Here is a 66,442-nt window from a genome sequence, read left to right on the forward strand (position 1 = left end):
TTAACCAAACATGCTTTCTAAATTGTCCAATAAAAACTAAAAAGGAAAACTCCATTTTTTTAACTTTTCCAAAAAAAACTTAAAACTGTTTTTTTTTCAAGCAAACGTAACCTAACTATTTTGTGTACACGACTAATTTGTTAACATTTAAAAAAATAAATAAAAGTTAAAAAAAAATATATACATTTCGTAGTTTTAATGTGATTATGCATAACTTTTGATATGGCTTCAAGTTACTTGGTCACAAAAAATGTCTATTTGAAACTAAAATCGAAACAAAATAATAAATATATTAGAATACAACTTTACAGCTATTCATTTGAAAGGTTAAAAAATGAAATCATCTTTTCAATAACTATAAAAAATAGGTAAATTAGTTTTAGTTTTTTATCTTGTCCAGCTGATAAGCCCATGAAGCTGGTTCTCTGTTTACATAAATTATAGCCATAACATCATGTTAATATGTTACTGAAATGCTTCTAATATTTTGTCAAATGTTGAATATGTCGACAAAATGCTAAATATATATGCAAAGGTGTCATGTTGGTTTAAAAAAGGCTGTCAAATGGCTAGAAAATAGTGTCAGACGGTAGAAAATGCTTCCACATTTGTTAAATGTGCTGTCACATTGGTATTAAAAAAAGGTTGTCAAATTGATGGATAAAAATGCATTTGGTTTAGCTCATGTGTAAGGTAGGCATTATAACAGGGCCATAATTTTAAGGTGCCCAATTTTTTTTACTAATATATACAATTTTTGGCCCAATAATCCAAATGTGCTCATCACATACAGGCGAGGAATTGGACGAAACAGAAGCAGCATCATGATCGACTGTCGTATTTGGTTCGTCGTTCAAAAAAAATTGGCACCTAATGTGTTTGTGTGTTAGTGATTAAGCGATGACATGAGCAAGGGACCAAGAGTGAATGCAATTCATCATTCACGAATTCTGCCAGCAACTCAACAAGGGTCGAAATTGAGGATTTGAAATTGGAAAACGGTAATACAGGTCGGAAGTCTACGAATTGCTTATTAAAAACAACTTTTGCTAATTAGTCAATCAGGTATGATTTATAAGAAATTGAAGATTATGAGTTTATAGTTGTCAATTGCATACTCTTAATCTAACATTATGTGATATGGTTAATGTTGCAAAATTTAGTATAAATATTTATATTTTTACTAACTTTGGACACATATAAATATATACATATGTTGTGTATATAATTAAATCTAAGTGGGTTTGTGTTCTCCTCCGTGAGAACTTCAAAAATATATATTATATGTCCAAATTATAGAGAAACTGGTTTTTCCAAAGCGATTGTTGAAGCTAAGGAGATTGGTATTGAAATGGGTATTGATCTAATATTTCCACAAAAGCATTTGATTGAAAGGAAAAAAAAAGATTTGATGAGAGTCCAAATAGCAAAGAAGTTTCATTTACACCTGAAGAGAATTTCAGAGTCAGTTATTTCTTATACATTGTTGATCAGGCTATTTTTTCTCTTGAGACAAGATTTGAACAATTCAAAGAGTATGATAAAGTATTTGGTTTTTTATTTCCACATAATTTGAGTGGAATTGAAGATAAAGATCTTAAGTTGTATTGTCATCGTCTTGAAAAAGCACTCAAGTTTGAAGAAAGATCGGATATTGATGTCGATGAACTTTATACGGAGTTGAAATTATTTGAGACATAGGAAGCCAATGAATTTAGCAACCCTATAGATGTTTTGAAGTTTTGAAAATAACTTGATTATTTCCTAAATGCAAGCATTACATATAGAATATTATTGACTGTTCCAATAACGGTCGCATCTGCAAAAATAAGTTTTTCCAAATTGAAGTTTGTGAATTTTTAATTACGTTTCATAATGACCCAAAAAAGACTTAGGGCTCGTTTGATATGGTATCTAACTGGGTCCAAAGAGGACTGGGTCCATAAAATACCAGTTGACACGTTTGATATTGATTATAGATGGAGGGGACTCGGTCCAATAAAAATAGAAGACTCGGTCCTTGCTTTCAACTTGATGGACCGAGACAAATAAAAAAAAACTCGTCGATGCCCTACATCCCTCCCCTGTTAACCTCCCAGCGACGAAGCAAGAAGTCCAAATAGCAATCCAAATCTGTCGTGCAACAGCATCAATTAACAGCAACAGGAACGATCAACAACAATAGCAACAATCAACAGCAACAACATCAATCAATAGGTTTGTTTTTCTGTTTGTCCTTATTTTTTTCTGCATGATCAATAGCAACAACATCAACCAATTGGCACGTTTTTCTGTTATTGATTCTTAAAATTTCCATATTTTCATGTTCTTGATTTTTCACCTCCATGATTTATTGTTTCTCATTGTTTTTCATGTTCGTGATTATTAGCATTCTCATGTGAGCATGCATCTTATTTGTTGATTCTTGAAAACAAGAAGTGAAAATCTTATAATGTAGAAAACTGAACATGAAAATATATATATATATATATATATATATATATATATATATATATATATATATATATATATATATATACACTACCACACGACATTAGTTAACCAACAATTTGATGATCCAGTTTATAATATCAACAATTTGATGATCCAGTTTATAATATTCAATTCATTATTTGACAATACTCATGGATAAAGCAAACGTATGAAAACACAAACAAAGCAATAAAACAAAATTGGTGAATATGTGTATAGAACCTTTTCTGGATGATTCTTTTTATTTATTAATTACTATACATCTTCCAAAACCAAAATCGGTGAATGTGTATATATTTGCATAACATGTGTGTTACATTTGTGTTACATTTGTGTTACATCTTTTTGTATATGTATATATATTTGTGTTTATATGTGCAAATATGTGTATATATTTGCATAACATGTTACACATTTATTTATTCCTTAGACATGACGGAAAAGAGAAGTAGAGCTAGTTGGTCTTCGGATTTTGTGAACAAAAGTTTTCTTGATGCATGTATCCAAGAGCTGACAAGTAACGGTCGGGAGGGTAGTGGTCTCAAAGGTACCTCATGGAATACAATAGCTGAAAAACTAAAAAAAGAACACGACTTTGTTGTTGACAAAAAAAACAAATGAAACATTGTTATGACTACTTGAAAAGCAAGTATTCAGTTTGGTTGAAATTAAAAAACAAAACTGGGAATCTCTATAATCCTATCATAAACACGTTTCAAATGACGGATGAAGAGTGGAAAGTAGAGGCGAAGGTAATCTTTTAATTTAAAAAACATTATTTTTTTTAAAGTTTAATAATAAAGTAAAATTTTCAAACAGTTAAACAAGATGGTTGAGAAATTAAGAAATGCACTCTTCCTTTACCCTGATCTATGCATCCAGTTGTTTGAGGGTGCGACCTCGACTGGTGCTGCTAGTTGGGGACCATCTTCAACACTCCCTCACCATGCAGAAGGCTTTACTACACAAGATTATGAGGATATCGAGATGGTAGATACACCACCTCAAATGGATATCCCAGCCTCAGCTTCAACAGTACCCCCACCTACAAGTCCATCACATGGAAGTGGAGATTCGTCTGGTCGGTCCAAAAACAAAAGAGGAAAACGAAATGCACCCACGGACTCACTTGATGATGACATAAGAGTGGTTGGCAAGGAAATTATGAAGGCGGCTCAAGCGTTCGCGCAAACTAATAATCTTGAAAAGGAGATGGATGAATGTATTGAAAAATTGAGAGGCTTGGAGTGGGGAAATTCTGATCCGAAATACATCACTGCTCTCATGTTGTTCGCTGAAAATGCTGGTAACAGGAAAATCTGGCTACGCCTCGAGTCTTCGACTTGTGAGTTGTGGGTGAAAAGTGTGGGAAAGAATTTTGGATTACTTGGTTGACTTTAGTATGACTTTAGGATGTTTTTGGATTTATGCTTTATGGATTTTATACTATGGTACATGTTATGGATTTTTATATGTAGGGTTGTTATGTTTTATGTTTAGGATTTTTAAGTTTAGGTTGTTTATGTGTTATGTTTAGGATTGTTATTTGGTATTGACTTTTATGTTATGGAATTTTTAAGTGATGGATTTTTATGTTATAGAGTTATATGTCATCTATTTTAATGTTACTGATTAATTTTATGGTTTTTGCTATAAAATTTATGTGATTTGTATTTAACATGTAACAGGTTACTTATGGATAAGGAATGTGAGTTTTTAGGTTTCCTTATATTCTCATGCTATTGGTTGATGTTGGTTCGAAAAAGAAAAAATATAATTGGGAGGATAAAAGCTAATGAATCGGAAGAAACCGGGCATGCATATACACAAGATTTGATATACGGATGTCCTATACAATGTTTTGATATGATGCGTCTTTCACAAGATGCATTTGTATTATTATGCAACCATTTTACTCAAAGAAATTGGTTGCAACGTAGTAGGACAATAAGCGTTGAAGAGAAGATGGCTATATTTTTACATGTTATAGGACATAATGAACGTTTTCGAGCTGTTAAAGAAAGGTTTCACCACTCCATACAAACAATTCATCAATGTTTTCATGAAGTGCTAAAAGCAATGATGTGTTTTGCAAGAGAAATTATTGTACCAACATCTTCTAATACACCAAGAAATCCCTCGGAACGACATAGACGGCTAAAAAACATATTTCCTGGAGCATTAGGTGCACTAGATGGAACACTTGTAAACGCAGTTGTGCCCGTTGATGAACAAACTCGCTATAGGGGAAGAGGAAAATGTGAATGTTATCAAAATGTAATAGGAATTTGTGATTTTGATATGATATTCACCTTTGTATGGGCTGGATGGGAGGGTGTAGCACACGATTCTAAAGTTTTGAAAGAAGTAGCATTTAATCCGACTTCTGGATTTCCATTCCCTCCACCAGTTTTTCATTTTTCTATAAATTTTATTATCTATATTATTTATATGATTAATTTGTCACCCATGTACAGATAAATATTACCTTTGTGATGCCGCATACACCAATACTCGTGGATTTATGGCTCCTTACCGCAATACTAGGTATTGGTTAGCCGATTTTCGAAGAAACAGAGCTTTAACAAAGGAAGAAATGTTCAATCATGCTCATGCACAACTTAGAAATATCATTGAACGTGCTTATGGTGTATTGAAGATGAGATTTCCAATTTTAAAACGTATGGCTCCTTATCCTTTTCCAGTGCAAAGAGACATAGTTATTGCCTGTGTCGCGGTCCATAATTTTATAAAGAAATACGATATTCAAGATGACCTATTTACGAACTTTGAACAAAACACTATGGTTACTCCTAATGTGGGAGGTGGAGGAAGTGAGGCCCAAAACATACAAGGCATAGATTGGGGTTCAGAAGCCGTTGAGTATATGACTATTTTGCGTGACCAGATTGCTAGTCAGTTACTTTCAAATGGTTCACGTTAAATGATATACTTTTTATTATGCATGACAGTGTGTATTTGTGTTTTGTATTACACTTTGTATTTGGATTTTAAATTATGTATCTTTATTTTGGATTTTATGTGATAATTTTTATTTTTATAATTATTTTATCCAGCACAAAAGGACAACATAAGGATAATATGGTCATTTTTATCATTCAGCACTATCAGTCAGATAAATAATCAAACAGCATAAATTCAATCAGATATGGGCTCAGTCAGCATTTCTAACCCAGTCAGATTCTAACTCAGTAAGCTCTAACCCAATTAGCAACTATCAAACAACCTCTTAGAGATTTGGCGATGATATCTATCGAGAACAAAATCTTAGAGAGTATAGACTACAAAGAGTTGATGAACCAATTTGCAATCAAGAATGCTAGGAGAGCTTCACGGATCGTCAGTTAGCTATTAGGATATGTTATTAATCATTAGAATATTATGATTTTGCTATGTTAATTGCTATTAGGTTTATCGTCATTTTAATAAAAAAAAATAGTTTATGTAATTTAATTCGTTACACGTTAATGCCTAAGGGCATTTTTTTATCTGTTTCGTCCTGGGCATTTGAATTCTCAGAACCGGCCCTGAAAAATGTTGTCAAAATAGTTACAAAATTATGTGAAATTGCTTGTAGTCGGATTGTTACAAAATGCTGTCAAATTGGTTAAACATGTAGTCAACATGGTAAATAAATATGCAGTCAAAATGCTTAAAATGCTATCAAAATGATTAAATTTGGTTAAATATACAAGCCAAAATGCTAACTACGGATATATAAATGGTGTTAGATTTCTTCGTCATGTGTACTACTAAAGATTCAAAGCAAATTGTAAAACAATGTAAATATAATTGGTTTGATTTTTAATTTTTTTCAATTATCACTATGGAATTAAGGATCCCAACTTGCAAATCTTTTATCCAAGTTAAGGAATTTTGATAAAAAAAACACAAAACTAAAAGAACAATTCAATTAATACTTTTACGTTAAAATCTCACTACAATCTCTCAAACTAATCTATTACAAAAGAAGAAACAATATACTACAACTAACTAAGAATTAAACTAGTCGAACAATGAGAGAGAGAGAGAGAGAGAGAGAGAGAGAGAGAGAGAGAGAGAGAGCTTATGTAAGGCTAGGAGGGAAATGTTTTTAATAGCTTGTTATTTAAAAGATCAATTTTTTGTAAATGTTTTGGTTTTGTATCTTGTACTTATATTGTTTCTATATGTTGGTTTACATGGCATGTATAAAATAACAACTTTTAATACTCAAGAATCCGGGTACCCAAAACCGGAACCGGTTCCGACGGTTCCGGGAGCAGTTCCAGTTTTCTAGGAACTTGTGTAGGCGGTTCCGGTTCCAATTCCAAAAACTTAAGAACCGTCGGTTCCGATTTTAGCTAAAATAGACAGGTACCAGTTATGCTCATCCCTAATTATATGCACCATAAATTTACACATCTAGACCCTCTATTCTCTTTTATAGCCCGTAACCTCCAGAATTTGTATAGCTTTTTATTAGCCGCCATATCTTTAAACTCTAACAATTTTTATCATACATTATCAAACAAAGTTAGAATTTCTAAACAATTTTAGACAAATTAATGCTGAAGAACTTTTAAGAATAAATTGGAAATTGCACGATAGCTAATGAAATAAAATAACTCGCAGTTTCAACTTATATGTCTCAAGGCCATTTCAGCAGTAATAATAACAAAATATGAAGATAAGTTTCAAAAAGTTGTAAATGATATATCTAAGGGGCAAAATTTGTTGCTTTATTTACAACCAAAATCGCAACAAAAACAAATAATAAATAAATCATTTTTATACCAACCATAGTTTTTATATTTGAAGTTAACTTGATTTTTCCATATAGTGTTTCATGACCGAAGGCTACCGGATGAGCAAGTTCTCATTGCTTATCATGAATCTCGTCGATGATGATGATAACGTGTCAAAATTTTATGTTATCATTCTCGTGACAATGAGATCAAGTTAAAGCCAAGATTACCTAATGTATGACACTCCATAGAAAGTCAAAATAAGAACATAGGGAGAGTCAAAACTGAAGCTTATACCAAGGATGCTATAATTAGAGGTGTGATTAAAAACTGCAATCGAATAACTGAACCAAACCAAATAATGTTTGGTTTATTTGGTTCGGGTTATTAGGCTATTCGGTTAATTCAGGTTGGTTAAATGAATAAGAATGCATTTCGTTTGGTTTTGGTTAAATATTCATTATTTTTGTTAAAACGAAAAAAAAAACTAAATAAGCTTAATTAGTATATATTTTTATAGTTTATATCTACAAATTAACATTTTATATTTAAATTGATAGATTGTTTTCTAAAAAAGGATTTACGTAACTCATTATTTAAATATCAACCATTATAAATTTGTGATTGTTATATTTTGTATTAAAAAACAACAACTAATTTTCCAAATGTCTATTAATTCTTCGGTCATTTCTTTTGTTTTCATACACGGCTCAAGTTATATTTACTCGCATCTACAACTTGTATGGCTACATTTACACTTCAAGACAACACATCGTGAAAGACCAAATATTATATGTTATGTAGTAGTGTGTTTTTTTTCAATTGGTAATATTTTAGCAAAGTTTTTTTGTCTATAAGTCTAATATTTATTTTTACATGCGAAATTTTATTTGGTTTAACCGGTAAGCCGAACCGAATTAACCAAAACCAACTAAACCAAACCTTATTTGGTAAGGTTATGATTAGTTTTAAGACGTAAAAAAAACCGAAAAAACCAAACCGATTAAACCGAAAAAAACCGACTGAATAACACCATCAAACCGGTTAGAAATTTCAAAGTAGCTAAAAGGGAAGCAAATAATTTTAAAAGTTTGGCTGCTATTGACACATTGTTTTCCTTATCCACCCAATTATATTTTAATACTTCTTCAACTTCAGCAAGAAAATTGAATATTTCATATCTTTGCAAATGATAAGGGGTGTGAAGATTGTCAAACATACAGATCTATCCTCGTTAGACCCAGTTTATTAATGGAAAGAAATTGTAACACCATAGGCTGCCAAAAAAATTGGAAAGTAATGAGAGCGGATGCATCAATATCATTAATTGTTTTGCACATACCCTCCATCAATTGTTTTGCACATGCTTATCAACTGGGCCAAAAATGCAAGGGGATGCATCAATATCATCGATATGACAATAATAGCTATACAAAAGTAGTTATGAAATGATAACACAAAGTCACGTAAATGTTATGCTCCCTAGAGAACAGTAGTAGGAAGATGAAAAGGTCTAACATGATTGAAAAGAGGGCATTAAGTTGGCCAAGAAATGAATGCCTAATGAACCAAACAAGGAGTCATTTTTTAGCGGCTTGAGTTGCCACTAGGCAATTCATCCTTGGCTACCTAATAAGAACACTCTTCTCTTCATGTGTGATCCTCTCGTCACATTTGTTTATTAGTTTATTTGTCTCATTTTACCTATTGCAAAAACTATCTATTTATACACAAAGTAATGCATGATGTCGTTTTCCTTGTGAGAGAATATATCCATACCTTGGTAGATTAGCAAAGATTTCTACAATATTCGTAAGCAATGTTGGCTACTTCTACTACTTCTTCATGGTTCTTAAAAACCAGTTGAATGAACTAATTGACAAAATACAATATAAAAGTTAGAACTTTTTATTTACCGATCGATTATGTAAGAAAAGAAAGAAACAATTCCACTATTTGACCTTTGCCGACTTGAAAGCAACAACGGGATTCCAATTCTCAATCAATCTTATGAATCCATATCAGGATGAATCTAACGTTTTAATCGCATATGTTTCAATGCATTAAAACCTATCTTTATATACAAAGTTGATTTAATAGATTTACAAAAAAAAATATGTATTTTATTATATTCCATTGGACATGTACAACAGTGACACCATTTGACTCTTATAGGGTTTGAGATTCCATTATCAAGCATTGTCCATAAGTGGTACTAAAAGAGGATAGAAATAAACCATATGATTATTTTAGAGTTTGACATTCCAATATAAAGCATTTTTTATAAATGGTTATAAAACGAGATATACATATATGAATATATCATCAAGAAAAATACCAGACTTCAATCAAAATTGGGTTGTAGATGAGCAATATCAATCAAATGAACGACATTGGTTTAATTCTTCTAAATACTTTTGTTGACCCGGAGATTAAGGTTGTGTTTGGTTATGGTAAGTTCTCTCTCTCTCTCTCTCTCTCTATATATATATATATATATATATATATATATAGAGAGAGAGAGAGAGAGAGAGAGAGAGAGACGAGAATTTTCTATTTTCCATATTACAAAAAAATTGAAAAAATTAATAATTATTGTTTTTCATACTTTTCCATTTCTAAAATATATTCATACACACATCCAATGTGACATACACACCCCCACCCTATCCTCTTCCCCACCCCACCCTTACATGCACCCATGCCTACCCACCCACCCCACACCATACCACTTTCACCTGCTCACCTCACCTCATCCTACACCCACCTCCTATCCACTCCTAGCCCTATTTAAATAATACTAATAATAAAATTAATAGTTTCTTTTCCAAAAGCAATTTAAATCCTATTTAAAATAACCAAAACTAGAAATATAAAGCCAAATTAGTTTTTTAATTTTCTAAAACGGAAAATGAAAAAACTCAAAATATTCAACCAACCGTGTTTTCTAAATTTCTCAATAAAAACTGATAAGGAAAACTCCATTCTTTTTCTTAACTTTTCCAAGAAAACTGAAAACTGTTTTTTCACAAACAAACGTAGGCTAACTATTTTGTGTACATGACTAATCTTTTGACATTTAGAAAATAAATAAAAGTTAATATATATATATATATATATATATATATATATATATATATATATATATATATATATATATATATATATATATATATATATATATATATATATATATATTTCGTAGTTTTAATGTGGTTATGCATAACTTTTGATACGGCTTAAAGTTACTTGGTCACAAAAAATGTCTATTTCAAACTAAAATCGAAACACAACTTTACAGCTATTCATTTAAAAGGTTAAAAAATGACATCATCTTTTGAATAACGATAAAGGTATTAAAATAGGTAAATTAGTTTTAGTTTTTTATCTTGTCCGGTTGATAAGCCCACCAAGTTGGTTCTCTGTTTACAAAAACTATAGACATAACATCATGTTGATATGTTATTGAAATGCTTCTAATATTTTGAATATGTCAACAAAATGCTAAAGGGGTGTTTGGCTTGGCTTTTCAAAGCCAAAAGTACTTTTTAAAAAATAAAAAAAAAAAAAAAGCAAAAGGTGTTTGGCAAAATGGTTTCTTTTGAAGTTTCTACATAAGCAAAAGGAACTTTTTGAAAAAGTCAGGAAATCCTGACTTTTTGTAACTTTTCCAAAAAAAACTTTTGAGGTTTAAAAAGCTAAGTCAAACACCCTCTAAATATATATGCTGTAAAAAAGGTGTCATGTTGTTTTAAAAAAGGCTGTCAAATGGCTAGAAAATGCTGCCAAATTTGTTAAATATGCTGTCACATTGGTATTAAAAAAAAAAGGGCTGTCAAATTGATGGATAAAAATGCTGTCAAAATAGTTGCAAAATGATGTGAAAATGCTTGAATATGTTGTCGGATAGCTACAAAATGCTGTCAAATTGCTTAAACATGCAGTCAACATGGTAAATATGCAGTCAAAATGCTTAAAATGCTATCAAAATGATTAAATTTGGTTAAATATACAGGCCAAAATGCTAAATACTGATGTTCAAGCAAACACTCAGCCTCCCATCTATTGTCAAGAAAAGGCTATTTAGTTTTTTATGTAAAATTTTCATATAAATGGTGTTAGCTTTCTTTGTCATGTGTACTAAAGATTCAAAGCAAATTGTAAAACAATGTAAATATAGTTGGTTTGATTTTTCATTTTTTTTAATTACCACTATGGAATTAACATGGACAGATCTACATTGGATCCCGGGATGCCCCTCAAAAAATTATTTTATAGTATAAATTTTTTAGGAAAGTTTTGTTTATGTTGCGGTCCTTAATATAGATATGTTTAGCAAATAATAACTAAATTTGTAGTGGGACCAGGTGGTTATGGCGATAAGGTGTTATTCTAAAGGTTGCAAGTTTGAATTTTCTTTCTAACATTTATTTATTTTATTTTCGCAGCTGTATAAAGGATTTTGTATAACATTATATGGATTTTATACCTATTATATTATAATGTTGTGGAAATTAAAACACAAGTATCAAGTTGTCCAAGAAGTAAAGTGTTGAATTTCTAACTTGGATGTCCCTATTTCAAATCTCGGCCTTGACACTGTAGTAGTGTTGTTTATGATGACATATGCGGAATTGATTAGATCTAGTGAATCGTTGTAAGAATCATGAACACAAGGAGTAAATAAATTCAGTTTAAGCTCTTATTAGATCTAGAAAGAAAATACAAAGTGGGTCTTGTACAATTCTCTCTCTAGTCAAACTCTCCAAATGAACATTACATAAAATGAATGTCACTCACTTCCTATTTATAGGAAACATAACTCATTACACAATACAAGAGGGTAAGTACTAATGACATCCAACAGTGACTTTGCACCCTAACATTCCCCCCCCCCCCCCCCCTCAAAGTTAGGATTAGATGTCCCGGCTTCAATATCCAACGAGTCCGCGCGATCAAGACCAACTCCCCCTCGAAGTAATATCATTCTCAAATCCGCAAACGAATACCCGAGAAGCATAGAATACCCACTCTTCATTCTCCCCTTTTTTTATAATCAAGAAAATGATTAAAAACCCTATTAAGGTTGAGAAGCGCCCGAGGAATAATCTTCACATAACTCCCCCTTGATGTGTGCCAAAAATGAAACCTCGCAAAACTTGCATGGAAAAACAATCACGAAAAAGTTATGAAAAATTTCCAATCTTGTGAGAATTTTCTACTTTTGAGTGAGAGTTGCAAAAATTTCCAAAATCCGGGTAAAAACTGTCACTTTCAAAATTCTACAGGGACCCCTTGCACCAAAAACAGTCTCAGATGCGAAACTTTACCCCAATTGTGAAACTGGGCATAAAGTGACAATTCACATTAACTATAAGGGCCTGAAATATAAATTTTTCAATTTTTCATAATTTTTAGTCCTATTTCCAAGTTTGGTAGTTTCTGCCAACATTTCGAAACTGCAGGGACTAAATGAGAACTTCCTTCTTCACAAATTTTTTCATCAATTCCAATATGGACCATTTCTGCCAAACCTTTAAAAGATCAGCAACTCAAAACGAAAATGATTCATGTTCTTCTACACTTCGTTATATCAGAAAGCGAATGGGAAGGTTTGACCATATCAATGTCAAAATTGAAACACATACCTTTCGCTACTCGACATCAATTCCTCGTGTAGGAACCCTCAATAACGAACCGTCGACAACCCTTCGCTAACGAAGCACAGATGGTCATCGATAACAACCCGTCAACATTAAAACTTTTACAGACCCATCGACCATCGACATCTCAATTCCAAGCCTTCGATCAAACTTCGTTTTCACAGCCTTCATTATCAAGCCATTAACCATTGACTTTGATACCCATGGCTTCGCTTTTCATTCAACCCAAAACATCAAACCATCAAGTCGTTCTGTCTTCGCGTTTACAAACCATCAACACTCAAAGTCGATTTAAACCACTGGCCTTCGATCATCGATACCAAGTACAGAATGAAACTCGACATCAATACTCAAGGCTTCGATCATTGACTCAACCTCGTCGACTTCAAAATCAATCGACCCAAGCCTTCGCTTTTTACAATTCGATATCAACCCATCGAACCTGTTCGTCATCTTCGATCTTAATACCAAGTCTTTGATTTTATTCAACCCAAAACATCAATACCGATCTTCAAGGCTTTGACTATTGACTCCAAAATCATCAATCGACAACCCCAATCGACTCCAATAAACCCATTCCAACCCTTTGATTTCCAGTGCATGTGCCAATTTCAAAGCATTCACGGTACACAATCAAACCAATCGAAAGAAGAACATCAGTCGAACTATCATTTGATTATCATCATCGAAATCAATTTCGATTCCAACTGCAAACCGTATCAGTCGAATTCGACTATTGATCTCAATTCGTTCGACCAAAAAAAAACTCAAAACATCATCAGACAAATAAACATCAGTCGAAATGGATTTCAAGATTGCTTTCGTCTTCAACTCAATCAACGAAGAAGCATGTAAACATCGATACCTACTCAACGCAAATCGAATTTCAATTTTATCAATTTTGACTTTTGACTTTGTTGAATCAAAGTCTAAAATCCGAGAATGCAAGATAACGAGACTAAAAGAATGAACAACGAACTGATATCAAGTTGGGCTCAATGGATTAATAAATTGAAATATCGAGATTTGGGCTCAAGATGAACAGGGATCGAATTTATGCAAAATATGAACTATTTGATGAACAGTGAATTTCAAATTTGAGAAAATGATTTTGATTTTGATGTTTGATCTAAAAAAATTACATTGGATCATCAAAGGGGTTGAAACGGAATTGATCCAATGAGACAAAGCGATAAAAAAAACGCAAAACATGAATCGAAATCATGGACGTTTTGGAATCCTTTGAGAATTTGAGATACCTTTTTGACAATCCGAGTTTCGTTTGCAACGAACGAATCAAAATTTGAAGATCTTGGTTCTTTTGTTGGAACGAGAAAATCTCCAATTTGAATATTGTACCACCCACGATGCGTGTTGTACAACTCATTCTTCGTATTTTTCAACAATCTAAGAACATCTTCACAAGAACCATCAAAACTTTTGGGTTTTGACTTCAAATTTAATGCAAAACTAGGATATTGTTGCTTTAGAACCCAAATTTTTGCTTCATGAATTTTGGCTTCACAACAACATTTTATGATTTTTGTGATTAAATCTGCTTGTTTTTACGATTGATCTTCTTCTTCTTCTTCTTCTTCTTGCATCTTGAAGATTTGAATTCATGAACAAACCTACTTTCCACAACTTCAACTTGACAAGTTTGGATCATATCTTTTGGAGTTTGATATTTGTGAATTTTCTGGATTAACGACTTTCGATAAGGAATCATTCCTTCAAACGAATCACAAGAATACAAAATATCATCGATATGAACTCCAATCGAGCAAAAAACTTTTTCATCTTCATGAGAATCAACTTGAATCTTATTGTCATGAACTTCAAGAACATCACATTGTACTTCATAGTCTTGAACTTCAATATACTTAAGAGCATGAAGATTATTTGGGATTTCAATAATAGAAATGTATTTCTTATTAAACAAATCTCTTTCTTCTCCTTCCATTTGATTTTCACTCCAAGATACCATGATCAAGGAGATTTCAACCAAGCATCCAATCTTCAAAAGTGGTTGAAAAATCTATCTTCCATGATCATCCTTCAAACCTCCATAAGAAATCATATTATCCCATTAAATCAAGTCACCTTTCAACAATAATCCATAGAATTGATTTTCCTTGACTTTGTATTTGACATCTTCAATGATCACAATGCAAGAATCATAACGTAAGTGCACCATCTTTGATCAATCAATAAGATCTTGGGTTTTTCTAGAGAGAGAAAGCAAAAATCACTTGAATTCTAGTGAAGAAAACTGAATTATGAATTGAATCAATGATGAATTCGATTTCTATAATCCAAAAACTCTTTAAAACACAAAGATCAAAACACAATGAAGAATCACCAAATCTAGAATGTCATCATGGATCAATTCTTGATTAAATCAAGAACATCCGCTCTGATACCAATTATAATGGTGTTGTTTATGATGATATATGCGAAATTGATTAGATCTAGTGAGTCATTGTAAGAATCATGAACACAAGGAGTAAATAAATTTGTTTAAGCTCTTATTAGATCTAGAAAGAAAATACAAAGTGGGTCTTATATAATTCTCTATCTAGTCTAACTCTCCAAATGAAAATTACATAAAATGAGTGTCAATCACTTCCTATTTATAGAAAAGAAAACTCATTACAAAATACAAGAGGGTAAGCACTAATGACATCCAAGAGTGACTTTGCACCCTAACACACATGGGTGTATTTTATTTTTTTTATCAATTTTTATCCTATATCACTTCAACTTCTTTCTTATAACTCTAAAATTATCACACATCGGCCATAACATGAAACATAGCACCTATACATATGTTACATAAGCAACACAAACTTCTCAATTCTTAGCAAATTAAACTTTCGAATGGGTTTGGGTTTAAACCCAAAACCGAGTCCAGAAAACCGAAAAACCGAGAAACAGAATCATCAGTTTGGGATACCCCTCTCCTTTGATTCTGGCTACGCCACTCGGAATTAAGGATCCCAACATGCAAATCTTTTATCCAAGTTCAGGATTTTTGATAAAAAAAAAACACAAAACTAAAAGAACAATTCCCTTGAATGAAAAATATGTTCATACTTTTACATTAAAATCTCACTAGAATCTCTCAAACTAATCTATTACAAAGAAGAAAAAGTAGACTATAACTAACTAAGAATTAAACTAGTCAAAGATTGTTTTTGTTATACAAAGAACAATGAGAGAGAGTTATAAAAAATACAAACCAATACGTAGTCAAATCCTTGTGTGATATGAAAGTTATATAGACCATAAATTTACACATGTTGACCCTCTATTTCTCTTTTATAGTCGGCAACCTCTAGCTTAATTTGTACTACTTGTTAATAGCAGCCATATCTTTAAATTCTAACAATTTTTATCCTACATTATCAAACAAACAAAGTTAGAATTTCTAATTACCACATTTTTCAAGTTTATGATTGAACGGGATTTACTTCTATTTCTCAACAATTTTGTCTTTTTGATAAATTAATGCTCAAGAACTTTTTAGAATAAAATGGAAATTGGACGATAGCTAATGAAATAAAATAACTCCCAGTTACAACTTATATGTCCGAAGGCCATATCAACGGCTAATAATAACAAAATATGAAAATAAGTTTCAAAAAATTGTAAATGATATATCTAAGGGGGAAATTTTCCGCTTTATTGGACAACCAAAATCGTAACAAAACAAATAATAAATAAAAATCCTTTTGTATCCAAACCATAGTATTTATATTTGCAGTTAACTTGGTTATTCTATATAGTGTTTCATGATAGAAGGCTACCTGATGAGCAAATTCTCATTGCTTATCATGAGAAGTAACCCATTTGCAAATTGATAGCTTATTTTATTTCCTTATTTTTATTAGTTTATTTTAGATTTTTAGCTCTTTTTAATTAGTTTTGCATTGTATATTCTTTATTTTCTTTTTCATGGATCGTATCGGGGACTTTTTATTTTGCATAAGAAATTTTGCAGGATTTTGGAGTTAATTGCGGTTGCGGTTTGACTGGAGTTGGGCTTAGTGGGCTTTCCGATGCATTATTGGGCTTGGCGGATCCACCAAAGAAGATTTGGGCTTAAAAAGCTAAAGGCTTGGATGATGTGGCTTGTGAAGATGGGTCATAAACTTTTATTTTTGGGCTTGGAGCATCCATATTTGAAGCTAAATGATGATTGGTTGGTTTAAATCACATGGATATGGAGGAGACCAAAGGAATCTTTGGTAGTGGAAGGGTGGAGTGGAGGATTGAGGAGCCAATAACATTACAGCAACACTTGCGCGGGTGGAATTTTCGTCGCGTGGGTACCCGCGCAACTGCCCAGTTTGGGCATTTTGGTCATTTGGCACACCATAACCTGGGGGGATCAGATCCATCAGCTACATTCTCGATTTTTCACCATTGGAGACCTGTAGGAGGCGATTTTGGAGCTTGAAGACTCATTTCTTTTCATCTTTCCAAGATATTGGTAGTTTCTTTATGTAATTAGACTTTTGTGATTGTTTTTCTATTGCCATGAGTGGCTAAACTCTTTATTTTGGTAAACCTTGGCTAAAACCTCTGAATGTTTGTGGGTTTTTGAAGGACTTATGCTTATTTATCATTTATCTTATGTCTATGATTCTAGTTCATAATTTCTATGCTTGTTTAGTGCTTTGATCATGAGCTTGGTACTTTAATAAGCAATTGTTGGTTTATTTCTTTGGTTTAGCATTGAATCATTGAATTTACTTAGAACAAGAGTTTTATGATGGTAGAAATCATCTCTAGTTTATGAATCATAACTCCTTTATGGATGTGTAAGCATTGACATCCTCTAGGAATTAGGGATTTCTTCATTCTTAAGGCTAATCAACTTCTTGGGTTCAATTGCTTCAATTGGATCTTTGATTTTGATTAAGAAGGTGTGTTATGGGCTTCCCCAACCTCCATACTACCTATGAGAAATCTTGGCATATCATGCTTCATGATTGCTATAACCAATTTGGGATGAATGATAAGCTTCATGTTAAATCCTAATGATAAACACACAAATGTTCATTGTGTTGAATTGCCTTGGTTTACCAATTCTCTCCACTATTTGAGCATCTCACTTTCTTGCTTAATTGCAAGTTTTTAGTTATTAAAGTCTTTTAGTTTTCAAGTAATCAACCCCCCCCCCTTTTTAGTTTAATTGTAGTTAGTTAGTTTACTTACAATAGTTCTTTTAGATTGCATTGGCGATTGAATACAACCATTTCCCCGAGGATCGATACCCCTTTTTACCATTATATTACATTTTATTTGCAAACAAAGGGTGTAATTTTCTTGGTGGACTTGACATCCCATCAAGTTTTAGCGTCGTTGCCGGGGAAATTGGTTATTGTTATTTGATTGTTTATGCCTAGATCTACAAGAACCGGTGAACTAATCTACAATCCAGAAATTGAAAAAGAAGCAAAAAGGTTGAAAAAGTTAGCCAAACAAGAAAAGCAACAACAACTCGTTCAAGCTTCTCCCTCTTCTCCACTAATCAACATAGAAGATCAAGTTCATACTTCAAGTGATACCGACACCGAGCCGAATTATCCAATTGTTGGTCAATCCTTTGGAGACATTCCGTTTGAAAACTACATAGCCATGAATCACACTCCACCTCACAATCCCAACCCAAACCCAAACAATCAAGATGCCAATACCCCAACGCAACAACCAAGACAACAAAAACAAGAACCTCTCATTGATATGCCACCTTGGAATCAAGCCCCTCCTCAAAACCAACCCAATTATCAACCCCCACAACTACACAACCAACCGTTCCACCAAAACAACCAACCTCAAACCAATGCTTTTCAAGTTCCACAACAAGTACATTACCCAAATCAACCCAATTACCCACACCCTCCAATGTACCAAAACCCAATGTACCCATAACAACAACCTCCTTACAACCAATACCCTAACTACCAACCTTATCCACCACCAATCTACAATCCCCAACAATATCCATATCCACCTTACCAACAATCATCCAATTACATGCAACAATATCCCAATCACCCCTTTCCAACCAATCCCCCTAAAGAGTTGACACTTAGACAAATGATGGAAACGGATGTTACTCATACACCTCTTGTTATTGTTTATCCTGCAAACCACCAAGGAATTGAACTGAAGTCAAGTTTCATACATCAACTTACCAAGTTCCATGGTTTGGATAGAGAATATCCTCAAAAGCATTTGAAGTCCTTTCACATGATATGTGTTAGCATGTTGCATGAACATGTGACATTGGATGATTTCAAGTTAACCGCCTTCCCGCTCACCTTGGAAGATAAAGCTAGAGAGTGGTTATTCAACTTACCATTGGGATCCATTCGCACATGGGAAGAGTTACTCAAAGCCATCAATAGCAAGTTCTATCCCACATCCCAGATAACAAGCCAATGAAGTGACATTTTGGGGATTCGTCAAGGGGAGAATGAGACTTTTCATGATTTTTGGGAGCGATTCAACAATTTATGTACAAGTTGTCCTCAACACAACATTCCCGAACAATTACTTCTTCAACAACTTTATGAGGGTATGAATGAAAGAGACCGAAGGATGATTGATGCTTCAAGCGGTGGTGACATCTTCAACAAGACACCTCATGAGATAAGATCACTTTTTGGAACCATCTCTCAAAGCCAAAGGAACTTTGGGGCTCGAAATGAAATGAAGAGAAATTCTCCACAAATGGTTGGTGAAGTTAGCAACACTCAACACTTGGAATCAAAGCTCTTAGATTTGACTAATGTGCTAAGTCAAATGGTGGTGGGAAGTGGTCAACAATTGATGGTGTGTGGCATTTGTGCAATGACGGGGCATTATACGGATAAATGTCCCTCACTTGGTAATGAACCGGAAGATGTGAATGCAATGGGAGGATATCAACAATCAAGACCCATGGGATTTCAAAACAATTTCAACTCAAACTGGAGGAATAACCCAAACAACCCATACCCACCAAAGCAAAATCCACCAAACATTTTGATGAGACTTCAACATCCACAATACCCCTCCCAAAAACCTCCATATCCACAAACTTCTTTTCACCCTCCAAATTACCAAAACAACCTCCATAACAAGGCCAATCAAGTGGTAACCATCAAACGAGCCTTCAAGAACTCGTTACTTCTCTTGCTCAAAGTCAAATCCAATTTCAACAAGAGACCAAGAACACCTTCTCCAACATTCAAGCACAAACTGGAGACTTGGCCACCGCTCTCAACAAGATGGAACAAAGGGGAAAACTTCCATCTCAAACCGAAAAGAACCCCAATGTGAGTGCAATAACTTTGAGAAGTGGGAAAACACTTGGCGAAAGCAACCCTAAAAGAGTTTCAAGAGAAGAAGAAGATGAAGTCATCATTGTTGAACCTTCAAAAGTTGTAGCTCCCTCAAAGGAACCGGTTTTGCCAAACGTTGATCAACCCGACTCTTCCAACAAACCCATCAAACCATTGGTCATACCACCACCTTTTCCATCCCAGTTGGCTTCTTCAAAGAAACAAGAGGAAGAAAAAGAAATTCTTGAGACTTTCCGCAAAGTTCAAATCAACATTTCACTATTGGATGCCATAAAGCAAATTCCGCGCTATGCCAAATTTCTTAAGGATTTATGCACCAATAAGAGGAAGTTTAAGGCAAATGAAAAGATCCAAGTCAATGCAAATGTATATGCGGTTATCCAAAAGAAATTACCACCTAAGTGCAAGGACCCGGGCATGTTTGCAATCCCTTGTACCATTGGTGATTTGCATGACGAAAGTGTAATGCTAGATCTTGGAGCATCAATCAATGTCATGCCATACTCAGTTTTTCAATCTCTTAATGTTGGACCTTTGGAAGAAACCGGAGTTATCATTCAATTAGCGGACAAGTCAAGTGTATTTCCAAGGGGCGTGTTGGAAGATATACTAGTGCAAGTCAATCAACTAGTGTTTCCTGCGGACTTCTATGTCATTGACCTTGAAGAGAAAACCTCTTCCAAGTCTTCTATGATCCTTCTTGGAAGACGTTTCATGAATACCGCTCATACGATAATATATGTCCATAATGGGAAGACCACCATGGAGTTCGATGGAGAGACCATTCACTTCAACATCTTTGAAGCAATGAGGTATCCTAGCAATATTTCTCCATTGTATCGGGTCGATGTGATTGAACCAATCACCCAAGAACTATTCGAGTTATCACATGGAGATATTTTGGAAATGGTGCTCAACTTGAGTCTTGATTGTGAAAGTTTGAAGAAAACATTGGATATGTACATATTGGACTCCGAAGTTGAAGAGATTATGAAGACTTTAGAAGTTAAAAATTCCACAAAGAAGGATGTTTCTCAAGTTTCCTTATCTTATTCTCCAAACAAGATGCCCCCTTCAATAATCCAACCACCCACACTTGAATTGAAGGTCTTGCCTAGCCATTTGAAGTACGTTTATCTAGTTCAAGACGAAACTCTTCCGGTAATTATCTCATCTCAATTGAAAGACTTTGAAGAAGATCAATTGGTTGAAGTCTTGAAAGAACATAAAGAGGCAATGGGATGGACAATAGCGAACATTAAAGGGATAAGTCCTAATGTATGCACTCACAAGATCCTCATGGAAGATGATTGTAAACCTAGAAGAGAAGATCAAAGAAGATTAAATCCTCCCATGATGGAAGTTGTTAAGAAAGAAATAATCAAACTCCTTGATGGGGACATGATTTACCCGATTTCCGAATCCAAATGGGTTAGTCCGGTCCAAGTGGTTCCCAAAAAAACAGGAATCACAGTTGTTGAGAATAACAAAGGAGTAATGGTACCCACTTGAGTTCAAAACGGATGGAGGGTATGCATTGATTATCGAAAGTTAAATTCAAGCACACGAAAAGACCACTTTCCTCTTCCTTTCATCGACCAAATGCTCGAGAGATTGGTGGGCAAATCGTATTATTGCTACCTCGATGGATACTCGGGTTTTCATCAAATACCCGTTGCCCCCCAAGATCAAGACAAGACGAACTTCACATGCCCCTTTGGCATGTTTGCCTACAATCGGATGCCATTTGGATTATGCAATGCCCCCGCCACATTCCAAAGATGCATGGTGAGCATTTTCTCCGAGTATGTTGAGAATATAATCGAAGTATTCATGGACGACTTCACAGTGTATGGCAATTCGTTTGACGAATGCTTGGATAATGTTAAGAAGATTTTGAAAAGGTGCATTGAGAAAAATTTGGTATTAAACTTTGAAAAATGTCACTTTATGGTCAATCAAGGCATCATCTTGGGTCACATTGTCTCCAAACAGGGAATTGAAGTTGATAAAGCCAAAATTGATGCATCCAAACCCTTCCTTACCCAACATGTGTTAGAGAAGTGCGATATTTCTTAGGCCATGCAGGATTCTATAGAAGATTTATTAAAGATTTCTCGAAGATCACGCGACCGATATTTCTCCCTCTCCAAAAGGATGTTGATTTTGACTTCAATGTTGAATGCCAAGAAGCCTTTGACAAACTCAAAGACTTGCTCACATCTGATCCAATAATCCAACCTCCAAATTGGGAACTTCCTTTTGAAATTATGTGTGATGCAAGCAATTTTGCTATTGGAGCGGTTTTAGGTCAAAAGGAGGGCAAAGCATCACATGTTATCTACTACACCTCCAAAACCTTAGATAATGCTCAAGTCAATTATTCCACCACCGAGAAAGAACTTCTAGCAATTATATTTGCATTGGATAAATTCCGGCAATACATTCTCAGGACAAAAGTGATTGTGTACTCCAACCATGCCGAATTGAAATATCTCATGACCAAGAAAGATGTCAAGCCACGGTTGATTCGGTGGATTCTTCTCTTACAAGAATTCGATGTTGAGATAAAGGACAAGAGTGGTGCTGAAAACCTAGTTGCGGGTCACTTAAGTCGGTTGAATATTGATGATTCTTTTTCTCCCATCCTTGATGAATTCCCGGATGAACACCTCCTCTACATTTCAAACATTATTCCATGGTATGCGGATATTGTGAATTACTTAGTTATGAAAGAAATTCCCCACGCGTTTACCAAGCACCAAAAGGCCAAGTTGAAGAGTGATTCCAAATACTACATATGGGACGACCCTTATCTTTGGAAACATTGTCCGGATCAACTAATACGGAGGTGTGTTCACGAAAATGAGGTTGAGTCTATCTTGAAGTTTTTCCACGAGTATGCATGCGGAGGACATTTTGGTCAAAACAAAACCATGCAAAAGGTGCTCGAATGTGGACTCTATTGGCCAACAATGTCAATAGATACTTATCTATTTTGCAAGATTTGTGATAGATGTCAAAGAATGGGCACCATATCCATGCAAAACGAAATGATTCAAAGCCTCATCCTCATTTGTGAGATCTTTGATGTATGGGGAATTGACTTCATGGGCCCATTCCTCATTTCTTTCAGTTACACTTATATCCTCTTGGCGGTTGATTACGTCTCAAAGTGGGTGGAAGCAAAGGCTACAAGGCAAGATGATTCTAAAACTGAAATTGACTTCTTGAAGTCAAACATTTTCACATGATATGGTGTACCGAGAGCTTTGGTGAGTGATAGGGGCACTTATTTTTGCAATAAAATGATGGAAGCCATGATGAAAAGATATGGTGTCACACACCGGATATCAACCGCTTATCATCCGCAAACAAACAGCCAAGCTGAAGCGTCAAATCGAGAAGTCAAACAAATTCTTGAAAAGACATTCAACACTACACGAAAAGATTGGAGCTTGAAGTTAGAAAATGCATTGTGGGCGTATCGGACCGCCTACAAATCTCCAATTGGTATGTCTCCATTCCGCCTCGTCTATGGAAAGTCTTGTCATTACCGGTGGAATTAGAACACAAGGCATATTAGGCGGTTAAAAAGGGCAATTTCAATCTTGAAGAAAGTGGAAAGCACCGAAAAATGCAACTTCAAGAAATAGAAGAGTTGAGGAACGAGTCTTATGAAAACGCAAGCATCTACAAAGATAAGACAAAAGCGTTTCATGACAAGCACATCACTCGTAAGCATTTTATTCCAGGCCAAAAAGTTCTCCTTTATCATTCACGCTTAAAGCTATTCCCGGGAAAGTTGCGATCTCGATGGCACGAACCTTTTATTGTTATAAAAGTGTTTGATCACGGTGCGGTCGAAATTAAAAGTTTGGAAACAAATCAAATATTCAAAGTGAATGGGCATCACTTGAAACCATTTTATGAAGGCTTTGACACTGGGGAATTTGACAACATAACATTGGAAAATCCGAATTATGAAGATTGACGGAGGCGGGACTATGTCTTGGCAAAGACATAAATAAATCCATTGTAAATAAATAATCTTTGCTTGAAGTTTTGGGTGTTTCTAAACTTGAAGTTAGCCTACAAATAAGCATATAGAAGTATTCCAGTGATTTAGGTGAAGTTTAAAAAAAAAATTGACTTTTGCGCGGGTACCCGCGCAAGTTTTGCGCGACTGGCCCCTAGCCGCGCTGGTTCCGAGTTCCAAATTGCACCAACATGGGGTGCTCTATGATTGTTGCGCGCGGCCTGATCCTACCCTCGCAGATGCTTGCGCGGCCAAGCACAAGCTGCTACTTTCATTTGCACAGCCAGCCAATGTCACCCACAAAGAAAATGCCCGCCCGGTAGCCCGCTCCATACCCGATCCATGCCCGGAATCGACCCGCTATTCGACCCGAACCCAACCCGTTCCATCTTATCCCTCCCGTTTGCAGCGAACCCCCATAGAACTTCCACCGACTTCAACCTCTCCCGACTACCCTCCGCTGCCGCTGCTTACGCCATCGATCGGCGCTGCCAAACCCGCCGTCCGTCGCCGTTGTCCAACCTTATCTCTCCAGCCGCGGACTACCGCCAACAGCCCCCCTCGTCGCCGGTACATCGCAACTCGCCAACCGCCACCTCACCGTTGCTCGTTTCATCGGCGCTCACTCCCCACTTTACTCCATACCTAATTCCGACCAAACCCCACCTATCTATTCATCGGTAAACCGCTCACAACCACCATCCTCAAGCTCGCCAGAAAACTGAACAACACCCGATCCCGACACCACCTCCCATCCAGTTCCAAAATTTCTTGGGGCATTATTCACCAAACACTACACCACACACACGATTATGGTTAAGTGTTCCTACTTAACCCATTAATGACTTAATCCATTAAATCCACCACTCCACTAGTCCAAACATACAATGTGGTCGGGCGTAATTCAAAATTCCAAATCCAATGGTCCAAACGCGGGTCCTGACAAATCCAAAATACACATTTCCAAAATTAGGGTTTCCAAACCCTAATTAGGTTTTCCAACCAAATTACATGCCATTTAATCCAAATTATGTTTTAAGGTCAATTAGGGCTTCATTAGGTCAATTAGGGTTAAATAAGTCGGGCACGACCCACTACCACCTCGGGTAGTGGTGGTCAACGGTGGCTCACAATGGAGACTACCACCTCATGGTGGTGGTTATGGTTCTAGTCCAATCAAGTCCAAGCAATCCAATCACACGCAAGTGCACATCGCCACCCAACATGACGGCTAGTGGCGTCAGAAGGCGATAGCCACCACCTCACGATGGTGGTGGTGCTGATCTCCTTGATTATTCTGACCAAAAATCTTATTATACAACATAATATCCCAAAATAACACACACACAATATAACACATGCACACACACGCAGTAACTCATGTGCACAACCACCCAACATGGCGGTTGGTGGTGGTAGGAGGCGAAGGAGGTGTAGAAATGGCGACAACCACCATGGTTGGCTACCATGGTGGCCGTTCTCGGTTTTCTGGCCAACGAGCACATCCTCAATGTATAGAAACTCTGAAATACTCACACATACTTGCAACACATGGCTGAAACACACCAAAATAGCCTCCCTCAGAGTGATTGTTGACCGGAGCAGCGGAGAAGAACCGCATGGGCGGCGGTGGACGTGAATGATGGCAAACAGAATGAACAAAAGAAGAGGGATGAGGTGCGTCCGAGCATGGCGGCACACAGCCACGACGTCGAACTTCGGCGTTCTCGAGTTCATCGGCGGCAACCGAAGAATGCGACGGTGGCGCTCATTAGTGAGGTGGCATGCAGACCGGTGGTGTTCTAACTCGACTGGCAGCAACGGCCGCGGATTCGCTCATTCAACCTCCAACAGCCCCATCGTCCAAAATTGTCTAACTCGTTGAACCCTCAATCGCCGGTAGCAAATACAGTGGCATTGATGGGTGGTGGTGACTTCGACAGCATAGGCTGGCGACACCATCCGAGGATAGGGGATATAAGGATGACGGCTGGAAGACGTCTTTAGGGTTATGGTTAGCATGGGCGATCAAGATGACGGGTTTTAACCCATCTTAATTGAAATCTTATCGTTTTGACACTTCCATCGCCTTCCCCCCTCAATTCTTTTCAATTCAAGTCCATATTTTACTCTTTTAGCCCCTATCTCCAAAAATCATTTCATAATAAATCCTGAAATTACCAATCAACCCCTAGCATTCAAAAATCTATCCATTTTAAGTCCAATATTTTACCAAACACCCCCTGACTTTTGAAAATCATTACCAAATAAGTTCCGAAAATTACACTTTAACCCTTGAAAATCCAACTTATAACATTTGGCTCCTCGAAACCAACTCCCCGCTAAATATTATTGATTTGGCTATAAAATAATAATAATAATAATAACATCTCGGGGCTTTAGAGTTTATTATTTATTTAATTGATTTTAAATGGAATGTTACAACTCTCCCCCACTTAAATTAGATTTCGTCCTCGATATAATTCTTTACCACTCCTGACACGCCAAATAACTTGAGCAACACGGCTACAACCACGTGCATACCCCAGCCTTTCCAAGGCAACCAAAACTAACCCCGCAGGGTTCAAAAACCCAAAGATGAAAAAGTTTCCTTGCAACAAGATCCCCTTTACCCAATCTGAATCCTGAAGTCTTGAGATGGTATGTTTCCCTGACAGACCGCCCATACTGAATCACCGCCTGAATTCATTGCGCTTATCTCCCAACTGGCTACTCAACTTCTGATAACTTGAGGTTCCCACTAGAAAACAGAGTCACAGACCAAATTTTCCTGCAATACACTTATTCTTGACAGAAAACTCAGATAATTTTTCGAGTAGGAGACTTATCCCTATAACGATTAAGACTTAGACAAGTGTTGTGCAACAGGGTCAGACCAACCACTCTAAGATTATTTAATCTAACTGCAAACAACTTAGCATATACCCCAAATACAAACAACTCTACACCCGAATCCCAAGTCACTGAATCGTCTTCGTCTCTTCTTGCTACCACTCGCTGCTTCTCGAAAGCAACCGAGACCTCTATGATCCCACCTTAACTGTCAACTACTCGAAACATCAGACACATAACCAATTGTTAGGCCAAAAACACACGTAACAGTCCCACGTGACCTCCGAAGGATAAATCGTCTCACAATAACTACCCTATCTATACCACCACTCATGGTCCTTTCAATCCTTTGATCTATCCCATCATGATACGCTGACAACCTGTCTCCACCGAATCCGACGCAAAAAGGTGAATGCTACCAGAATAACTACAGTCTTACATCATTCTCAGGCTCCTTCGACCTACTATTTCCTGATTCCAGTTATGTTGTGACTTACTCACATCCTTACAAAATGGCTCACCCTCGCCTAAGTCATCTGATTGAATATGTGAATGCCATGGCTACCTGTATTCTTTATGTACTTCCCACCCTATCTGACCGCTTGTGAATGCTACGATTATCCTACAGTCTTATAACCCTTTCACCTCACCACATCCGCAGCCCTATGCCTTACCCTCACTCTATCAATTCAAATACACTCAGAGTCAGCACACACTCGGCGCAACACCCAAACCAAACTCAATTCATGACTGGAACCCCAACCAGATTCCCCCAAAATCTGCTATTAAGCACCAGGAGTTCCCGACATCCCTTACTCCACCGATAAGTAAATACCCTTAAGCCATCCCCCGAGACTACTAGTCTCGCTCCTGGTTTAACCACCAAATTCTCAAGAGATCAATATCGAGGCTCCCTAGCCTAGACCCCTCTGCGTCACATACTAATTATCCACGTGATCCTGCAAATCAAGATTCAAACCCTTAACTCAACAATCTCTACCAGTTCCATCCTGAATTCCCATCAAGAGTTTGGGTCACACCTATGTATTCCTACTGCTAACTATGCATAATCAAGGCGATGTCAACCGGCGATTGGGAGTTTCCTGAACTCCCACCAATACAACCCAGGCCTAAGCAACCACTTGATTATCCCTTACTTGGGCTCGACAATGCTCTTCCACCTCTTACACCTTATGGACCTCCGATCCATTTCCATCAATATGCATGACTCGCCCAAATCCTGCAACGAACAACGCAAGCACCCCATAGTTAGCCAAACACAATGATCACTCAGCTCTGGAAATCCTGACGAATATTCTTGTATTCTTAACCAATCAAAGGATCTAATCACTTCGCAAGGCGCCCTTTTACCAAATAAATCCAAAGGCAAATACAAATTTACCATCATCTTACCGCGCCTAGGGTCTGATAAATGTTACGGGCTACCACGCAAACTTACAATACTCTAGCCTCATCACAACTGTCCAAAATCTTACCACCAATCCATCAGATCGGACACCCTAAGTCGAGCATTCACTCACAATGTCACCTACTAACATGATAAATCTTGCTACGCTTGTTGCGACCCATAGTCCTGGAGTGATAATTGTTGGATTAGTGTCTAAGTCCATAACTATTTTGGTCTGTACTTGACCCGATGGTGCATGGTCCTTTTGGGTTGCCTTCACCTAAGCAACTTGATTGGAGAAATAAATAAAGAGAGAGAGGTTATTATGATTTATTAATATGTTATAAGAATAATATATTAAAGGAGAAATCATATTTGTTTAATTAATATTGGTCAATAATTAATTAAGAATTAATTTTGTGATCAAGTGTAATTAATTATGTAACGCCTGTGTTTCCGGGCTTGCCGTTTTTAGCAATATAATAGTCTAGGTTAACCTTTGTAACCCGTTTTGAAATAATAAGATTGTATTATTTGAGTATTATGTGTTTTGTGCTTAATTGCTTAATTATGTGGTTTGATTAATTAAGAATAAAAATAAGCGTCAAAATTTAAGTGTAAAATAAACTTAATATCTTTGATCTATGTTGTAGTAGTTGAAACGAGGTTTCCGAATATATATAGAACGCCCAAATCTGACTTCGTATGAGGAAGTTATGATTTATCGAAGTTCCGGCTTAGCGGTGTGCAGCCCGAAATACTCGATTTGAGATCGAGCAGTTTTTAGCCGAAGCAATCTAAACGAGGATCGAAGGTCTCGTTGTTGGTATCAAAGCGATAAAAAGTTAGGCGAGAACGGACGTCAAACGAAGAAGTTATGAATTTATAACGAAAGTTTCTGTCGCGGCCTATTAAAAATAATTAATAAAAAATAAAGTCAAAATTTGCCGACGGAGTCTAAACGAAAGTTGTAGAGCGTAGTCTCACCTTCGCGTGGATATAAAGAACGTCGAAAACGGAGTTCGTATGAAGAAGATATGAATTTCCGAAGTTTATTTAATATTTTGTATTTAAATTTAATTGGAAATTCGGAAGCATTATCCGAAGGAGTCACCGATCTGATCCGAGGTACGCCCCGCGTACTCGAGTACGCCCAGCGTACTCCGAGGGATGTCGACACTCGCACTCGAGCACTTCGGATACGTAAGCAATGACGTTTTGGGCAGTACGCCCCGCGTAACGCAGTACGCCCCGCGTACTCCGAGGCTCCAGCCTCCTATAAATAGGATGCGAGGGTTCCGGGTATTTTTGCCAATTCCCTCTCATTTTCGTGTCGAAGCTCTGCATTTTTACCCCCGAAGCTACCCCGAAGCCCCGGTATCATACTCTAGCCCCGAGGCAAGTCCCGAGATCCCGAAGATCCCGAGAAGCGCGGTTCCCGAGTCGAAGCTCTGCCCGCGAGAAGTTCGATTTTCGAGGAGATCTTCCAGATCTGCTGTGGATTATTACTTCTATAAGCCGTAGTGCTGTCGGATCGTCTTCTGATCAAGTGAGTGTGTAGTTATTTCTTCTAATACAATAATACGAAGTATTTTATATAAAAATACGTGCTATGTGTATATATTTGGTTGTGTTATGTGTGAATGAGTATTCACTCTCTTCTATCTTATAGATCTGTTTATTTCTTTATGAGATATGTGTTATGTGTGTGTGCCTCATCTGTTATGTGACATATGTGTTGATTAAAAGCATGCTATACAGGTTTTCTTTAAACTACGTATGAAAATATATATATTTTTATCTACTAATATGTTGGGTAGAACATGGGTAGATAGTTGGTGTGTAATAAACAGATGAGAGGCCTCGATGTTGTTGTTGTTGTTGATCTAGTTATTCAGCGGAGTATGGATAACGACCACGGACTCTTTCTAGACAGTCCAGTGGAACACTAGCAGGTTCATAACCTGTAGGTGTTGTGAACGATGTGTTCACCGGTGTACTCTATCCCCCTCATGGTTGCCTTTAGGATATCTATTGTTGAGGAAACCCCTTCGCAGTGATGTCCGTCCCGATGAAAATCCTAGATTAGGTCCCTTGAGATAGTTGTTTTAGGGACGTAAAGTGAGGATAACGGGAATGGGTAATCGGGATAGTGATTGGTTGGTGAAATTAAATATAACTTATTTATTGTGGGTTGAAAACCCTATATGCTCACCAGGCTCCCAAGCCTGACCCACTCAGTTTTATTTGTATTACAGGAAGTGGCACAAGGGCGTAAGATGGATGGATCATCTTGTTGTTTTGTTTACAAGTCTGTATATGTATATATTTGTTGAATGACTTGTAATGTTTATCGTTTATGCTTTATGGTCTGTATCGGAACATGACATCCCGAGTTTTGATTATATAATGAAATGCATCTCTTGATGAAATGCTTTGATAAATATTATTTTATCATGTTTTGTTTTGGGAACAAATTCCGCAACTCTTTCAAATAAAAAGGATTTACTCTGAAAATATTTAAAAGCATAAATGAAAATCGGTCTTTTCTGGCCGAGATTTTGGGGATGTCACAAATTAAACTAGAGGGGCTGAATTGTAATTATGTGATAGTTACAAAATAAGGTAAGGATTATCTTAAATATAGGGTGAACGAATTTAAGGAGATAATGCCTTATAATTCGACTAGGATAAGGGTTTCTAAGACTTATCTTATGGTTGCTTGGTGGGCAAGCAACTAGATAAGGATAAGGACTAAAACCCTAATCTTTACACCTATATAAACCCCCTAAGGCTCATGAATTCGTCTAAGCCTTCCCAAGAAGTCCTAAGGACGAATTCCTACCTCTCTCCTCTCTCTTTATACCTTCTTCATTTGCTCTTGGTGTTTGTAAGCCATTAAAGGAGTGACACTTGTGACTCTAAGCCTTCCAAAGTCAATTCAAGGAGGAATTGGGATTGTTATTGCTACATAACAATCAAGGTAATATCATAAACCTAATTATATGTTAATATTGATTTCCATATGCTAGAATTAGGGTTTATAGTCTTGGATTCAAAGCATATACAATAGAGAAACCTAGATCCAAGCATTAGGGTTTGTATGAGCACATAGGATGTCTTATGACCAAAACCCATCAGTGGTATCAGAGCCTTGATTGGTTTCTATTGTATTGATGCTTGATATGTTTGAAAAATTCGATTTTTGGTGTTCTGCTTGATGGACTCGGCTTGTCCCACTGTGAACTCAGCGAGTTGCCCCTACTCGGCGAGTTCCAGAGGGTGACTCGGCGAATCGGTGCGTCAGACAGAGGTATATTCAGGATTTCTTGTTGTTTTTTATTATGGATGGTTACCTTATCATGGTAGATCAATATTAATCCGATTATATGATATATTTGACTATATTTTTAATCTAATTGAAGATATTTATCAATTAATAAGATAATTGTTTCCTTATGTGATAATTGCTTAAATTATTTTGATTAAATTAATAAATTGTTTTGCAAGAAATCATTAAATAAATCAAATATGGATAATTATGTGATTAAATGTTAATTTGAATTATTTGTTATTTGATCCTTGTTGTTATGAAAAGTTTCATATTTTGCCCTTAAGGTTTTATAGTTTAAATTTGAACCCAAAAGTTTTGTTGTTTTGAAATTTAAATAGTTGAAACCCTAATGTTTTGAAAAAGGTTTCAAAACTTGCCCTCAAGTTTTGGAATTTAAATTTTGATTAAATGGTTTAATTTTTATGTATATTTAAATTCTAAACCCTAATGTGTTGAAATGTTTCAAAACTTGCCCTCAAGTTTTGGAATTTAAAAGTTGATTAAAAGTTTAATTAGGAATGTTAAATTCTAAAACTCTAGTATAGTTTTGAAAAAGTTTAAATCACATCCCTATGGTTTTATTAATTAATTAAGGTGTATAATTAAAAGAGGTTTAATAAATCCATAAAAGTTTAGGTTTACAATTTAATTGAATTAAAGGTATAATTGTTAAAATTAGACCACCTAGTATTTTAAAAGTGTAAAATACACCCTATACTATATATAACATTAAAAGTCTAACATTATATATATATATATATATATATATATATATGAGTAAAAGTCAGTCTTACCGTTAGTAGGCCTCATTCACGAAGCTAGTCTATAAGGGTTGTTTAAGGAAATTGCCTATAAAATGGCGATTGAATGGGTATCCACTCTTACCCACCGCACTCTTGACTAGTGGAGGGTCGTTAGCCGAACGGGTAGGATAGGACGAAACCTTCCATTACAAGTATAATAAAGTATATAAAAGTAACTAAATGTTTTCATAAAATTGCCAATCTTAGTTACTTAGGCAAAAGTGAATTGATGCAATTCCATGAAATTACACTTTGTGCCATTGCGAAGACGTTAGTGGAGCGTGTGTGGTTTACCGGCACACTAAATGGTTCTAAGCAAAGGTAGCAAAGGGTGACTCAATGTTTGTCATAGTTTGGTGGAGCGTGTGTGGTTTACCGGCGCATCGAATAGGTGACTGTAACATGTGAGGGCATCATGTAAGTTTGCATGGTTATTCACACCCGCTTTGTGATCCTCGGCATCCCAGTCACAAACAAGAGGGGCATATCGAGATATAAACATGCCATTGAAAGTTCAATGTATCTCAAAGGATCTAGGAGTTTTCATAGATTTAAAACTTAAATTTCTTTTTCGTTTTTCATGGTGGAAATTAGTGAATCGTCATTCACTTACCTTCAAATGTTCTGCAATTTGGGTTACGACATCCCTCTCCTGAGTTGTAGAATATTGTGTTGGGTCCTAGCCTTATTATTTCATTTGGGTGATTTACTAAGGACTCTATCAATCAACTAACTTGAATTTGTTTTCTCCCGTTTTGTAGATGTCAAAGTTCGACAACTATGGTCTTCCCAAATCCCGTGGAACAAGCATTCCACATGAAGATGATATTCCACGATTCGATCAAGGAACAAGAAATCATGCTTCACTTCCTCCTCCTCCTCCAATTATTCTCCCTAACCCACAAGATTGTAAAATTGAAAGGTTCAATATCACTCAAGCCCTTTTGGCAAGTAAACATAAAGAAGGAAAGTCGGTGTGTGCACACGTCCTAGGGATGAAGTCGCACATTTATAGACTAAGAATGTTGGGATCCGTTGTATATAAGGAAATAGCTGTTGATTGGGTTCTTCAATCACTTCCCAACTCGTATAGTGAATTCGTAAGAGAGTACTATATGATGAATCACGACGTGACCCTTATAGATCTCACCTACATGCTTATTGCTGCTGAATCAGTAATGGTTTGGCACAATAGAAAAGCAAAGTTGATTGGTGAATCTGCCTTCAAGACCTCTATGGATATAGACAATGGCAATGAAAGACATGTAACGATCGAAAAGTTTGATCATAAGAGAAAGGCGATGTCTAAAGTAGTTCCATATGTTGTTCCAAAAGAGTCAATTTGCTTTTATTGCCAAGAGAAGGGGCATTGGAGACGAAGTTGCCCTAATTACCTAAGAGATCTAAGAGATGGGAGAGTCAGAACGTATGACTCTACTTTAGTTAAGAATCCACTATCTAACTCCATTAAGTTCCTATTCATTGATTCTTAATACATGATGTAATAAGATTGCATTTGAGTGTTTTTGCAGGATCGGTGAAAAGAAAGGAAGCTTGTTGCGAGAGCAAGATGAATCTAATCACCAAGAAATGGATCTCGATCGCATGGACTTGAAGATTAGATTTTGAGCTTAAATAGTTATGATAGAGTTGTTAGGAATTTTCCTTTTACATAGTTTTCAATGGATTTTGCATTGTAAGGACAAATTTTTCCGCTGCTTTTATAAATAAAATAAATTTTGTTTGACTTATTTATTTATTTGTTTATTTCCTTGCAATGAAATCGTTATGAAAATTGATGTTTGAATATTTCTACAACGAATGGATATGATTCTTAGTTATGTTGTTTATGGAGATGTCAGGAATTTACCAAATAGGGAGAGTTTCTCATCGCCCAAAGTTTCAAATGGACAGAAATTTGGAATCATGCAACTATGGTTGCACGATGAATGAGAAATTTCATATTTGGAAATTAGACTAATTCATTGACAAAGTGTCAAGTGAAGGACTTGGAGATCGAATACACAAAGTTGCATGTTGATCAAGTCCACCATAAGAGTAACAAAGATATTCGTCATGATTTACTAATGGTTTAGTAAATATGATTATACTTACAAGATTAAGTGTAATTCTGAATTGATTAAAGGGTTTAGATCAATAGCAGAACGAATAAGAAGAATCAAGTAGGCAGAAAGAAAAAAGTTTCTCCATTCTAAGAAGATGGGAGAGTACCTTTTATGCTTTATGATAGGTCTTAATGATTAAGAACCATATCTCAATTGATCATCTAAATGAGTCTTAGTACAATTGTATGTCTAAGAAGAGGAATCAAGAATTGAAGAAATGGTTAAATCAATAAGTCAATCATACTTCGTTCCAATAACAAGTCTTAAAATTAAGATTGTGACATCGAGTGAAAAAGAAAGGTTTATAACATTCATCAAATGTGGAAAGTTGTTATGTCTTGGATAAGACAAAGACCAACTAGGACCAATTTATGAAGTATTTTGATATGAGCTACACTAACTCTTGAATATTTGTTTGTCAAGAAATGGTTATTGACAAGAGAATCTTATATGTCAAGGAGTCAGTGGGAGTCTTAATGGTCTTGAAAGGTTTCAAGAACAAATCAAATAAACCTATTCGATCATCACTAGCACACGAGTTGAGGTTTACTACCTATCGTGATGACATTATTTTGTTTCTGTGCCAATCCAATCGAGTTAATTATGCATGTGAGTCCTATGAGTTCTCATTTTGAACGCATAAAAGGCAAAGCACCTTAATCAATGAAAGGTACATTAATAGGAAAGGGTGAGCTACTTAACTACTTGGAAGACATGTTGGGCAGCTGTGCTACCATAAGGCAAGAAATCAAGATTAAGAAAGTTCGGTCCATATGAGTTTGAATTTGTCGTAAACTTTGGTTTTAACAAATTCACATGGATAGGAACACATACGCCATTTAAATCTAAGTGTCATAAGATTTCCTCCTTCATGAATATGATTGTGAGGAAATGCTTTCACTAAGAAAGATCTTAAGAAGATAGTGATTGTAAAATTGCATTCTCAAATTCATTATGGTTACGGCATCCCTTTCCATAATTTGAATTGTGAGGTTTGGCAATTGTTTACACACACATATGAACTATCGAAGGCAAAGGTGTATAAGTTCAAGAAGCCTTGATAAAAGATTATCAAAGCACTAAGTATTAGAAACATGAACTTAAGAAATTCAATAAGTATTGTTTTTCTGAAAGTTAAGATGTTTATGAATACATGTCGAAGCTAGTGGAAGCATAAGTGTTATGTTTTATAGTAATCATCATGATAGTGGGAGCATAAAAGTTATGATTGTATGATTATTAAGGAAAGTATTGCAAGGTTAGAAATATTAATTATAGAAAACAAGAGTCATACTTTGCAAAGTTGTAAGAGTTGAAAGGTTTTTTTGCTATAATTAAGGGAGAGAATATTATTCTTCATTTCAAATCTAAAGGATTAGGTTGAGAAATGTTAATAAACTTAGTCAAAGGTACATAGTGTGTTCTTAAAATTTCGATTATGATTACGGCATTCCTCTTCACAATTCGAATTTTGAGAACATAGCAAATAAAACATTATGCGTCGTGTCCCATACGCTTCGAGTATAGGATCGATTGCAAATGCTTTAATGTTTGACCATTCTAAAATTTTCCAAATGTCTAGCGCATTTAGAGGGAAAAAGGAGTATAATCAGTTTTGACTAAAATAATTAAACAACTATCAAAGGACAATCCAAAGTTCGACGAGGATTGGTCGCTTGTGAGTAGTTGGAAGCATGGTATTGGATGGACCATATCGACATCGTTACGAATAGATAAGATTCTATTAAGAATGATTTTTCATATGGAAAATATGGAAGCATATCCATATTGGGAATTGAATATTGAGAAATCTATGACTAAATTAGAAACTTCTATGCAAAAGGATGTTCAAAGAATGTACTTTGAGTAAGAGACATCGCGTCTATGGAATTGTCTTGTAACAATCTCCGATAGAGGACTTTGTAATATCATTGGCAATAGTCTTTGTGACTTTGGTGCAGTGACATTACGAAAGGATCATTGCATAAATATTAGAATCTAGCATATTCTATAAGTAGCAAGAATTTGATATTCTTAAACTTATGAAAAATGGATTTGGATTTGTGAAATGAGAATGATTGGAAATGTGTTTAATGTGATCTATTTCACAAAGTAAGAACCATAGGTAAACGTTGTGTGCATGCTAGGAGCATGGGACAAGTGTTGTAATTCAAGTAAGAAGTTGATTACCCGAAACGACAAATAATGAGTAATCGATATGGTGATAAATAAAAGGTGTTTTATTTATGCTCAAAGAGTTGAGGCCATATGGGATTAGTATTATTCTTGTGTTTCATATTTGCATGTTTTGACTTCCAGAATAATTGAGTTTATTAAGAATAATCGAATTATTCAAACGGGCCACAGTCGTTCATATGTTAGAAGTAAATATGAATGAAGACTGTCGTGAATTGGTGTGTGGATTGCCTAAAAGAGTATTAGACATAAGCAAATGTTTGCTACAACGTTCATGAGTGCTTATGAATAGGATTTGAGCATTGGATCAAACCCACGCTCATTTGGATCACTCCATGGATTGTGTCACGAGTGACTGGTGAGACGATAACATCTTATATTCTTGAAACTGAGATGTGTAAGTTGTATTTTGCGAATTGGTTGCACATTGATAATATGTAAACGCACTAGTAACTTGGTGTTATAAAACATATTGTTGTGTGTGATTAGGTTAGTAAGTGCAATCAAGCATTGTATCAAAGTTTATCCGTTCCTTTTATCCAAAGTAGCATAAAAGCGATATCTTTTGGGCCCCTCGATGATTTTGTGATGACAAACGTAAATGATCGGCCGGGCTAGGGCTGATTTGATTTGTTCAATTGGTCAGTCGTCATAAATCGAGAATCGAGATATAGTACAAAGAGAATGATTTGAAATCATATCTCATATGATATCTAGAATGGAGGAATATATGATCCCTTATCTAAGGACACGCGTATTTGATATGATCAGAGTTGACAGCGGCTTTGGAAAGCTACGATTGCAGATCAGGATCTGAAGTCATACGCAGAATAGTTATTAGACTTATCCAAGTGGGAGACTGTTGGATCAGTGTCTAAGTCCATAACTATTTTGGTGTGTACTTGACCCGATGGTGCATGGTCCTTTTGGGTTGCCTTCACCTAAGCAACTTGATTGGAGAAATAAATAAAGAGAGAGAGGTTATTATGATTTATTAATATGTTATAAGAATAATATATTAAAGGAGAAATCATATTTGTTTAATTAATATTGGTCAATAATTAATTAAGAATTAATTTTGTGATCAAGTGTAATTAATTAAACTAGAGGGGCTGAATTGTAATTATGTGATAGTTACAAAATAAGGTAAGGATTATCTTAAATATAGGGTGAACGAATTTAAGGAGATAATTGTTGGATAAGGTGTCTAAGTCCATAACTTATTTGGTATATACTTGACCCGACCCGGCATGGTCCATTTGGGTTGCATCTCACCGGAACTATTTATGGATAATTTTATGAGAGTTATACACATATGTTTATTAATATATTATAAGTTATAATATATTAATATGAAGTTATGTTATTTAATTAGTATTAGTCTTAAATTAATTATGAATTAATTTAGAGATTAAAAGGAAGACTAATTAGATTATGGGCTATTGGTTTTATATGGTGTGGGCTAACACTCATTTGTTAATGGGCTAGGCTTGGATGGAAGTCCATGGATGATCCATGGAGCTTTTAACCCATGGATCCTTGGAAAAGGAAAGGTCATGGGTTATTAGGGTTTCACCCTAACCATGCACTCTATATAAGCATGCTTATGGAGCATGAAATGGCAACTAGTGAACTAGTGTGTGTGTGTGCTTGTGTGTGGCCGAAAATACAAGTGTGTATTCTCTCTCAAAGTTTTCCAAGAGTTTGTGGTGTTTTGTGATTCCATTTGAGGCATTCACACTATTGGTGCTTGGCCCTCAAACTCCTCAAGAACCAAACTCATCAACAAAGGTATGTAATCTCTTCTAACTCTTTTATGTTGAAATGTTCCCCATGCCATGTTAGATAGGTTATGAGCCTTGGAAAATTATTATTTTGCATGTATTTAGACAAACATAGATCCAAGGTTTATTAGGGTTGCATGCACACTTAGTAAGTGTTAGATTGCTCAAAACCCAACAATAATGCCTTAGAATTCGACTAGGATAAGGGTTTCTAAGACTTATCTTATGGTTGCTTGGTAGGCAAGCAACTAGATAAGGATAAGGACTAAAACCCTAATCTTTACACCTATATAAACCCCCTAAGGCTCATGAATTCGTCTAATCCTTCCCAAGAAGTCCTAAGGACTAATTCCTACCTCTCTCCTCTCTCTTTATACCTTCTCCATTTGCTCTTGGTGTTTGTAAGCCATTAGAGGAGTTACACTTGTGACTCTAAGCCTTCCAAAGTTAATTCAAGGAGGAATTGGGATTGTTATTGCTACATAACAGTCAAGGTAATATCATAAACCTAATTATATGTTAATATTGATTTCCATATGCTAGAATTAGGGTTTATAGTCTTGGATTCAAAGCATGTACAATAGAGAAACCTAAATCCAAGCATTAGGGTTTGTATGAGCACATAGGATGTTTTATGACCAAAACCCATCAATAATTCCATCGTACGGTTTCCCGCTCGTGTTGCACTGTATCCGGCCCTGCTGGTCTCTCGAAAGCTGATCTGGAATCTTGGTTCATTTCCCGGGACCCTCCAATATATGCACCTAATATTGTCCCCTTTTCCCAATGTGCTCCAAATTAGTCTCCCATTCTCGAGCTCTAGAAATCATAACATTCAGGGTCTCGCACCCTTACACATTCATCAACTCAATCGTTCACAGCTGAACTGTAGTAGCTGAAGCAACCTCTGCCTTAAACCGAGATACAACTACCCCAAAGACATAGTCTCCAATCCCAAAAGCGCAATAGATCGCACAATCAATCCTTGTCTCCTGATACAAGAGATCCAAGGCGAACTCAAAATCCTGGCAGTCCTTCCACTAACTGGCTCACCACTGGAGTCGGGACCAAACCATGGTCCTTCCCCTTGCGTGCTCATCCTCATTCTGCACAAAAGTTATTCCCACGATCCAAGCAAAACCAAGAATTCTCCTTCCCATAGGCTTCTTAGATTCTCCAAGACTCCTACCGATTCGAGTATGGATCTTGTGCTTTCAGTAGTACGTGCCCAATACTACCTTCCACACCTATCCATACTTTCCTCAGAAATCCTCCCGAATCCTCTAAGTCACCTACTCCACTGATGCACCAAATATCCGCTAACAGCAGCACAATACTCACCGAAGCAGCTCCTAGGCTCCACCTGGGTTACCAACCTCACCAAACCGCCCCACTAAACTCACTGGAGCATATCCTAGGTTCCCAACCTTACCCTGTCATCAGTTGTTGAAGAACACCCATTAATGTCAACTAGATACCTCACTAATATAGCCACATGCAACAGAGATAAGATAATCCTTCGAGTAAAAGACTCAACCCTAGAACGGTTGGACTCAGACGAGAGCTGCGCAATAGGGTCAAGTCCATCACTCTGAGATTCTCCGGCCTGTACCACATGTGACTTAGCATATTCACTTAGTAGCTAACTCACATGGCTAAGAGCCATACAAAGCACAAAGCAAGCAGCATTCGGACAACGAAAAACTAACCAACATACTCCAATCAAGCAATTCTATCCACACATAAAATTCGCAATCAGGTAACTCCTGTCACTAATCGCATCCCAGGCTTACCCTAGGGTAATCTTCGATCCATGAAACTATCATAGAACATTCAGACCACATACCACAACTCGTGTTGTCCACATCCACCCTCCCTGCCGGTTGCCTTATGCATGCAAATTATACACAGGACATGATCTAATAGACTGTCGAATAATAGACTCTACCCTAGGACCACAACCAGACAAGAAATAGAAAATAAGGCCAAATCATTTATTCTAAGGCTATAAGATCCTAACTGTATACAATTTTAGAAGCATACACTTAGCAGTTACTAATACCAATTGTAACAACTCAAATTTTTCAAACAAATTTTTCATTTTTAAAACATAATTAATTCCATTTAAAACAAGGCATAAATAGTTTAAGTATTCTGTCAAATACATATATTCAAAATCCCAAGATCATAAAGACAATCTTCAGTGTGTATCGATCATGCCGGCGCCTTCCCACGGTCCTCGCTAGTACCTGAAATACATGCATAACAACTGTAAGCATAAATGTTTAGTGAGTTCCCCAATATACAACTTACGCACATACGCCTTTCCAGGCCCGACCTTCCGGTCCATGTGTCTCAGGGGACTTCCGTCCCTGCTGGGTAAACCTTCCGGCCTTACCCACGCCGACCTTCCGGTCCATCACACAACATATCGCCTTCCGGCCCATAACATATTGCCTTCCGGCCCATAATATAATCGCCTTCCGGCCCATAACATACATAGCACATATAACAAATAACTTACCACACATAGCATACATATCACATATCATATCCGACCTTCCGGTCACACAGTCAACCCTTCCGGGTACAATATAGTGAGAAGACTCACCTCGTAAATGCTGAAAGCTAGCAACTCCTGAAATCACTCGTGCACAATCCAACGAGCTACAACCTTCCTATAACATCACATATCTCATTAGCACTCATATCTTCTAAGTGTGACTACCCCTAAGAAGTCAGACTTAGGTCAACTCTGGTCAACGGTCAGCTCGACCGGACTCGGCGAGTACCTTGGCGACTCGGCGAGTCTAGACGTCCTCCAACCTTCTGAGATTCCTTATCTACTCGTCGAGTACCCTTCTCGACCCGACGAGTTACTCCTGGGAGAATCGCGGGGCCACCCCGACTCCACTCGCCGAGTCTGAAGAACAACTCGGCGAGTCCCAGTAAATCTTCAAGCTACTCGCCGAGTCTGTTCATCGGACTCGGCGAGTCCACGCCATGCAGTCGATCAAACTGCTTCCTGAGATAGGTCTCGTCCCGAAATACACATGCATGGGACCTTCTGGGCCTCTAAAGGTCCTACTACAAGATTATAGTCGTTGGGTAACAAGGCACTAATTCATTTAATCACCAAATGGGTTCTATAAACCCTAAATTCATAAACACATCAAACAACAGAAGGGAATCCGAAATATTACCTGGAATATGTCCTCTCTGTGTCTCCAAACCGCAGAATTCGAATCCCTTTCTGTTCCTTTAGCCAAAACCCTTCTCCTCCTTGCCCAACAATTTCTTCAAGCCCTAATATCCTCCAATCTTGCTCTAGATGTCCACAGCCGTTTAGGGTTCCTCTCAGTCGACTAAAGACGGACAATGACGGCCTATGAGAGCATTATATACGATCCAAAACTGAACGGTTAGGGTTTCTGCTGAACAGCGTCGACTCGCCGAGTCCATATCTGGACTCGTCGAGTCCAGTCGCGGACCCGCGACCAAGTCTGCGATCCTACTCGGCGAGTCTAGGCTCCAACTCGCCGAGTTCCCTCTCAACTCACCCCAAAAACATAATTAAACAATACCTGAGGTTTCGGGCTGTTACAACTCTCCCCCACTTGGATTAGACTTCGCCCTCGAAGTCTCACTCTGCAAATAGTTCCGGATGCTGCTCCCGCATTTCGCGCTCCGGTTCCTAAGTCATTTCTGATCCCTTACGGTGTTGCCATTGAACCAACACCAGAGGTACCTCCTTGTTCCTCAGAACCTTGATCTTCCGATCTCTGATAGCCACTGGTCTCTCCGCATAATTCAGGCTCGCATCCACCTGGATATCCTCCAATGGAATCACTGCCGACTCATCGGCTATGCACTTCCTCAACTGCGACACGTGAAAAGTGTCATGGATCTGACCCAACTCCGCTGGTAATTCCAACCGATAGGCTACCCGGCCTATCCTCGCGATCACACGAAATGGTCCAATATACCGGGGCCCCAATTTGCCCCTCTTCCTGAATCGAATCACTCCTTTCCAAGGAGAGACCTTCAGGAGGACGAAGTCGCCGACCTGAAATTCAAGCTCGGATCGGCGCCTGTCTGCATAACTCTTCTGTCGGCTCTGGGCAGTCAATAACCTTTGTCTCACTTGCTGAATCTGCTCTGTCGTCTGGAGCACGATCTCCGTGCTGCCCATCACTCTCTGTCCCACCTCTCCCCAGCAAATGGGGGTCCGACACCTCCTACCATACAACAGCTCGAAAGGTGGCATACCAATGCTCGAATGATGGCTGTTGTTGTAGGAGAACTCTGCCAATGGTAAATACGCATCCCAACTACCCCCGAAGTCTAACACACACGCTCGGAGCATGTCCTCCAGCGTCTGAATCGTCCGCTCGCTCTGACCATCTGTCTGGGGATGGTATGCGGTACTAAAATGCAATTTAGTACCCAGCTCCTCATGGAATTTCTTCCAGAATCTGGAAGTAAAGCGCACATCACGGTCTGACACAATCGAGATCGGCACCCCGTGCCGAGATACCACCTCTCTCACATATATCTCCGCTAACTTCTCCGCTGAAGAACTCTCACTGATGGCAAGGAAGTGTGCACTCTTCGTCAACCTATCCACGATCACCCAAATTGCGTCAACTCCCCTAGCAGTCCTCGGCAATTTGGTGATAAAATCCATAGTGATCTGTTCCCACTTCCACTCGGGGATCTCCAATGGCTGTAACTTGCCATGCGGTCTCTGGTGCTCAGCCTTAACCCTACGGCAGGTCAAGCACCTCTCAACGAACCATGCCACGTCCCTCTTCATACAGGGCCACCAATAATCCTTCCTCAAATCCAAATACATCTTTGTAGCACCGGGATGAATCGAGAATTTCGATCTATGAGCCTCTTCCATCAAAGTAGTACGCGTACCGCCCGCGAACGGTACCCAGACCCGACCCTGAAACGTCATAAGCCCTCGACTATCCTTAACAAACTCTGAGATTAACCCCACAACCCGCTCATTCTTCTGCATTTCTGGTCGTACAGCCTCAGTCTGTGCCCTACGAATATCATCCCATACAGGAGTCATCACAGTCAGTCTCAAGCATACGTCTCGCAATGGAGTGCTCTCCGCCCTGCGGCTCAATGCATCGGCTACCACATTAGCCTTGCCTGGGTGGTACAGGATTTCACAATCATAATCCTTGACCACATCCAACCACCTCCTCTGACGCATATTTAGGTTGGGCTGATCCATCAGATACTTCAAACTCTTATGGTCCGTGTAAATCGTACATCGAACCCCATACAAGTAGTGACGCCAAATCTTGAGAGCGAACACTACTGCCCCCAACTCTAAATCATGTGTGGGATATCTCGCCTCATGAGGCTTCAGCTGCCTCGACGCATAAGCTATCACATGACCCCTCTGCATCAACACTGCACCCAATCCCGAAATCGATGCGTCGCAATATACCACGAAATCTTCCATCCCTTCTGGGAGAGCTAATACCGGGGCTTCGCACAATCTCTGGCGAAGTGTCTCAAAGGAGGTCTGCTGCTCGGGCCCCCATGAGAATGTAACACCCTTCCGAGTCAATCTGGTGAGTAGCACTGCGATCTTGGAGAAATCTTTGATAAACCTCCGATAATACCCTGCCAACCCAAGGAAACTTCTGATCTCAGAGGGTGACTTCGGCACCTCCCAACTCATCACCGCCTCAACCTTGGTCGGATCGACCAATATCCCTTTCTGATTAACCACATGTCCTAGAAACTGGACCTCCCGCAACCAGAAGTCACATTTGGAGAACTTTGCATAAAGCTTCTCCGACCTCAATACCTCCAGGACCTCCCTCAAATGCTCCTCATGCTGCTCTCTAGATCTCGAATACACCAGAATGTCGTCGATAAATACGATCACTGACCGATCCAACATCGGCCTGCATACCCTGTTCATGAGATCCATGAACACAGCCGGGGCATTGGTGAGTCCAAAAGGCATCACCACAAACTCATAATGCCCATATCGCGTCCTAAACGCTGTCTTCTGGACGTCTTCATCCCGTACTCTCACCTGATGGTATCCTGACCTCAGATCGATCTTGGAAAACCAAGATGCTCCCTGCAACTGATCGAATAAATCATCGATCCTCGGCAACGGGTAACGGTTCTTGACCGTTAGCTTGTTCAACTCCCGGTAATCAATGCACATCCGGTGTGAACCATCCTTCTTTTTGACGAACAGAATAGGTGCTCCCCATGGCGAGCTGCTCGGCCGAATGAATCCCTTCCCCAGCAACTCCTGGAGTTGCGAGGACAACTCTTGCATCTCTGGAGGTGCAAGACGATAGGGCACTTTGGCAATAGGCGCTGCCCCCGGAACCAGATCGATACTAAACTCTACTTGCCTCACAGGCGGTACTCCCGGCAGTTCCTCGGGAAAAACATCTGAAAACTCACGCACCACAGGGACCTCCTCAACTGACTTCGGTCTCTCGGCGATCTCCCGTGTATCCAACACATATGCCACAAAACCCTTACAACCCTGCTGTAGACACTGCCTCGCCCTAGCGGCCGAACAAAAAGCTGATCCCGAACGGGTACCCTCGCCGTACACCGAAAGAACTCCCCCTCTAGGGTCTCGTATAGTCACCAACTGACGCTCACAGTCGATGACAGCGCCGAATCGGCTCAGCCAGTCCATGCCCACGATGACACAGACATCCCCCATCGCGATAGGAATCAGATCAATCGGGAATCCAACCCCGAAAATCTCTAGTACACATCCCCGAAGAACCTCCGTAGCACAAATCACCTTCTCGTCAGCTATAGAGACTCTCAAAGGTCGACTCAACGACTCACGACTAACGCCAATATGCTGACTAAAGGCTAAGGACACAAAGGACCTACTCGCACCCGAGTCAAATAACACTAAGGCAGGCACAGAGTTCACAAGGAAAGTACCTACGCGCATAATAACATAAGCATAACATATCGACATCAAAATAATTACATGAATTACAACATACCTGCCACAACATCAGGCGCAGCGCGGACCTCCTCCGCAGTCAGCTGAAAGGCTCTTCCCCGAGCCCTCGGGGCCTCGGCCTTCACCGGTCGAGTCGCCGTAACTCCGGCAGTAGGTGCAGATCCCTGAAGAAGCTGAGGGCACTCGGCCTTCCTATGGCCAGTCTGGTTGCAATGAAAGCAAACCGTAAATCCCTTGGGACACTCCCTAGCAATGTGCCCCTCCTTGCCACACTTGTAGCAAGCACCAGATCGACATACTCCATCATGACTCTTGCCGCACTTCCTGCAAGTGCGACTCTTCGAACCTCCTGTCCTCGAATCAGCGGACTTGGTCCGCTTGGCTGCCGGCTGGAACTGAGCCGGTCGCCGGTCCACCCGCTGAATCTCAGCCTCCTCCCGAGCCTGGGTCTCCAACTCGATCTCGCGCTTCCTGGCATTCGCCTGAAGCTCAGCAAAAGTATGGTAAGTGGAGTTTGACACAAACTCCCGAATATCCCTCCTCAAGACACCCAAGTATCGGCTCATCCGAGCCTGCTCCGAGGACACCAGCTCAGGGCAAAACATCGCCCTCTCATGAAACTTCCGTGTAATCACCGCAACAGAATCGGTACCCTGCTTGAGGGTTAAGAACTCCTGCACCAATCGTTCCCTCTCCACCGGGGGAACGTACTCATCCCTGAACATGGCAGTAAACCCCTCCCATGTCACCGCTGTAGTCTTTGCCAAAGTGAAATTCGCTGTCACGAACTTCCACCAGTCCTTCGCTCCCAGGCGGAGCTGGTTCAAAGCGAACCGTACCCTCAGGTGCTCCGGGCATGAACACGTGTAGAAGCACCCCTCTATATCCGCGATCCACCTCATCGCAGCAATCGGATCCTGTGTCCCATCGAACTCCGGTGGCTTCGTGTTGCTGAACTCTCGGAACAGCAACGAGTCACCTCCCTGTGGCCTAGCAGCGGCCACGGCTGCGGTAGCTGCAGCGGTTGCAGCCTCAGTCAACGCGGCGTACCGCTCATCGAATGTCTCCATCAGGGTGGTCTTAATAGACCCAAACATCTCCGGGATCTCAGCCCGGATCGCGGCCGCCACCTCCTCGTGAATCATCTGACGAATATCCTCGTCACTCACACCGCTCGTACTCGCTCCGTGACGCGGTCTAACCATGATATCTCTGAAATACAACATAAAACTATCAGAGATTCTACCGTGTACAATTGTACTCGATACGCAACCCTACTCAGTCCCCGATATCCAGGGATTCTTACTTGGGTCTCCCACTGACCCGGTGTCCTCGGTAGTACGGGCCCAATACTACCGACCACACCGCATCAGTGTTCATCCCAAGTCCTCCTCCCCAAACTCCGGATAGTGAGTACTCTACTTCTGATATGCACTATCTACCCGCATACTAGCAAAGCATCTCATATAAGCAAACTTCCCTAGACTAAGGCATCACAAATCAGGCCACTCTAGTCCTATTATGAATACCTAGTCTTCTAGCATGCATAACAATTCACATCATATAATATTGTAAGGTATTTTGGGGATCATTACCGTTCGGGCGCTGACTGATCGTACACACTGCTTCTTTCTTGCTTACCACAAACCATTTACAAAAATTTATGCCTTTATTTGAAAAGTTTTCCTCAACTCCTCGGTTTGAGTTCAGTTACCCCCGAAGGTGCACCCGAATCCCTCAAACCAAGGCTCTGATACCAATTGTAACAACTCAAATTTTTCAAACAAATTTTTCATTTTTAAAACATAATTAATTCCATTTAAAACAAGGCATAAATAGTTTAAGTATTCTGTCAAATACATATATTCAAAATCCCAAGATCATAAAGACAATCTTCAGTGTGTATCGATCATGCCGGCGCCTTCCCACGGTCCTCGCTAGTACCTGAAATACATGCATAACAACTGTAAGCATAAATGCTTAGTGAGTTCCCCAATATACAACTTACGCACATACGCCTTTCCAGGCCCGACCTTCCGGTCCATGTGTCTCAGGGGACTTCCGTCCCTGCTGGGTAAACCTTCCGGCCTTACCCACGCCGACCTTCCGGTCCATCACACAACATATCGCCTTCCGGCCCATAACATATTGCCTTCCGGCCCATAATATAATCGCCTTCCGGCCCATAACATACATAGCACATATAACAAATAACTTACCACACATAGCATACATATCACATATCATATCCGACCTTCCGGTCACACAGTCAACCCTTCCGGGTACAGTATAGTGAGAAGACTCACCTCGTAAATGCTGAAAGCTAGCAACTCCTGAAATCACTCGTGCACAATCCAACGAGGTACAACCTTCCTATAACATCACATATCTCATTAGCACTCATATATTCTAAGTGTGACTACCCCTAAGAAGTCAGACTTAGGTCAACTCTGGTCAACGGTCAACGGTCAGCTCGACCGGACTCGGCGAGTACCTTGGCGACTCGGCGAGTCTAGACGTCCTCCAACCTTCTGAGATTCCTTATCTACTCGTCGAGTACCCTTCTCGACCCGACGAGTTACTCCTGGGAGAATCGCGGGGCCACCCCGACTCCACTCGCCGAGTCTGAAGAACAACTCGGCGAGTCCCAGTAAATCTTCAAGCTACTCGCCGAGTCTGTTCATCGGACTCGGCGAGTCCACGCCATGCAGTCGATCAAACTGCTTCCTGAGATAGGTCTCGTCCCGAAATACACATGCATGGGACCTTCTGGGCCTCTAAAGGTCCTACTACAAGATTATAGTCGTTGGGTAACAAGGCACTAATTCATTTAATCACCAAATGGGTTCTATAAACCCTAAATTCATAAACACATCAAACAACAGAAGGGAATCCGAAATATTACCTGGAATATGTCCTCTCTGTGTCTCCAAACCGCAGAATTCGAATCCCTTTCTGTTCCTTTAGCCAAAACCCTTCTCCTCCTTGCCCAACAATTTCTTCAAGCCCTAATATCCTCCAATCTTGCTCTAGATGTCCACAGCCGTTTAGGGTTCCTCTCAGTCGACTAAAGACGGACAATGACGGCCTATGAGAGCATTATATACGATCCAAAACTGAACGGTTAGGGTTTCTGCTGAACAGCGTCGACTCGCCGAGTCCATATCTGGACTCGTCGAGTCCAGTCGCGGACCCGCGACCAAGTCTGCGATCCTACTCGGCGAGTCTAGGCTCCAACTCGCCGAGTTCCCTCTCAACTCACCCCAAAAACATAATTAAACAATACCTGAGGTTTCGGGCTGTTACACCAATAATTATTCTCATTCTAGCATGGCATCCAATATTCCCAAGGCTACAAGCATCACGTATCAGGCCAATCTATTGCTGACTACTCATCACTAGCATGCAAGTCTACCAGCTCGTACAACATATAAAGGCATCTCTCCTAGCCCTAAATAGCATGCAATTCTCAGATTCATAACAGAAAACGTATATGGGTATTATGGGGAAACTTACTTGAGCTCGGCTGATTGCATGCACCACACCCTTTCTTGTCTTAGAAAACTTTTTCTTTGAAAACATTTTTCTTTTTTCTTTTTGAAAACTTTATAGATCCTCAGTTTAAGTTCAGACACACCCGAAAGTATGTCTGAATCCCTCAAACCAAGGCTTTAATACCAACTTGTGACAACCCAAAAATAAAGGGTAAAATTTTCATTTTTCAATACAGTCAAAACACATATATATTTTAAATCCAAATTCCAAAAATATGATTAATTAAAAACATTCATTAGAGTTCATCCCAAAATCATATATTGCGGAAACATGGGTGTGTGCGTTGCGATCAAGCCGGGCCCTTCCTTTCCAAACTGATGATACATGAAACCATAAACAAAATTATAAGCACGAAGCTTAGTGAGTTCCCCAAAGCATACCCCACACAATCCACATAATCACATAATCCATATTAGCTACAAAAGCTACATACACCACATAAGTCATGCATACAAACATATAAGGAAGTCATGGTCTCTCCACATGATCTTACATCCAAGTGTCATGGGCTCCCCCATGGTCTTTAATAGGAAATCCAGGGGCTCTCCACATGGTCTTACATCCAAATGTCATGGGCTCTCCCCATGGTCTTTAATAGGAAAGCCATGGGCTCTCCACATGATCTTACATCCAAGTGTCATGGGCTCCTCCATGGTCTTTAATAGGAAAGCCATGGGCTCTCCACATGGTCTTACATCGAATTGTCACGGGCTCCCCCATGGTCTGTAATACAAGTATACCATATATACAACTAGCATACTTCCTAACATATAACCAACAATCATGCCACATAACACTACATACACTAGTATGCTACATAAAATAAAATGGATCGGCCTTGGTGCCTTCGACCCATTGGTATGGTGAGGAGACTCACCTCACATTGACGAATTCCCGCGGATAAAACTCTAGCTGCTGATTGACAGATTCCCGAACTGTCAACATCAAAACAACACTCAATTAATAATTGGGTTCCAATACATAACCATAAGTCAATGTTTGGGGTAAAAAGACTATTTTACCCATAACCTAACTTGGTCCAAAACCAAAGTCCAAACACACACTCGAAAAGCCCAAAAGCCCAATAATCAACAAAGGCCCAACATATGGCTCAATTTTCCAAATTGGGCCCAAACCTTTACATGGACTTAATTTATGGCCCAACCATTTTCCTAGCCCAAACATTTGGCATTTCGATGGACCAATATCTCATAATCATCAAGGCCCAATTATGGTCCACCTATGACCCAATTTTCCAAATTGGGCCCAAGCCTTTCCATTGGGCCTTATCCTAAAGCCCAATAATTTCCTTAGTCAATACCTTGTTCCCATTCGGACCACGAAGGCCCACCACAACCCAGTCCAAGAAATGGCCCAACAAGAACCCAAACCCAATTAGGGTTTTTCACATAAAATGACGATTAAGGTTTAGGTGTTCCTACTTAACCCATTAAGGACTTAATCCATTAAATCCACCACTCCACTAGTCCAAACATACAATGTGGTCGGGGGTAATTCAAAATTCCAAATCCAATGGTCCAAACACGGGTCCCGACAAATCTAAAATACACATTTCCAAAATTAGGGTTTTCCAAACCCTAATTAGGTTTTCCAACCAAATTACAATCCAATTAATCCAAATTAGGTTTTTCGGTTAATTAGGGCCTCATTAGGTCAATTAGGGTTAAATAAGTCGGGCACCACCCACTACCACCTCGGGTAGTGGTGGTTAATGGCGACTCACGGCGGTGGCCACCACCTCATGATGGTGGTTACGAATCTAGTCCAATCAAGTCTAAGCATCCCAAAAGCAATCCAATCACACGCAAGTGTACACCGCCACCCAACACGGCGGCTGGTGGCGGCAGAAGGCGGCAGCCACCACCTCACGGTGGTGGTGGTGGTGATCTCCTTGATTATTCCGACCAAAAATCTGATTATACAACATAATATCCTAAAATAACACACAAACAATATAACACATGCAGTAACTCATGTGCACAACAATCCAACATGGCGGTTGGTGGTGGCAGGAGGCGGCGGAAGTGTAGAAATGGCGACAACCACCATGGTTGGTTGTCATAGTGGTCGTTCTCGGTTTTCTGGCCAACGAGCACATCCTCAATGTACAGCAACACCGAAATACTCATACATACTTGCAACATACGGCTGAAACACACCAAAATAGCCTTCCTCGGAGTGATTGTTGACAGGAGCAGCGGAGAAGAACCGCATGGGCGGCGGCGGACATGAATGATGGCGAACAGAACGAACAAAAGAAAAGGAATGAGTCGCGTCTGAGCATGGCGGCACACAACCATGACGTCGGTCTTTAGCATTCTCAGCTTCATCGGCGGTAACCGAGGAATGCGACGGTGGCGCTCATCAGCGAGGTGGCGTGCGGATGGGTAGTGTTCAAACTCGATTGGTAGCGGCGGCCGTGGCTTCGCTCATTCAACCTCCAACAGCCCCGTCGTCTAAAATTTCCGACTAGTTGAACCCTCAATCGTCGGCAGCAAACACGGTGGCATTGATGGGTGGTTGCGACTTCGACAGTAGAGGGTGGCGGCACCGTCCGGGGATAGGTGATATAAGGATGATGGCTGGAAGATGTCTTTAGGGTTTGGGTTAGCATGGGCAATCAAGATGACGGGTTTTAACCAGTCTCAATTGAAATTCTTATCGTTTTTACACTTCCGGCCCCTCTCACCTTAATTCTTTTCAATCCAAGTCCATATTTTACTCTTTTATCCCCTGTCTCCAAATATCCTTTCATAATAAGTCCCGATATTACCAATCAGCCCCTAGCATTAAAAAAATCTATTCAGTTTAAGTCCAATATTTTACCAAACACCCCCTGACTTCTAAAAATCTTTACCAAATAAGTCTCGGAAATTACACTTCAACCCCCGAAAATCAAATTTATAACATTTGGCTCGCCGAAACCAACACCCTGCTAAATATTATTGATTTTGCTATAAAATAATAATAATAATTACATCTCGGGGCTTTAGAGTTTATTATTTATTTAATTGATTTTAAATGGAATGTTACACTTAGTTATTATAATCCTAGGTATGAGTAGATGATGAGAAAGGTATTTGTTGATACCTAAGATATTGTAGATAGAGACAGAGTATGATTATATGTAGTATAATCATAAGTATATGTATGCATGTCTAGACATAATGAAACGATAAGGGTAGAATACCTATATGTTAAGGTATTTTAGAGGACATATCTTACTTCACAACCCAACATATATGAGGTCAAACAAGACAATAGATTAGGACATGTTATCCAAATTCTACAATACAATGTGTCCGACCAAGAAATACAAAATCATGACCTCCATGTTTTTTTTTTGGAACCATCAAACTAACATACTCCTAATACCACCTATGTCTCCTAGTGAGACTTGAACCCATGACCTCTTACTTGAGAGAGTCACTCATTACCACTAGGCCAAATACCCTTTGGTACCTCCATGTATCTAAAGCTTATATATCTTTCATTGATAATGTGGGACAATGTTTTATGACATTATTGTCCATAAATCACAATGATTTGATGAGCAATCTCATGGAAACAACATATAAGTGTGATGGGTTTGCAAATATTATAAAAACAACAATAACAACAACAAACTTTTTTCTCTTGTGTATGTAGTGTAGATCTTCCTCCGAGGTCAACCCAACACTTATGTTAATTAAACATGGACCATTTTCTCCATCACGTAAAAGTTATAATATTTGATCAGACACAAGTTAATAAAAATGGTTGATGGTTATTCAAACATTTTAATTGTGGCATGAAGTTTAAAAAGAATTTCCAGCATCAATATCATTAGTATGACATTATTAGATAAAGCTAAAAAAACTATTTACAAAATGAAAAATCAAAGTCATAAGACAATAGTTTATAAAAATCCTGAACATTATGCTTTAGGGAGAACACCGGTAGCAAGATAAGAAGGTCTAACATGAGAAAAAAGAGTGAATTAAGTTAGTCAAGAAATGAACGCCTAATGAAGCAAACAAGGAAACATTTTTGACCCACTTGAGTTCTCATTAGGCAATTCATCCTTGGCTACTTAATAAGAGCACTCTTCTCTTCATGTATGACCCTCTTGCCACATTCTTCATCTATCAACTTATGTTATTCATATTACATATCGCAAGAATTGTCTATTTGTAGACAATGCTATGTTAACTTAGGGTTCTTTCTAACAGAATATATCCATGTTTGGTGATTAGCAGTGATATCTACGAGATTCGTAAGAACATTCCATTTCTACTACTTCTTTATATTGTTCTCCTAAACAAGTTGAATGAACTTTGACGCCATTTTGATATACATAATAGGGAATATAACAAAGACTAAAGTGGTCAATGTTATTCGTATATTGGCAAAAATATTGTTTATATATGGTTTTATTCATTAAGATTTGTATGAATATTTGATGGTTAAATATATTTGTACGTGAAAATAATAGCACATGCATTTTGGGGATACGTAATGAAAAAATAACTAAGGATGCATTTATTATAAGATTTACCGAGTAAAGTTTTGTTTTCTTGATATTCTATATTAAGTTGCTTTTTGATATTAAGTCAACATAAACACACACACACACACACATATATATATATATATATATATATATATATATATATATATATATATATATATATATATATATATATATATATATATATATATATATATATAAGGTTAGGTTCATGTGAGACGGCCTAATTTTGTGAGACCGTGAGACGCATTTTTTTTATTTTATTTTTATTTTTTTATTTTTTTTAGTTAATTCAAGTTCCGAAAATAATATTTAAGAAAAGAATTTTTGGATTTTTCCATTTATTTTGCATTTTAAAATTATTTTTTAGAATATGTACAGTGTAATATTCTATTAGAATATTTCAAGTAGTTTTCAAAAAAATGGATTTTTTTTTATTTTTTTTAGTTAATTCAAGTTCCGAAAATAATATTTAAAAAAAGAATTTTTAGATTTTTTTATTTATTCTGCATTTTAAAATTATTTTTTAGAATATGTCAGTGTAATATTCTATTAGAATATTTCACCTATTTTTCAAAAAAAATGGAATTTTTTTTTAGTTAATTCAAGTTCCGAAAATAATATTTAAAAAAAGAATTTTTGGATTTTTCCATTTATTTTGCATTTTAAAATTATTTTTGGATTTGGTCTCACGGTATCACAAAATTAGAATAGTCTCAAATGAACCTGAACCTATATATATATATATATATATATATATATATATATATATATATATATATATATATATATATATATATATATATATATATATATATATATATATATATATATATATATATATGAATCTTGGCATCTAACATTTTAATTACAATGTTCCCGATGTATCAACATGTTTCTGTGTATACAAAGTCGCTTAAGACATTACACTCCACTTGCCTCTTTTGGGGTATGAGATTCCAAAGCATTGTCCATAAATGGTAGTAAAGGAGGATAGAAATATATATAGAACATATTCCATAGATGATGAGGTTGCAATGCATTGCATAATGGTTTGGTAAAAGAGGATAGAAATATATGAATATTATAACAACTTGTTTTTGTAAAATACGAAACATATAATTATAATTTTACACTAAATAGTTAAAACATCAAAAGGTTGTCAAAATCGATTACTTTATATGTAGTAATTTCCCTTAAAAAAATCGTGCTCACAAGATGTTAAAAAGCTCGTCTTATTCTTAAAAAAGTCAAAGGTGTTGTTAAGGGTGAATATATTCCGAATTTCCTCTACTCTTCGTATCGATTCTCCATCACTTTTTATGACTTTTTATCAATAGTTATGATAAATAAACAAATTTATTACAATTTTAATAATAATAAAAGTTTATTTTTAAAACAATTTCTACTCTTTCGTATCTATTTTAATATTCTATATTTTTATACTATTATTATTTATAATACTATTAATATTATAATCTATGCTTTATATTTAACGGCGACTCTACATTGGAATAAAGGGTGTCCATGGACATCCCTTTATATAATGTTCTTAAAAAATACATCAAATTTATAAGATGGACATCTCTATATTTTTTAAATGGGCACCCATTGTGTTGTTGGATTAAACCAAATCAATATATTGTTATAATTTATAACAAATTTTAAGAAAGTATAATTAACATGTGGAGTTAGAAAAAAAAAAAAAAAAAAAAAAAAAAAAAAAAAAAAAAAAAACACCTAAGATCCTAAAATAACATAAAAAAAGTTCTCTTCTAACTATTAGATAACATAATTTTCGGATTAAACCAAATAACCAAAATGTATAACAAATCAAAAAAGGTCTAACATGGAAAATTAGACTGTTACGAACTTTGATCTTTGTCCATATTTAGGTAACTATGTTTTTTTCGTTTACATTTGACCATTGAATTTATTTGACCTGTTCAAAATAGGGTGACATAATTGGTAATTATGATAATATTACCCTATTATAAACACGTCACACAAGTTTATTGGTCAATGTGTACGAAAAAAACATGATTACCTATATATGGACAAAAACCAAAGTTTCTTACCCATTTTGGTAATATTGGACAAGCACCATCTTAGGGACTGTGTCTTGGGATCAGGCTCCGACAGTCAATGAACAATTAGGTTAGGTTTGGTCTAACCCAGTTTAGTCCTGACTAGTCATGAGCTAAGTTGTGTTGCTAGGTCTTTAAAGCACATACAACCTAGCCCCTTAAGCGTATACAACATAACTGTAACATCCCAAAATTCAAGACTAAAAAATTTTCTTTTAATAAAACATTACTTAAAGCAAAATCATCAATCCAAATATAATCAGAGTATTAATTTCCAAAACACATGTTCATTATCAAAGTAAAACATTACCAGGCTGTCTAATCTATGGTGTGTGTCATGCGATCACCCTGAGCTCTTCCCTCCGCTACCGGAAGTACCTAAAACCAAAACTGAAAACCGTAAGCACGAAGCTTAGTGAGTTCCCCCACCCTACCACATACCATGCATAACCACATACTGCACATAATGGGCCACGCCCGCTATCCTGGGCCTCGCCCCCTACCTCGGGCCTCGCTCGCTACAACGGCCCCGCCTGGCTTCGAGCCCTGCTCGGATACAAATCTGTTTCACTTAGGCCTCGCCTGTCACAGGGCCTCACCCACTAACATATAATAGCACAGAAACATATCACATCACATCACATAAGCTAAACACATACTAACGGATCTTGTCCTAAGGCCTCGCCTATCTCTAGGCCCCGCCCTTGTCCTGCTACTGATGAGTCATGGAACCCCGTCCATACTCCTGCTGATGGTGAGGTACGGGCCCAGCCCACCCCCACTCCTTCCCTAACTTGGGCCTCGCCCCTGATCTACTGCTACTGAGATGTGGAACACCATCCACACTCTGCTATTGGTGAGATACGGGACCTCGCCCACACTCACCTCCCTACCAGGCACATACAAGTATCACACATACAACAAGTATAAACTATCACATAAACCATTCCTTGGGCACCCGCCCTCTATCATTGGACCTCGTCCCGAATATCATACTAGCATACTGTGCCTAGGGCTAACCCCCGGGTCTTCTACTCATAACTACATGGGCCGGCATTGTGGTCGTAGACCCATTCATACAAAGGGAAACTCACCTGCACTGGCTGAACTGGCTAATGAACCCACTAGCTGCTGCCCGGCAACTTTCTGAACTCCTGCTCCACTCGCTCCCCGAGCTACCAATATCAATGCAACACTGAGTCTAACTGACCCCCAAAAGACAACCAAGTCAACTCTGGTCAAAGTCAAAGTCTTGGTCAAAGTCAACCTTCCAGGTCAACCCTACTCACCGAGTCACCCTATTGACTCGTTGAGTTCATATGTTCAGAGTCCTTCTATTCACGACTCGACTCGCCGAGTCAGTCCATGACTCGCCGAGTCTACCGATTTCCGAGTCCTGACCTGTCCAACTCACGAGTCTCCATTCGACTCACTGATTCGAGTCTCAACTCGAAGGGTTTGGGGTTTTGCGACCTGACTCACCGAGTCCAAGAACAGACTCGTTGTAACGCCTGTGTTTCCGGGCTTGCCATTTTTTAGCAATGTAATAGTCTAGGTTAACCTTTGTAACCCGTTTTGAAATAATAAGAGTGTATTATTTGAGTATTATGTGTTTTGTGCTTAATTGCTTAATTATGTGGTTTGATTAATTAAGAATAAAAATAAGCGTCAAAATTTAAGTGTAAAATAAACTTAATATCTTTGGTTAATGTTGTAGTAGTTGAAACGAGGTTTCCGAATATATATAGAACGCCCAAATCTGACTTCGTATGAGGAAGTTATGATTTATCGAAGTTTCGACTTAGCGGTATGCAGCCTGAAATACTCGATTTGAGATCGAGCGGTTTTTAGCCGAAACAATCTAAACGAGGATCGAAGGTCTCGTTGTTGGTATCAAAGCGATAAAAATTTAGGCGAGAACGGACGTCAAACGATGAAGTTATGAATTTATAACGAAGTTTTTCTGTCGCGGCCTATTAAAAATAAATAATAAAAATAAAGTCAAAATTAGCCGACGGAGTCTAAACGAAAGTTGTAGAGCTTAGTCTCACCTACGTGTGGATATAAAGAACGTCGAAAACAGAGTTCGTATGAAGTAGATATGAATTTCCGAAGTTTATTAATTATTTTGTATTTAAATTAAATCATTAAATCCGGCATTATCCGAAGGGGAGTCAGCAATCCGATCCGAAGTACGCCCCGCGTACTCCGAAGGTATCGACACTCGCAGCAAGTGGCTTCGGATGACGCATGCAGTGACGAATTCGGACGCGTACGCCCCGCGTACGCCTGTACGCCCCGCGTACTGCGAGGCTCCAGCCTCCTATAAATAGGATGCGAGGGCAGCCGACTCTTTTGCTAATTTTCTCTCTTCTCTCTCCCGTTTTGCATCGTTTTGCGTGCCAAAAATACCCCGAAGCCCCGATATTATTCTCGAGCCCCGAGGAAAGTCCCGAAATCCGGAAGATCCCGAGAAGTGCGGTTCCCGAGTCGAAGCTCTGCCCGCGAGAAGTTCGATTTTTGTGGAGATCTTCCAGATCTGCTGTGGATTACTACTTCTGCAAGTCGTAGTGCTGTCCGATCATCTTCTGATCAAGTGAGTGTATACTACCTTTCATAAACACGATAATAATACAAGTACGGTTTGAGTGTATTAAGTAAATTGTGGTTTATATGTGTGAGGGTGTAGTTACTTTCTTCTAACGCGTAACTATGAATTATTTTATACGATATGCTTGTTATGTGTATATTTTGTGGTTGTATGCGTGAATGGATATTCACTTTATTCTATCTCATAGATCTGATTTGTTTTCTATGAAATACGTGTTATGTGGTATGCCTCATCTGTTATGTGGAATATATATTGAATGAAAATGATATACAGGTTTTAAACTATGTATGAAAATATATATTCTTATCTACTAATATGTTGGGTAGAACATGGGTAGATAGTTGGTGTGTAATAAACAGATGAGAGGCCTCGATGTTGTTGTTGTTGTTGTTGATCTAGTTATTCAGCGGAGTATGGATAACGACCACGGACTCTTTCTAGACAGTCTAGTGGAACGCTAGCAGGTTCATAACCTGTAGGTGTTGTGAACGATGTGTTCACCGGTGTACTCTATCCCCCTCATGCTTGCCTTTAGGATATCTATTGTTGAGGAAACCCCTTAGCAGTGATGTCCGTCCCGATGAAAATCCTAGATTAGGTCCCTCGAGATAGATGTTGTTTTAGGGACGTAAAGTGAGGATAACGGGAATGGGTAATCGGGATAGTGATTGGTTGGTGAAATTAAATATAACTTATTTATTGTGGGTTGAAACCCTATATGCTCACCAGGCTCCCAAGCCTGACCCACTCAGTTTTATTTGTATTACAGGAAGTGGCGCAAGGGCGTAAGATGGATGGATCATCTTGTTGTTTTGTTTACAAGTCTGTATATGTATATATTTGTTGAATGACTTGTAATGTTATTGTTTATGCTTTATGGTCTGTATCGGAACATGACATCCCGAGTTTTGATTATATAATGAAAATGCATCTCTTGATGAAATGCTTTGATAAATATTATTTTATCATGTTTTGTTTTGGGAACAAATTCTGCAACTCTTTCAAATCAAAAGGATTTACTCTGAAATTATTTAAAAGCATAAATGAAAATCGGTCTTTTCTGGCCGAGATTTTGAGGATGTCACACTCGCCGAGTCCAAGACAACCTTCAACAGACTCGCTGAGTTGTTCATCCAATTTGCCGAGTTCCTGCCCAACTTCATCTGACTCGACGAGCTGTTCATCCCACTCGTCGAGTTCCTCCAAATCTTCATGCTACTCGCCGAGTCCACTCAAAGGACTCGTTGAGTCCATTCAGATCTCCATACATGCAGAGGACTTTTTAGTCATGCATGGACTCCAAACTGTAGATCTAACCTTCCCAAGCCTATTCCTCACGTAAAGTTGCAAACTTTACGTGTAGGGAAGGAGATCTAGGCAAAACACACCATAAACTAGGGTTTAAGGCAAATAGGCTCCATAATCAACTCAAGGGCAGATACTTTATGCTTCTCAAGACCATAATATGCTTATATCCGAAGTAGCAACTTCAGCTCTGGCTTCTAACTCAAAAGGGGTACCTAATCATGGCTAAAAGCCCCCAAAACTCACAACCATAATAGATCTAAAGGAGGGAAACGACTTAATACCTTCAATAACATAGAAAGTTTCCCCAATCTTCAGATCTAAGGCCAATCCTTAAAGCTTCAATGATTCCCCTCTTTCTTCTTCCTTCAAATCACTCAAAAATGGCTTGGAAGCTTGAATGGGCAACAATGGGGCTTAGGGTTCGATGTTCTGGGTGAAAGAGGCAGTAAAGGAAGACCCTAGGGGAGAGAATGAGATGTTTAAATAGGCTCCAAGTCCCGAATTTAGGGTTTTCCTCGCACAGACCAGACTCGCCGAGTCCCCTTGGCCGACTCGCCGAGTCGGTCACTTACTCCTCGACCCGGATCCCGCTCGGACTCGCCGAGTCTCCCCTTAAAGTTAGGGTTTTCTTTCCTTTCTTGGCCTTCAAAACTTTGGGTGTTACAATAACCCATAACTAGTTGGGCCTAAACTGGGTTGGCCCAAGACTTGACAAGTTCCTCATACATAAAGACCGGACAACCCAATTTCATGTCACATAAATGGATCTTATGACTGCTTGCACTTAACTTGCACTTAGAGATAGAGTCCGTATACCAAATTATGTTCCCAATTCCAAGAGTTCATCAATCGTCACTTTGTTCGTCGATCTGTATACCAAATCGACACTTTCTGTTTTGATGGTTGTTAAACTTTATGATTGATGTAAACAGAATCTGTTTATGGCATATAGTTTGGTTCACTTATTAAACTTGGTTTTTTATATAAGTTAAGCTTATTATGTTGATAGATTGTGGATGGGTTGGATATGGGCCGGGGATGGGCTGGGGTAAAGCCCAAAATACAAAGGGGAGGGGATTTGATTCTTCACATCCATTGGGGATGGGGATGGGGATAGGGACAAGGTTAGACACTCGGGTATGGGGATAGGGATGGCAAACCCCGCCCCAAACCCGCACTATTTCCATCCTTGTCAATGGTCAAATGTATACGAAAAAACATGGTTATCTTAATATGAACAAAGACCAAAGTTTGTTACATTTCTAGTTCATTAACCCTTTTCCAAACAATATATCATGGTTTTTGGTTCGTCTCCATCATCTTTTGCCTTTCTCCGCCGTCGACAACCACTTCTCCTGATATTCACCATTCTCCTGTGGATGGTTCTAGAAAAAGTGACAATAGATACAAAATTCTTTCCTTTTACATAAACTGAAAAGGGAAAAATACGAATTAATTTTGAAGTGTTCTTGTATATGACAAAAGAAAGGCAATAAATAAATTACTTTTGAATCATTACTGTATACATATTTACCTACCGCTCAATAAATCAACTATTCTATCTTATTGATCTTATTTAAAAAAAAAAAACTTAATATCGTAGAATAAATTAAATAAGATATTAATCCCTTAATTTGTTCAATTGAATAACTATTAATTTATTGTTTTTTATGTATGTTGAGGATGACGGTGATTGCCCCACTCTTAGAGCATATTCAAGAGGTTCAAGTCGAGGCTATGAAAGAGGAGCACCGGAAGAGTGAGCCCATAGTGGGTCATGTGACTTCTTTTGATTATGACAATCGATGATTATTGACCCTTCATTAGAGAGTTTGGGTTCCATAATGTGGTGGTGTGCGGCAGATTTTGATGGAAGAGAAACACAAGTTTAGATTTTCTATTCATCCGGGAGCGACGAATATGTAAAGAGACCTCTGGCTCAATTACTGGTGGCCATGAATGAAGTGGGATGTGGCTTGGTATGTGGAGAGGTGTTTGACTTGCAGGAAAGTCAAGGTTGAGCATCAACAACCTCATGGCAAAATGGAGTCGTTGGGTGTTCCCGTTTGGAAATATGAGGAGATTATGATGGACTTTATCACAAAGCTACCACAGACCGCACGAGGGGTGGATTCGATTTGGGTGATTGTGGATTGATTGACCAAAAGTGCGCATTTCATTCTTATTCAAAAGAGCATTTTCGCGGAGAAGTTAGTGGATGTTTATATCCGGGAGCCTATAGCACGACATGGGGTTCCCACCTCGGTGGTTTCTGATCGAAATGTGTGACAGCTGTCAATTATGGGTCAAAAAGAGTCAACAAAAGTCAGCCAGGACAACTCAACTTGTATTAGAATTTTAGGTGAATTGTGATATTCCCTAATGCGTCCAAATGTACGATTGACAAGTTATCATACAAAGCACCACTCTTAATGGAAATTATAGAACATAAACCCTAAATAAGGTTAGTATCGTAACAATCCAATAATTCAATTTTATATTGTTTTAGTATAAATAATATTCATAACACGATGTAGTGGAATTCATAATCCTTACACTACATGGCAAATTCATAACAAAGACTACAAATACAATTTTTTGGTAAATTCATCACCAAATACGACAAATTTCATACCTGGCCTAAAACGCCCAACTTTTAACGAAAAGAAATTAGGGATCAACCTAATTTTCGTGTAATATATTATTATTTTTTATAATAATGATTTTATTAACAATTTGAATTTTTATAATTAAAATTAAATATTTATACATCATTTATACCATATTTCTTTATAAAAATACCACACTCTTTATAAAGAATATCATTTTTTATAAAAATTACGCCACTTTTATAAATTACCAAGATTTTTATAAAATTAAGAAGAGTTGAGTTAGTGACATGATTGTTACATCTTTTCCCAACATAAAACATTAACCAACATGTATCAAGACCATTATCCAACATATAATAATGCAAACATCACCTCACCCCACCTCTTACCCCTACCACCCCCATAAATTTCGTTCACCTCTGCCCCCCCCCCCCCTATTTCTTCATCTTCATCTCTTACTTCGTGTCACACCCCAAAACCATGAACGGCGGAAACGTTCTGGGGTGGAGGACGTCATGTACAGTATCACAACAATGAAAAGTAGTAAACAAGCAACAACATCATCCATTGCATTAATAATATAATTTTAATACAAGTGTTTTATGTCAAATTATGATAAACACTAAAGTATAAATCAAAATAAAAGATGAGTCTTGAACGAGCACCATGTTCTCTAAACCTTGCATCGGTACCTATCTACTGTTGACCTGAGGATACAAATTATTTTGAAAGAGAGTATCAGCTTTAAAGCTGGTGAGATCATAAGTATTTTAGTGTCTTAATTTGTATGTAAGTATTTGTATGTATGTGAAATGTAAGTATTTGTATGTATATGAACTGTAAGTATTTGTAAGACTGTAATTGTAAGTATGAGTATGTAAAAGTTTTGAATAACCTAGAAATCCTATGCTTCCTACTGAAAGTAGCCTTCTACCAAGGCATCTAGTATCTAACTGTGTCTATTGTAAGAGTGTGTATTTTCCCAAATCTAACTATCATTAACCAAAATATAGTATTTACATTACCGTGCATCGTGTGAATGTTCACGAAGTGAATGTAATGGGGAAATAATAATGTACTGTAGTTTTATAATAAGTGACTACTGCTGTACTAACTACCTTAAACCAATTGAAATTTAAAGTAACATGTGATCGGCCTGTATCGTGCTACCGGCTCAATAGTAAAACAACGATGTAAGACGCCGTAAGAAATGACATTTGGCACCCGTAGACTTGCAAGTCCCACTGTAGCGAGCAACAAGGTGTAGGATAGTCAATCCAGTATAGATCTATACGCAAATTCATACGCTCCCCAATTAAGGAGATTCTGGATACAAAAACGATCATGGCAGGTAGTGCCATGACCCTTTTAATAGCTCACATAACTGAATGTAATGTATATGTAATGCATGCTAGTTGTATTGTATGTTCTCCCTCTGTCTAGCCTGTATGTTCTCTCTGTATAGTATTGTAATGTTCTGTGTGTACTAGTTGTATTGTGTGTTCTCTCTATCTAGCAAGTATTGTAATGTTCTGTGTGTACTAGCTGTATTGTGTGTTCTCTCTATCTAGCAAGTATTGTAATGTTCTGTGTGTACTAGATGTATTGTGTGTTCTCTCTATCTAGCAAGTATTGTAATGTTCTGTGTGTACTAGATGTATTGTGTGTTCTCTCTATCTAGCAAGTATTGTAATGTTCTGTGTGTACTAGCTGTATTGTGTGTTCTCTCTATCTAGCAAGTATTGACTCATGAATGAACTGACTCGTGGTATGATTCCGCATTCTAGTAAACGTATTAGTATCTTCCTAAACTACCCATATGGTAGCTTACTTGTAATATAACTGGTACGTATGAACATGGAAGTATACCCTTGCTACCCAAGGGTATTGAACTGACTGGAAGAACCTTTATGACAATATATGTACACATGATACATAACTAATATTTAAACAACCTTTGGACGGATACCTGATACCCACCATACCACATCCCAACGGTGAAAAGGAAATAGAGCGGGTAGCCTTCCTAAGTCCTTTAAACATTTCTTATATAACTATACATACATAGGCATGCAATTGACAATATAAAAGCATGAAAATAAGTTTTGTCAAACCTTTGAACATGATTACTATCTAAGAAAAGATCGACTTGATGTCAATCTATAAAACGGGTGGAAAGTATTTGTTTGATAGAACAGTTTAAGTATAAACACCTTTAACAAGTGTTATAAGCCTCAAGAATTGCATCTAAGTGTTGTAGGGAAAAGTTAGTGTGTGTAGAGTTCAAGGAAAACTCCCTAATGGAGTTCACGGCCCTAAGGCCACCAAAAAATGAGTTTATGGTCGTAAACTCATGGGTTTACGACCGTAAGCTCATACTTACTTGATCATTTGATGTTTTGAGGCTTTACAAGACCCTAAGAAGCATTTCTACTTAATGGCAAAGTCTTTGGAAGATATTAGGGCACCTTTCAACTCCTTTGGGGAGTTCACGGCCCTGGAACCAATTCCCTTAGAGATTACGGCTGTAATCTCTCATGGAAAGGGTGTTTTTGGTGTTTTCAAGCCCCTAACTTAACTAGGAATGCATCTAGGCTAGTGTCCAAGGCTTATGGAGAGTTTAAAGCACACTTTGGCCCTTTTGTTTGGAGTTCACGGTCCAAGAACATCTTGGGCCATGAACACCTTACTCTTGGTGTTTTTGGGGTGTTTTCTAGTCCTACATACATTAGGATACGAGTCTAGGCTAGTTTCATTGCAAGAGGAAGGGACTAGGGCACTCTTTGCCCCTTAAAGAAGGGTTTACAGTCCAAGATGTTCTCGTGCTGTAAACTCTTTGATCTTGTGGGTTTCTTATGATTTCTAGTGTATTAGACACATATCAAGCCCTATAATACATTTAGATAGAAGTACTCACGATCTGGGACGAAAGACCGAAGATCCGTGAGAGAAATTTTGGCTTTTCTCTAGTTGGAAATGTAACAAATGAATAAATATGGCTAAGAAACATATATATACCCCTGGGTTTTTTGGCAGAAAATATTTTATTCAGGCATTGAACTCTAATATCAATGAGTTTTGGAATAACAGAGTTGCACAATACCCTAGTGCATCCTCTCTCCTGATATATCTTTAAGTGTAAATCCTGAAATACTCAAACTTATACCAAAAGTCTGAAAATTTACTGCAACTATTCTAACTTCTATTGACTTGATATTGTTTGTACACAATAGAAATTTTGGGTTGTCACACTTCGTCTTCTTCATTCCTCCATAATACTCTCAAAAACAAGTTCAAGTCTTCCAAATATCCATCCCTCCAAGTTGGTTCCTAGGATTTTTGGTAAACATTCCTTGTTAATCTAGTGTTTTATACACAATCATATTAGTTTTGTTACATTTACACACATTTATATGTGTTATTATCCATAGGGTAATACCATATTCAAGTGTTCTTCAACCATCTTCAAGTGTTATAAGCTTGAGGATCTTCATCTTCGTCTATTTATCCCACTAAGAAATCCACTCAAGGTGAGTTCATACCCTTACATTTTCATGTTTTCTTCAAGTTGTAGTGGGGGGGGGTATAAGTTACAACACCAAAACATAATCTAAACTTAAACATCAACTTTCAACAAAAAAGTTATGGTCTATTCACAAATTGTTTTGACCATCTTAAACTTAATATTTTTCAAAACTATTCAATATGCAAATTTCGACTTACGATGATTTTTCTATAACTTTTCAAAAAAAAAACATTGACAGAAAAGTCAAAAACTAGAAATTGTCTTTGTCATACTAAAAGTTCTTATACTTGTGTTAGAGGTAAGTTTATATGATATATTCTTTTAAAGCATCTAGACATATTAACTTATATGTATTTATATATATGATTATATAAATTGTCTTGACAAACAAACTTAATAAACTATAATCGGTATAGTTTGGA

At 37.9% G+C, this 66,442-nt stretch overlaps 1 protein-coding gene across 1 annotated transcript; it reads left to right on the plus strand.

Moving 5' to 3' along the window:
- Positions 1-19,015: 19,015 nt before the first annotated feature.
- On the plus strand, positions 19,016-21,774 carry LOC128126794 (uncharacterized). The gene is made up of 3 exons (XM_052764917.1): positions 19,016-19,326; positions 19,441-19,805; positions 20,042-21,774. The coding sequence occupies exons 1-3, from the start codon at positions 19,016-19,018 to the stop codon at positions 21,772-21,774; spliced, it is 2,409 nt and encodes an 802-aa protein (XP_052620877.1).
- Positions 21,775-66,442: the final 44,668 nt, after the last annotated feature.

The sequence above is a fragment of the Lactuca sativa genome, chromosome 6 (genome assembly GCF_002870075.4).
Source record: "Lactuca sativa cultivar Salinas chromosome 6, Lsat_Salinas_v11, whole genome shotgun sequence".
In the NCBI taxonomy this organism is placed as follows: domain Eukaryota; kingdom Viridiplantae; phylum Streptophyta; class Magnoliopsida; order Asterales; family Asteraceae; genus Lactuca; species Lactuca sativa.

What these genes read in the sequence shown, in the direction of transcription:
- LOC128126794 (XM_052764917.1), top strand. Translation starts at nt 19,016, where the DNA reads ATGGAAACGGATGTTACTCATACACCTCTTGTTATTGTTTATCCTGCA. An exon ending in CTCAAAGCCATCAATAGCAA is followed by an intron (nt 19,327 to 19,440) that starts GTTCTATCCCAC and finishes TTTATGTACAAG; the next exon opens with TTGTCCTCAACACAACATTC. An exon ending in GGATAAATGTCCCTCACTTG is followed by an intron (nt 19,806 to 20,041) that starts GTAATGAACCGG and finishes CTCCATAACAAG; the next exon opens with GCCAATCAAGTGGTAACCAT.